Genomic DNA, 72,089 nt, shown 5'->3' with positions numbered 1-72,089 from the left:
ACGGTCCCGCACACTGTTAGGCCGTCTTCCGCTCACGCCCCGACATCGTGCAGCCCGCCTCCAGTGGTGTCGCGACAGGCGTGAATGGAGGGACGAATGGAGACGTGTCGTCTTCAGCGATGAGAGTCGCTTCTGCCTTGGTGCCAATGATGGTCGTATGCGTGTTTGGCGCCGTGCAGGTGAGCGCCACAATCAGGACTGCATACGACCGAGGCACACAGGGCCAACACCCGGCATCATGGTGTGGGGAGCGATCTCCTACACTGGCCGTACACCACTGGTGATCGTCGAGGGGACACTGAATAGTGCACGGTACATCCAAACCGTCATCGAACCCATAGTTCTACCATTCATAGACCGGCAAGGGAACTTGCTGTTCCAACAGGACAATGCACGTCCGCATGTATCACGTGCCACCCAACGTGCTCTAGAAGGTGTAAGTCAACTACCCTGGCCAGCAAGATCTCCGGATCTGTCCCCCACTGAGCATGTTTGGGACTGGATGAAGCGTCGTCTCACGCGGTCTGCACGTCCAGCACGAACGCTGGTCCAACTGAGGCGCCAGGTGGAAATGGCTTGGCAAGCCGTTCCACAGGACTACATCCAGCATCTCTACGATCGTCTCCATGGGAGAATAGCAGCCTGCATTGCTGCAAAAGGTGGATATACACTGTACTAGTGCCGACATTGTGCATGCTCTGTTGCCTGTGTCTATGTGCCTGTGGTTCTGTCAGTGTGATCATGTGATGTATCTGACCCCAGGAATGTGTCAATAAAGTTTCCCCTTCCTGGGACAATGAATTCACGGTGTTCTTATTTCAGTTTCCAGGAGTGTATTACCGGCATCTGCATTGTATTATCCTGGAGCGACGTACAGTTTTGCTTTGACAGATCTTACCTTTAGATTGGAAACTAATCGCCAAATAAATTTGACGTATGTAAAATGTTACTTAAATTTACTTTTTGCCTGCCCTGACAATTTCCTCTTATGCAATGTTAGAGATACATTCGTAGCCGCGAGCCTTCTCTGGTAAGTGGCACTGTTTCACTATTTAGTTCAACGATGCCCAAGCGCTACCGTTCACGAAACTTTATGCATGGCGAGGACGGTCATTCTCAAGGTTTCCAGTGAACGCTTGTATGCAGTCTAGTCCCACTAAAACACTGTGAATGAGTTACAGATATTGAGAAAATGTGTGTTTCGTAGTGTTCGTCGAATTTTAGGGCCACTGTGAGCCATTTATAGGTTTATTCGCAGATGGTATCCATAATTACACACTAATCAGTCCCAAATTAGTACCTTCATTCCTAGGCATTGTCGCCGTCTCTCTCTTTGCTTTATTACTGCTCGCGTAACAACAAATATATGAGATAAAATATGTTGCTACGAAAAGAGCCGTGAAATACTTTTTAGTGATGCTGTCCTGTGAATTTCTTTGGATCATTAATTTTCAACAAAACAAAATATATTATGTTCTTATTATTCTGGATCTGTCTTTCTATTAAAGGAACATTGTTTCGTTACTGTAACTCGCTATACAGTTCAACATGTCTTCCTCACTTTACATTTATAGAAAAGGCTACTGAAAATTATTTCGTTATCAGCACTGATGTTACAGTACGCAATGTTTGTTCAATATCAAAATTTTGCAGTGGATTTTTGCTAACAGTAAAACACCAATATGTACCACGACTAACACGAGAACATGCGACTATTATCAGAGAAAAATATGTTTTTACTATAATGTTTGCCAGGCCAAAACTACGCACAGCAAGATTTGTTTTATGTTATGAAGGTAAATTATCCTTTTGCACTGTTAATAATATATCATCCGCAGCCCGCGTCCACATGTAAAACACATCATAAAATATGCTGCACTGCTCTGCAATTCCGAAAGCTGAAAGAAATTATTTTACTTCAATATTACCTGTCCTCTTCTTTGCGGTCTGATTGGTTTCATTTAATGCAGTCTGAATTTTCGTTCGTAGTGCAGCTCTGCACCACGAATAATATTTAAATAACTGAAAATGTCTTGAAAGGATGGGGTAAAATACCATGCAAGTTTATTACAAATCATAATGCAAGTTTTCACTAAGTAACTCTATTCAAAACATTCAGATAGATTAAATTATTACACACCTTTACAAATCAGTACCTACAGGCGTGCTTCTCTCAATCTTGACAAAAGAATGCTACACAAGCGTACAATATAACGTCACAGGCTCTTCCTACTCACGTAACTCCAAGAAGACGATAGAGAAATTAATGCTCGGTCACTACTATTTATACTCGTTGTGACATATTCTCATCTTTGTTTGATATTTAATAAGTATCGTTTGTGGCGGTTTCAGTATTCGCCGACACATATATTATCTTTAAAAAAATTGGTACATAATTATATACAAGTATAAAACATGGCACATAATGGTTTCTCTTTATTACATAAAGTTCACACAATCGTTGTCCACACAATTACAATAATCCACTTCAATTACTCTTTTCTCCTTTTTTACCACATATAATATGTGTTTTGTTAGGAGACGTTACAACATTAACATACTTAGGCAGACAATATTATTACTTGATAGGTCATAAAGGCTCCCGTTCATGGTTGCAGTGCGACATATTAATTTGGAAAAGCGATGCAGCAATGACAAACTCAGCGTAAGAGTGGAACTAAATTTGAGTACGGTTGGGTCTAATCATCATTGGAGCGTTTGTTCCTTACGAATCCAATAAATGAAGTAAATGGTATGAACTGTTATCATTGCAAAGCAGCCTTTTCGCTTAAACCATGGGTGCCAACTAGCTTCCCCCACCACTGCGCTATTCCGAGCACTTGTGAGTGAGACGGCTGTATGCTGACTGCTACGCACACTGGAAACTTTGTAAGACTTTTTAGCAACACGTGTGGCTACTTCTACGAGACGAATACTGCATGATGCTTTTGTAAGCAGGCATTTATTACAGGTCTGTACTTTTAAACTTTTATTTTTCTGCCAAAGCAGTTAATTTTATTAATCTATTAAATAAATGCATTATATAGTGCTAATATGGTGAGTATGACTATTAACAGCAATACATACAGGCATTTAATATCACGCTGAGTTACGTAGATTATAATCTGCTAAACCGCATGCTGGCGAGACTTCATAAGTAAAAAGAAAAGTTCACACAAATTGTTGAACCGAACACTGAAATAACTTCAGCGTTTATCTCTCCAGTGAAGGATATTGCTTTTGGGGTAATATTTTATAAGAGTCTTGCAAATTCTTGGATTGGACAAACAGGTCGTTGAGCTCTTGTTCCACTGCGCGTCATTCACCTCAAGTTGGAAGTAATGAGGAACATTAGTAACGAAAAGCGAAAGTGGTCTGACATACAAATTGAAATCCGTTTTTACTTGCGCAATGTCTTTCAATTTCTTTAAGAACTCACTATCAAATGTTGCAGTTAATGATATGTATTCAGTCATGTTGTAAGATGTCAGGCAAATCCAACACCTCCCATGAAAACCCTAACATGATAAGCAAATCCAGTAGTATGTCACATAGCTCAGAATATTTCGTGACATTAAATTAACCAAAGTAATACGAGTAACGAGTGTGCAAATAGAATACCACAGACTAACACAAGAATGCCTAAATGCATGTCATACCTTCCCACCATTAGACAGACGCGGTTCCGAGGGGAGAAACGAGAACAGAAGCCGAGAGCAGAACCGTGTTAAGCGAGAAGGCCCTACGATAAGGGACGGACACCCAAGTGGCCAGCTAACCGCTAGGACCACCCCAGACGCAAGTTTTAGCGTGAGACTTTTTCGCGTCTCTGGTACGTAAGGACCACCCCCCAGCCAATGTTAAAAGCTAGATCCCTACAGAAGAACAGTATAGATCTCACGATAACACAAAAAGGGCCACACCACCCGCAAGTTTTAGCATGAGTCTTTTTCGCATCTCTGTTACATCAGGACCACCCACAGCCCATGTTAAAAGATAGAGCCCTCCAGAAGAACAGTATAGATCTTACGATAACGCTATAAGGACCACCCCAGCTACAAGTTTTAGCGTGAGACTTTTTTGCGTCTCTGTTACATTGCAAACTTTAAAAAACATTGCCCCACCATGAAAAGTATAACGTTTTTCATTGGATAGACAGAATTTTTGACCCTGATTGGTCAGATTAAAACATAGACAGATAGTTTTTTTAAACCAACTTCAGTAAATTGTGGTAAGGAGAAGTTAGAAAAGAGTTGCTTCAGAGACGGCGAGGTGAGCGGGGCTGTGCAGGCCGCCGCCCCCTGACGAACACCGACAAGGTAATGAATGCACGCGATGCCGCATAACAGCGCATAAAGCTTCACTCAGAACTGCAGAAGTCTCATCTGTGACACCCCCTTTTTGCGTAATACTAGTGTCGATCGTCAATTAAAGCTCATGGTGTTCACATTTGCCACTTGAAGTAAAAATCTGAAACGCGATGACTTTTCTGTTATATAGTTATTGAGAAGCCACATCAGCCACTGAAATTTATGACAAGTTAGATAAGTAATTAAAGACAATTGAGGGTCACTGTAGACCATTTTCATAGTTTCCTCTTTTGTGAAACTTAATTTAAATCTAGATTATAGATGTGATATGGCATTGGTCATCCTTCAATCCATTGTAGAACTAGGAAACCCATTCAGGGAATATTCGTTCACATTTTTGTTGAACGCGGTTGGTTTTTACCATCCTGTATTAAAACATTTCCTTTTATCAATAGTGCAATTTACAAACAGTGTTTTGTGAGTAGAATAAAATTGACAATGGTAAACTTAACTGGTGTTTCGACGTTATTTTATCAGATAACTATAAATTGGAAAGCCTTGAACCCCTTCCACTAAATTTAGTTTGTATTAAGATTCTTTTACAGGGAGTGCAGTGGAGCTGACACTGAAATCATTGAGTATTTGGTTATATCATCGCTAGTCTCACTGAACTCTTCAGAATTCTACATGTCATGTGTGGTCAGGCGTCTCCTTACCAGCAACAGGTCCCAGTTTCAAACTAGTCAATTCCCTAAAAAAACACGCTCAGAGCGTCGTTGCGCGAAAGTGGTAGGGAGACACGATATAGAACAAACAGACACCACGCAGAATGTTTAGAATGTCTGGTTAACAAACGACTGCCTTGAGTTGTGAGAAACGTCTCATGTCATGAACTCGAAGCTCATTTTTCCACTGAATTAGCTGTTACTTGACAGCATCAGCCTTGTGTTACCAAATGATTCTTCCTTTGATTTAGAACACTTACAAAATGTGAATAATTTGTGACGTCGTAAATAAAAAATTTTGTGACCACTCTAGTTAGATTTATGTCAGTTTTATTCCTCAATGTCTTTCGCTAGTTCACCTAGCATTCGTATCGCCTTTGTAGCTGGTACTTTAAAGACGTCCGAATAAATGTTTTTCTTTCTTTTTTTTTGTAGGTGATAATAACGCGGTGACATATTAATCCATTTGTTTGCCATATAAACGATACGAGAAGTAAGACAAATCCTGTTTGGCACTCTTCTTTGGAAAAGAGCTTATATGTCACAATATTGTTAATGCAGAACATAAATCTAACTTAACCCAAATAGCATTGTCGGCGAAATGCTTGGCCTCTGACAAGGCGGATGCCTACTTCTAGCGGCGTTCAGCTGCAGCCTTCGTTGTCCTCTTCCTCCTCGTTCTTCAGAGCCACTCACCACTGCGCTCAAAGTGCCAGGTAAGAGCGATGTTTTCCCAGACCTGCCTTAAATCAACGAATATGTAACGTTAATATTCGTTAAGAAAAGATATATGTTTTCGTTTATTGTAACGCCATCAGGGTTAATACAAAGCATGTTCTTCTGTTAACCATCCCCTGCTCTTGTGCGATCTCCACAAAGAATACTTCTTCGATTAAGTATCAGCAAGTGCAGGGTGATTCAGCCGTTCCTGTCACTGTCGTTCTATGCAAACCGCAGTGTTACATTTCAGAACGGACGAGAGTCCTAAAAAAAATCGACTAAACCTTTTATGTTGGAAATTTGATCTAGTTAAATTTTGTGCTTGGATACGTTTTCGGTGGACGCCATGGTTTCTGAGTAAATCAATAAAAACCTACAAAATCGACCTTCAAACGCACTTACACACCCACACTCATCCCCTACAGTCAGTATTTCTTGTATGTTGTTCTCGGCGCTCCCTCCCACCACTGTACAAAACTTCGCGTCTGCTGATACACTACTGACCATTAAAATTGCTACACCACGAAGATGACGTGGTACAGACGCCAAATTTAACCGACAGGAAGAAGGTGCTGTGATATGCAAATGATTAGCTTTTCAGAGCATTCATACAAGGTTGGCGCCTGTGGCGGCACCTACACCGTGCTGACATGAGGAAAGTTTCCAACCGATTTCTCATACACAAACAGCAATCGACCGGCGTTGCCCAGTGAAACGTTGTTGTGATGCCTCGTGTAAGGAGGAGGAATGTGTACCATCACGTTTCCGACTTTGATAAAGGTCGGATTGTAGCCTATCGCGATTGCGGTTTATCGTATCGCGACATTGTTGCTCGCGTTGGTTGAGGTCCAATGACTGTTAGCAGAATATGGAATCGGTGGGTTCAGGAGGGTAATACGGTACGACGTGCTGGATACCAACGGCCTCCTATCACTAGCAGTCGTGATGGCAGGCATCTTATCCGCATGGCTGAACGGAACGTGCAGCCACGTCTCAATCCCTGAATCAACAGATGGGGACGTTTGCAAGACAACCACCATCTGCACGAACAGTTCGACGACGTTTGCAGCAGCATGGACTATCAGCTCGGAGACCATGGCTGCGGTTACCCTTGACGCTGCATCACAGACAGGAGCGCCTGCGATGGTGTACTCAACGACGAACCTGGGTGCACGAATAGCGAAACGTAATTTTTTCGGATGAATCCAGGTTCTGTTTACAGCATAATGATGGTCGCATCCGTGTTTGGCGACGCCCTTTGGAAGCGTGTATTCTTGATCGCCATACTGCCGTATCACCCGGCGTGATGGTATGGGGCGTCATTGGCTACACGTCTCGGTCAACTCTTGTTCGCATTGACGGCACTTTGAGCAGTGGACGCTACATTTCAGAGGTGTTACGATCCGTGGCTCTATCCTTCATTCGATCCCTGCGAAACCATACATATCAGCCGGATAATGCACGACCTCATGTTGCAGGTCATGTACGGGCATCTCTGGATACAGAAAATTTTCGACTGCTGCCCTAGCCAGCACATTCTCCTGATCTCTCGCCAATTGAAAACGTACTTGTCAGTTCTAGTATAATATAGTTGTCGAATGAATACCCGTTTATCATCTGCATTTCTTCTTGGTATAGCAATTCTAATGGCCAGTAGTGTAATTGTTTTCAACATTCGATTTTTTTGGTTTTCATCGACTGGTCTTATTAGTCCACCAGCTTAGTCGAGAACATACAAATTGTAAAACTGATGTTTGTGTAAATTTTACCAAAGAGTTATTTGAATTTTAACAGTATAAAATAATTAATTAGCTACTTGTATTCGTCATGCGTTCTGACTACGAAACTCCTGTTCCTGTAAGCTTTGAGTTTGGATGGAATGGTCAGCGTAATTAGTTTTAGAGTAACGTTCACAAAAGTAGCTATGCTGGTGGTGTAAGTGCCCAATCAATAGACATCGAAATAAGATCGAATATCCGGAAAAATTTGTGTGATCGGAAATTCTAGCACAGTGGTAGAAGGGTGTGCCACGAGCAACTTACCAGAAATCATGACTGGTTAGGAATGAGTGTGGCAGTGCAGGTCCGTTTGAAGGTCACTTTTTAGGTTTATCTTGAGTAACATTAAAACTGTGGCTTCCAGAGAAAACGTATCCCAGCACAAAATTTAACTACATTAAAATGCCCACAGGAAACTAATTATTTTCCTGGAAGACTACTAGTTCATGCGTAGTGAGTGAGAGACTATGAAAACCATGGGCAGATCAGATACAACGTTGAGGTTTGCATAAAACGGCAGCGGTATGGGCAGATGAATCACCCTGGATAGAGGGAAGCAAGTTGCGGTAGTCATAGGTTAAGAAATGAATTCCAGTTACGAAAATTTGACTTGTTTGCGAAGAAGCTGTCGGTTTTCTTGTTTTTAACTTTTTTGTGCGTGTACTGAACGCTCCACTATTGATAAGGCAATTAGTTGACAGTGATTTCACGAGAACTGTAATTATTTTTTGAGGTAAACTGTTTACTTGGTGTTTTCCTCATCGTTTGTGAGCATACTCGATAGAATATTAACAGCCCCTATAAGAGAGCCCAATGATAGCTTAGGAGCTCTGTAGATGATGAAGGTCTGTCACCAGCCAGTTATGTGATGCACGCTCGCTGACAAGCCAAGCAGCGAATATTTGCCTGTCTGTTGTATGGAATATGAAAGAGAAGTCAAATGGTTCGTGAGATGGGTCGACGATGATGATGTTGTTTGACTTGTGGGGCGCTCAACTACGCGGTCATCAGCGCCCATGCAAGGTTCCGATATTCACACAGTTCAATATAGCCATTATCACTAGCGATGATAATGACGATAACATGATGACGTCAACAGAAACACTTAGTCCCTGGGCACAGAAAGTCCCCAACCCAGGCGGGAATCTAACCCGGCATCACGTGAGCCAGAGGCAGCAACGCTAGCCACTAGACCACGAGCTGCTTACAAGAAGAGTCTACATCATAACGTCACAGACATTGTGTTTAGATGTGCCCGTGACCACACCGTAAATGAAGGCGCCGTAGTTGGTTTATCGAAGCAGATGTGTCTACAAGGAATGCTGTACCATTCGCAACCATAAAACTGTGCCACAGTACCAACGCCGCAAGGCCAAGTCACAAGGCCAGGTCTGACAATCTACCAGACCGTTGTCCCAGAAAATGCTAAAAAGTTTACTGTCCTTCCATTACCTTTTGTTAGCCCATGATCTGCAAAGGTACCTCTCTGACATAGTCGTAGCAACCCTTCGCCTGTGTCTGGTTAAGCCACACATACCCTCTGAGAGCGAGAAGATTAATGATGTACAGCATGCTACCATCTGGTGAGCAAGATGTATGGGACAGGCGAAATACCCACAGACTTCAAGAAGAATATAATAATTCCAATCCCAAAGAAAGCAGGTGTTGACAGATGTGAAAATTACCGATCAGTTTAATAAGTCACAGCTGCAAAATACTAACGCGAATTCTTTACAGACGAATGGAAAAACTGGTAGAAGCAGACGTCGGGGACGATCAGTTTGGATTCCGTAGAAATGTTGGAACACGTGAGGCAATACTAACCTTACGACTTATCTTAGAAGAAAGATTAAGAAAAGGCAAACCTACGTTTCTAGCATTTGTAGACTTAGAGAAAGCTTTTGACAACATTAACTGGAATACTCTCTTTCAAATTCTGAAGGTGGCAGGGGTAAAATACAGGGAGCGAAAGGCTATTTACAATTTGTACAGAAACCAGGTGGCAGTTATAAGAGTCGAGGGGCATGAAAGGGAAGCAGTGGTTGGGAAAGGAGTGAGACAGGGTTGTAGCCTCTCCCCGATGTTATTCAATCTGTATATTGAGCAAGCAGTAAAGGAAACAAAAGAAAAATTCGGAGTAGGTATTAAAATTCATGGAGAAGAAGTAAAAACTTTGAGGTTTGCCGATGACATTGTAATTCTGTCAGAGACAGCAAAGGACTTGGAAGAGCAGTTGAACGGAATGGACAGTGTCTTGAAACGAGGATATAAGATGAACATCAACAAAAGCAAAACGAGGATAATGGAATGTAGTCAAGTTAAATCGGGTGATGCTGAGGGGATTAGATTAGGAAATGAGACACTTAAAGTAGTAAAGGAGTTTTGCTATTTAGGGAGTAAAATAACTGATGATGGTCGAAGTAGAGAGGATATAAAATGTAGACTGGCAATGGCAAGGAAATCGTTTCTGAAGAAGAGAAATTTGTTAATATCGAGTATAGATTTAGGTGTCAGGAAGTCGTTTCTGATAGTATTTGTATGGAGTGTAGCCATGTATGGAAGTGAAACATGGACGATAACCAGTTTGGACAAGAAGAGAATAGAAGCTTTCGAAATGTGGTGCTACAGAAGAATGCTGAAGATAAGGTGGGTAGAGCACGTAACTAATGAGGAGGTATTGAATAGGATTGGGGAGAAGAGAAGTTTGTGGCACAACTTGACTGAAGAAGGGATCGGTTGGTAGGACATGTTTTGAGGCATCAAGGGATCACAAATTTAGTATTGGAGGGCAGCGTGGAGGGTAAAAATCGTAGAGGGAGACCAAGAGATCAATATAGTAAGCAGATTCAGAATGATGTAGGTAGCAGTAGGTACTGGGAGATGAAGAAGCTTGCACAGGATAGAGTAGCATGGAGAGCTGCATCAAACCAGTATCAGGACTGAAGACCACAACAACAACAACAACAACAACAGCATGCTTGGTTCAGAAACTGCGACTTCTGTGGTTGAGAAGTCCCACTGAAAAGTGACAGTGTCTATTGCAGTGTGGGCACGTGGAACATGGCGGGCTTCGAACATAAGCCGCTTTCCCTTTCCGTCTTGTACTTTTTCTGATTTGTTCTCGTGTGCGTTCTTCCTCCGCAAGCTTGTACGTCTTTTGCACAGTCGGACGCCACTTGATACAGCCATCGGGATCACTTTCCCAGCGACTTCGGTTAATACTGGGTTTGGTCCGATCTCTCTTGCAGACATCATTAAAGCGAAGATACGTTATTCCCACTGGTTAATACTGGGTTTGGTCAGATCTCTCTTGCAGACATCATTAAAACGAAGATACATTGTTCCCACTGACTTCACACCCTCCTGGAGTTCTCCATACAGCTCAGGATCCACGCGCCTAACATATCCCAGCCTTCTTATACGTCCGTAGCTCATGAGTGCATGAATGCTGTTTGTGCCTGCGAGCTGTAAGACTTCGATGTTGAGTACTCTGTCTCTCCAAGAGATTTGAAAGTTGTACAGTGGATATTCGTGCTTAGCAAGATTTGTCAATGTCTGATAGCTATTGAAAAGGGTGCTGATAACACAAGCGCTGTATACTTGTAATTTAGTTTTTATTGCGACCAGTCCATATATTCCTTACTGTGTTTTTCAATCTAGCCACGATAGGTGATGCTTTTGTGGTTCTATTAGTAATCTCAGTGTCCACATACAAGTTGCTGCATGCTTTAGATTCCAAGTAGGTTGTTGTTGTAGTGGTCTTCAGTCCTGAGACTGGTTTGATCCAGCTCTTCATGCTGCTCTATCCTGTGCAAGCTTCTTCATCTCCCAGGACCTACTGCAGCCTACATTCTTCTGAATCTGTTTAGTGCATTCATCTCTTGGTCTCGCTCTACGATTTTTACCCTCCACGCTGCCCTCCAGTACTAAATTGGTGGTCCATTGATGCCTCAGAACATGTCCTACCAATCGATTCCTTATTCTAGTGAAGTTGTGCCACGAACTCCTCTTCTCCCCAATTCTATTCAATACCTCCTCATTAGTTATATGATCTACCCATCTAATCTTCAGCATTCTTCTGTAGCACCACATTTCGGAAGCTTCTATTCTCTTCTTGTCGAAACTATCCAAGTAGGTAAAGTCATCAAATACCCGCAGAGAATGTTCGTCAGTGATGACGAACGAATATGGGTGGCGCCTGGTATGTGATCTTAGTCTTTTTTCCCTTGTATTTGATGTTTCGTTAATTAGATACTGCCGCTCATTTCCTGTTTTTGCTACCAGAGCTACATCGTCTGTGTATAACAACGCAAGAATAACAACTGTATTTACTTTGGTGTTGGCCTTGATGCGGGCAATGCTGAAAAGATTTCCATCATGCCTACTTCTGTAAGTGAATAGAAATATGCGTTAGAAACACCTTCTAACACTGGGGGTGTACGGTAGTTCGTGCGGCGGTAACTTCGCCTGCACTATCGAAAGTCGATCATGGGTACAAGTGAACTGCTGGCCGACGCAAAGTAGTGCAAATATTTGAAGCTAACTCGTCGGGGCAGCTAACATCGCCCCCACTCAGGCGCTGTGACGTTCCTGTCGTGTGCGACTGCGCCATTGTTCAGCATTTTTAACGCATATAGTGCCGCCAGTTAAGTTTGTATCACGGCACAAATATAGATTTCGTGTGTAAAAAACATGAATTCTATTCGTAACTTAGCGAATTGTAATAGATAGGCATTCGTCCCTTATCTCACTCCGCTCGACTGTCTCGTGTGACTGCCTTATTTAAAATTATTTTACTTCAGTGTGCTGTAAATTTCAATAGCGTTCTTAATTTTCTTCTTTAGCGTTTCCTTCTTCTGTAATGTAAAGCTTAAGCTTATTGGATTCTCCTAATTTCTTAAACACAAATTACAGTAGGATGCACGACATAGTTTCAAATTATTTACTATACGAGGGTTGAAACTTAAATAGTGGCAACTAATTATTCACAACCGATACAAAAGAGTTACATGTTTGCACCTGTTACTGTCCTACAAAGTAGTCACCAGAGTTGTGCATAACCCGTTGCCAGTGATGTGGAAGGCGTAGTATACCGTTAGCAGAGCCTGTTCTGGGGCTGTCTGCTGCCTGTCGAATCTCTGGCGCAGTTAATCTTGGGAATAAAATAAGAGTCACAAGGACTTAAGCCCTGGGCGTATGGTGGTTGGTACAGTACTTGCTAGTCCCATCGACCGAACAGAGCAGCAACAGCTTGCGCTGTATGCGCGCGCACATTGTCGTGCAAAGTGATGGGCGCCGCATCTTACGCAAAGCTGGTTACAGGTGATGCTCCAAAAACGAACAGTAACACTGGGCATTGAAAGTCTGCGGTGGAGGAACGTAATGCGTTAGGACAACACCATTACAGTCGTACACGAGAATAACCATAACGTTAAACCGCTCCATTCGCACCATCAACATAACAGGTTCTGCTAACAGTATCCTATGCCTTCCATAGCGCTGGCAACGGGCTTTACACAACGCTGGTGACTACTTTGCAGGACGGCACCAGGTGCGAACATGTACTCTTTTGTATCGGTTGCGAATAAGTAGTAGCCACTATTTAAGTTCCAAACCTCGTATATCGTCACATATATGATGTGTGCATAATAATTTGCTTTATCGAAACGATGTGTGTGCAAGTGACTGATGACTTCTTGATGGATAATCCATACACATTATAGAAATGGATGTACGCATGTGAGCTCGCGCGTGAGCGTATGTGTGTGTGTTTGTGTGTGTGTGTGTGTGTGTGTGTGTGTGTGTGTTGTGTATGTGCTTTATCTCCTCCTAAATCTCTGGGCCAATTTCAACCAAACTTTGTATACATACAATCTACTATCAGGCGACAGTATCTCTGGGGGTAAGAACCCACTAACTATCAAAAGGGTGAGGTGGACGGGTGAAAAATAAAGGTACCGCAAGATTCGTCAATTCCCAGACTTTATTCGTCCAGCATTTAAAATGAGAACACTTAGAGACTTGAAACTAACTTTACACAGAATTTCATACCTTTATGAAATTTCTTCCCGTTGTCAACATCTACAAAATGATGAAAGGAAAAATGTTTATCGCTTACTACTTTTCCACCATTGAAGCAGTATTATCAGGGCGTGAAGCTTGACGCTATGATGTATTACGTATTTACTATTAACTGTATTCGCGACACGTTTTACGGACAGTACGCACATATATCTCTGAATTTAAGTGCTAAGTTATATCATTGTACGAGACATAGTTCATGATATGTTACGTCGTCAGTAACGAGATGCGTGGAAAACTCAGCATTAAGCATGATGTTACATTTATTATTAGTTTCCTACTAACCCTATTCGCAATCAATTTCGCAGGTAGTATCCACATATGCCGCTGATTGTACCTTCAAAATTATATCACAAAGTGACAAATAATTTTTTTTAGTCGTCAGTCATCTAACTGGTTTGAAGCGGCCGGCTACGAATTCCTATACTGGGTCAGTCTGTTCATGTCGGAGTAGCACTTGCAATCTACGTCAGCAATCATTTCCTGTATGCATTCCTATCTCTCTGTTCTCCTACATTTTTAACCTCTACATCTCCCTCTAGTACCATGGAAGTTATTCCCTGATGTCTTAACAGAACTCCTCTCATCCTGTCTCTCCTTCTTGTCATTGTTTTCCATACATTATTTTCCTCGCCGTTTCTCAGGAGAACCTCCTCATTCCTTACCTTACATTTGTCTGCAGTGGCACATTTCAAATTATTTCTCTTCTTTTTCCGGTTTTCCAACAGTCCACGTTTCACTACCATGCACCGCTGTGCTCGAAACGTACATTCTCATAAATATCTCTCTCGAATTAAGATCTGTATTTAATACTAGCAGCTTTGAATTCCCTTATTTCCCGGGTTTGTCTACTTTTTATGTCCTCCTTACTCCCTTCGTGATGGATTATTTTGCTGTCTAAGTAGCAGAATTCCTTAACTTCATTTACTTCGTGATCACGAATTCTGATTTTAAGATCCTCGCTGTTCTCCTTTATGCTAATTCTCATTACTTTCGTCTTTCTTCTGTTTACTCTCGAACCACATTCTGTGTTCATTAACCGTTTCTCTATTCATCAGATCACGTAATACTTCTTCAATTTCAATGAGGATAGCAATGTCGTCATCGAATCTTAACGTTGATGTCCTCCCACCTTCAATTTTAATCCCACTCTTGAACCTTTCCTTTATCCCCGTCATTGTTTCATCGGTGTATAGACTGAACATTGGGGGCGAAAGACTACATCCTTGTCCTACACCCTTTTTAATACAAGCCCTTCGTTCTTGGTCTTCCAGTCTTATTGTTCTCTCTTAGTTCTTGTACATACTGTAATTAGCCACCCTTCCTATAGCTTACACCTACTTTTCTCATAATTTTGAAAACCTTGCATCATTTCGACATTGTCGAACGGTTTCTCCAGGTCGACAAATCCTATGAACCGTTCTTGATTTTTCTTTAGTCTTGCTTCCATTATGAACCGTAACGTCAGATCTGCCTCTCTGGTTCCTTTACTTTTCCTAAAGCTAAACTCATCGTCATCTAACACATCCTGAACTTTATTTTCCATTCTTCTGTAGATTATTCTTGTCAGAAACTTGGATGCATGCACTGTTAAGCTAACTGTGCGATAATTCGCGTAGTTGTCCGCTCTTGCAGCCTTTGGAATTGGGTGGATGATGTTTTTTCGAAAGGCATATGGCATATCGCCAGACACATATGTACCTACGATTTTCGTTCCAAATTCTGTGACTGCCCTTTTTAGATATGTCCATTCCTATTCAACTATTTGCCCAGTGAGCTATTTCTTATCGCAGTATCTATAGCCTCAGAAAACTTCAAGGCGTACCTCTTCATTCCTTAGTACTTTCGTATTCACTTCTTTGTATACTGATTCCTCCTAACTGATCCCTTAAACTTCAGCCTACTCTTCATCATTACTAAATTGGTACCTGAGAATATCTGCTCCTGGGTATGCCTTAAGGTCTCGTACTTGATTTCGGACTCTCTGCCTGACTGTGATGTAATAAAACTGAAATCTTCCGGTATCTCCCAACCTTTCCCAAGTATAGCTCCTGCTCTTGTGGTTCTTGAACACAGTATTCGCTATTACGAAATGAAATTTTTTGCAGTAGAAGCGCTAAGCCCATGTCTTCCTGTAACCCTTTCTGCTTCTCCTTCCCCTACAATCGGATTCCAGTCTCCCATGGTTATTAGATTTTCATCTCCTTTTATGCACTGAATTAACTGTTCAGTTTCCTCAAATAATTCTTCTGTCTCTTCACGTTCGGTTTGCTTCGTCGTCATGTACACGTGAATTATCCTTGCCGGTATTGGTTGGCTGTCTACTCTGATGGGAACAACCCTGTCACTGAACTATTCACAGTAGCTCATTCTCTGCCCTACCTTCCTATTCATAAGGAATCCTACTCCCATTATACTGTTTGCTGCTGCTGTTTATGTTACAAGTTACTCATCTGACCAGAAATCCTTGTCTTCTTTCTATTTCAATTCACTGACCCCATTACAATTGGATTGAGAACTAGCATTTCCTTTTCAGATATTCTAGCTTCCTTACCATGTTAAAACTTCTGACGTTCCACGCCGTGACTCTTAGAACGTTATTACGGCATAAATATCAAGCACAAGGCCAGACGCTGCATGGTACTGGTGTGGAAGCACAGATTCAAGTATGTACTTAAGCATCGACAGGTTTCTCCGCTATTACATTTCATTTATGAACATGGTTTTCATTCACAATAGTAGTGACTGTAGCGCTGCATCTATTAGTCAGGTGTCTTTTTCTTGCCTTTGTGCGCAACGCAAAAACAGGTTAGCAGTCAGTTGTTGCCAAAAAGTAGTTCACTCCATTCGATGGCTGGTGCGCGTAACGAGCAGATCTTCTGCCCACTAAAGGCGAGTAGTAAACCTTCATAACACATTCCGTTAATGAATTTGAGCGAAGATACAAAGACAGTGCTCAGTTTTGCTCTTATAGTAAATCAGCCAGATTTAGATCCCGTTAATCACATTATAAACAAAAAAACTCATTAGACGTTCCATTAAAAATAACGCACGGTTGTGTCAAGGTGTCAGCGTATTATTCTTACGCAGAGCTACGAGAATGTAGCTAGTTCATGTGAGCAAATGGATCCAACAAGACACTCGGCAGTTCTAGTTTCGTTTACAGTTCAGTTCCGTGAGAAAAAGGCAAGTGTAAAATTAAAAAAAAAAAAGAAACTTATAAGAAAGTAAGAACAAAAAGTCTAGGACTTTACTTTTGTCTTTCTGTTCAAAGGGAAAGCTGCACAAGGAACTAGAAGAGAGTTTAACTGTGTTACAACCAGAAATATTAAAACTTTGTGCTGGATCAGAATTTGATGCCTAATCTTTGCCGAAAGGTGAGAAATTGCTTGTGATTGGAATGCATCGTATCCCGATACAGGACATAGTTTTAATCATTCAGTCAGTAAACGTAACAGTAGCATACAGTTTGCTATAGCGTGAAAGCTTTGTGTTAGGGTTGGAACGCACAGTTTACATTAGCTTTCTAACATTCACTGGATTCTTATAGATTACGGTAATGTAATTCATGAAAATACCCTTACCTCTACAACATTTCTTTGTAGTTTACTGAGACGGCCGGTGTGGCCGAACGGTTGTAGGCGCTTCAGTCTCGAACCGCGTGACCGTTAAGGTCGCAGGTTCGAATCCTGCCTCGGGCATGGATGTGTGTGGTGTCCTTACGTTTGGTACGTTTAAGTAGTTCTAAGTCTAGGGGACTGAAGACCTCAAATGTTAAGTCCCATAGTGCTCAGAGCCCTTTGAACCATTTTGGTAGTTTACTGCTCTACGCCTCTTAATGTTAACAGGCATAATACTGCAGCGGACTAGAGAAATCCGTAACAGTTGCTAATAACAATGGGAAATATTGTGCTCTAGTGGTGTTGGCTATACAGGAGGAACACAGGATGTTGCCTAAGTCACGTACACTTAGAATTGTTCTCACGCTGATGAAAAAATATTATTCTTGAACGTGTTAAAATTCATAAGTCATAAAGGATATTTCTGCGACTTCACGTAGTATGACACACAGTATTCTCTTTTAGGCAGTTTTGTCAAAAAAATTTTTCATTAAAATTCGATCTACATTAAGCCGGTATATGTAGCAACTGCTGACTGTCATCATCCAGGTTCCTAAGTTTCATTTAATTATTTTCAGAATGGACACTAAACTTCGCAATAATAATGTCGCTAAGTGCAGTTTGGGACAACAGCAACATTACATGTAGAAGAGCGGAAGTGTTAAAAATTCTGCTCTTTTTATTCTTGGTAGCCTGCGTAATTTTGCGTTTTGTTCTGTTGGAGTACTAAAGCTATAATACAGTAAAGACCTGCTGGTTACACAGAATCATTGTTATGGGAGACAGATGTTACTGACACGAAGTCGAAGTATAACTGCAATCCTACTCGGGCTTGACTGAATAATGGTAGGGAGTATAAGCACGTTAAATGAAAATGAGGTCACCTAAAATTTTGTGGCAAGCAGACTTCGAGTAGGATGAGCACATGGACACTTTGTCTGTAAAATATTGTCAAACCAGCATTGAAATCATAGCACAAAGTAATACACTACTGTACCGAAAGGACATTTTTATCAGTTGGCACTCTCCTCTGCTTGTATTCTATTCCAAAAATTTATGCATCACAGCGCCCACTCATCTCGTGTAGACCAGTCTGGACGGGTGTAGTTTGCATGTCTGTTTCGTTCTGTGAAAATGGTAAAGGGGCGTAGCGGCTTTTGTGAAAATATTATTGTCGCTGCTAGACGACAAATTGGCCTCAATCACGATATTTTCCTGAAGAGTGCAAATGAATTCGGACCTGTTTTTATGGATTAATATTTTCTCTTTGCCAACAAATGCCGATACTTCAGTCTGATTTGCCCGCTACGGTCGATACTTACTGAATACCGATTGTTTGTAGAGCAGAAACGGGCAAAAAGCAATCACATATGTTCACCAAGAAACTTGGTGGGCTATGCACTCATTTATTGGTTACAAATTAAACTGTTCTCACTTTAATTCATTAAAACATGCTGCGGCAGAGCAACTTTCCTCATTATTTTGTAGCTCATGCGGTAGTGCCTCTACAACCAGGAGTATAATCTCAAACTTTAAGCACTCAACGTCACGGTCTGTACACCACTATAATGCAGCTTTGTCACTAGCTATAAGTTCTCAATTCTTTTAAGTTGATATTTCAGCACATTGTTCAGTGTTTCGTTGATTCAACATCGAAGACAATCACTAGCAAACCGTTCTGTTTTCTCTTCCTCCTGGCGAGGACTTGCATTCTGTTTTTGAAAAGAAGCTTCTTTCCCTATAATCCACCCCTTCTAGGTATAATTTGCCATCGCTCTCATCTAACGTGCTATCAATGTCTGCGCTTCTAGTAATAATAACAACAAAAAGCACAGACATATTAGATTATAACATCAATGAACTGTCTACATCAGTGCTTAATTCATCGCTTCAGTATATCCTGCAAGAAACTGAATTTCAAGGAATACGTATTTTAAAGGCATTTGTCCGAAAATTTGACATGATCATGAATGACGCTAATCTAATACCAAAAAATCTCGGACAACTTTGACAACGCCGTAACTTAAAAGATATAAAAACGAAGTGTGCACTCGTTATTTCCTTTAGAATTACGATTGTCAACACATGTCTGGATTAGGGCTGGTGATCGACACATCGATATTTCCCGCAGGAAATATCGACATATCCAGGAGATTATTCTTTTCCCCGATATAACGATATGTCACCATCAAAATGGCAAACTCAAGTGCCAATACTTTTATTTTATTTTATACTTTATTCACATCTTCGCAAAATATTTTTAATTGTAGTATAAGATAATTTTACTTTCACTGTGTCAAGGAGTCGTACTGCTTTTTGAGCTGTAATCACGTCCAGTCTCTCTCTGACTGTGCGAAGCAAGTGTGGGTTGCACAAAAGAAGAAGTCAGATTGCACAGTATAACGTCAGTCCCCGTAGATTAACGGGAGAAAAAAACCTGAAAAACTTCCGAAAAGGCGTTCCTCGCGTAGTCGTTGTATCTCAATTACAATTCCGCAGCGTTTCCACTTATGCGAACTCGTATAATTGATGCTTTTTATTATTAATATTGTATTGTTACGTGTCCGGATTTGCAGCAGTTATTAATTCTTCTCTCGTTCGCATAGCACACACCACTGATTGCGAGGAAATATTTTAGTTAACAGTTTTTCTTACGCTGTTGTCTCGTTGCTATGGAATTGTTGTGCTGGTATGCAGCTAGATCAAGAGATACTCTTTGATTCAGTCTTTGTAAGATTGCGTCGTAATACGAAAATATTTTAAAGTTCACTTCTCAACAAATGACGTGAATATTTGCACTTCAATGAAATAGTAGCTCGGTACGGGATTTTCTTGACGTTTCGAGAACATACCTTCACCGAGGGGTCAAGCAGTATATTGTTCCCTCCTACGTATATCTCGCGAAGAGACCATGAGGATAAAATCAGAGAGATTAGAGCCCACACAGAGGCATACCGACAATCTATCTTTCCACGAACAATAGGAGACTGGAATAGAAGGGAGAACGAATAGAGGTAATCAAAGTACCCTCCGCCACACACCGTCAAGGTGGCTAGCGGAGAATGGATGTAGATGTAGATGTAGAAAAGAAAATTTCTAAAGCAACTAGTGAGCTGTTCCTTTACACCGGCATTCTTCAGAAACAGGTGCTGAAAATGACGAACAAAAATATACGTGACAAGATTGGTCTTTAGCGGCGGTTGGATACGTGTGAGGGGAACGCTGACGTAATCGGCGCTCGGCGCTACCAACAGAAACTCCAATGTTTAGCTTCACCGTGCAGCTTTCTTACATCACCATGAGAAAAGGTTATTTCAGATATGTAGCCAATGACAAATTAAAAAAGTAATATATGAGATTTTGCCCCCCTATGAACCATGGACCTTGCCGTTGGTGGAGAGGCTTGCGTGCCTCAGCGATATAGATAGCCGTACCGTAGGTGCAACCACAACGGAGGGGTATCTGTTGGGAGGCCAGACAAACGTGTGGTTCCTGAAGAGGGGCAGCAGCCTTTTCAGTTGTTGCAAGGGCAACAGTCTGGATGATTGACTGATCTGGCCTTGTAACAATAACCAAAACGGCCTTGCTGTGCTGGTACTGCAAACGGGGAAACTACGGCCGTAATTTTTCCCGAGGGCATGCAGCGTTACTGTATGGTTAAATGATGATGGCGTCCTCTTGGGTAAAATATTCCGGAGGTAAAATAGTCCGCCATTCGGATCTCCGGGCGGGGACTACTCAAGAGGATGTCGTTATCAGGAGAAAGGAAACTGGCATTCTACGGATCGGAGCGTGGAATGTCAGATCCCTTAATCGGGCAGGTAGGTTAGGAAATTTAAAAAGGAAAATGGATAGGTTAAAGTTAGATATAGTGGGAATTAGTGAAGTTCGGTGGCAGGAGGAGCAAGACTTCTGGTCAGGTAACTACAGGGTTATAAACACAGAATCAAACAGGAGTAATGCAGGAGTAGGTTTAATAACGAATAGGAAAATAGGAATGCGGGTAAGCTACTACAAACAGCATAGTGAACGCATTATTGTGGTCAAAATAGATACGAAGCCCACGCCTACTACAGTAGTACAAGTTTATATGTCACTAGCTCTGCAGATGACGAAGAAATCGAAGAAATGTATGATGAAATAAAAGAAATTATTCACATAGCAAAGGCTGACGAAAATTTAATAGTCATGGGTGACTGTATTCCAGTAGTAGGAAAAGGGAGAGAAGGAAACGTAGTAGGTGAATATGGATTGGGGCTAAGAAATGAAAGAGGAAGCCGCCAGGTAGAATTTTGCACAGAGCACAACTTAATCATGGCTATCACTTGGTTCAAGACTCAGAAAAGAAGGCTGTATCCATGGAAGAAGCCTGGAGATACTGACAGGTTTCAGATAGATTATCTAATGGTAAGAAAGAGATTTAGGAACCAGGTTTTAAATTGTAAGACATTTCCAGGGGCAGATGTGGGCTCTGACCACAATCTATTGGTTATGACCTGTAGATTAAAACTGAAGAAACTGCAAGAAGCTGGGAATTTAAGGAGATGGGACCTGGATAAACTGAAGGAACGAGAGGCTGTACAGACTTTCAGGGAGAGCATAAGGCAACAATTTACAGGACTGGGGGAAAGAAATACAGTTGAAGAAGAATGGGTAGTTCTGAGGGATGAAGTAGTGAAGGCAGCAGAGGATCAAGTAGGTAAAAAGACGATGGCTAGTAGAAATCCTTGGGTAACAGAAGATATATTGAATTTAATTGATGAAAGGAGAAAATATAAAAATGCAGTAAATGAAGCAGGCAAAAAGGAATACAAACGTCTCAAAAATGAGATCGACAGGAAGTGCAAAATGGCTAAGCAGGGATGGCTAGAGGACAAATGTAAGGATGTAGAGGCTTATCTCACTAGGGGTAAGATAGATACTGCCTACAGGAAGATTAAAGAGACCTTTGGAGATAAGAGAACCACTTGCATGAACATCAAGAGCTCAGATGGAAACCTAGTTCTAAGCAAAGAATGGAAAGCAGAAAGGTGGAAGGAGTATATAGAAGGTCTATAAAAGAGCGATGTACTTGAGGACAATATTATGGAAGTGGAAAACGATGTAGATGATGCTGAAATGGGAGATACGATACTTCGTGAAGAGTTTGACAGAGCACTGAAAGACCTGAGTCGAAACAAGGCCCCCGGAGTAGACAACATTCCATTGGAACTACTGACGGCCTTGGGACAGCCAGTACTGACAAAACTCTACCATCTGGTGAGCAAGATGTATGAAACAGGCGAAATACCCTCAGACTTCAAGAAGAATATAATAATTCCAATCTCAAAGAAAGCAGGTGTTGACAGATGTGAAAATTACCGAACTACCAGTTTAATAAGTCACAGCTGCAAAATACTAACGCGAATTCTTTACAGAAGAATGGAAAAACTAGTAGAAGCCGATCTCGGGGACGATCAGTTTGGATTCCGTAGAAATGTTGGAACACGTGAGGCTATACTCACCCTACGACTCATCCTAGAAGCTAGATTAAGGTAGGGCAAACCTACGTTTCTAGCATTTTTAGACTTAGAGAAAGTTTTTGACAATATTGACTGGAATACTCTCTTTCAAATTCTGAAGGTGGCCGGGGTAAAATACAGGGAGCCAAAGGCTATTACAATTTGTACAGAAACCAGATGGCAGGGTCATGAAAGGGAAGCAGTGGTTGGGAAGGGAGTGAGACAGGGCTATAGCCTATCCCCGATGTTATTCAATCTGTATATTGAGCAAGCAGAGAAGGAAACAAAAGAAAAATTCGGAGTAGGTATTAAAACCCATAGAGAAGAAATAAAAACTTTGAGGTTCGCCGATGACATTGTAATTCTGTCAGAGACGGCAAAGGACTAGGACGAGCAGTTGAACGGAGTGGACAGTGCCTTGAAAGGAGGATATAAGATCAACAAACGCAAAACGAGGTTAATGGAATGTAGTCGAATTAAGTCGGGTGATGCTGAAGGGATTAGGTTAGGAAATGAGACACTTTAAGTAGTAAAGGAATTTTGCTTTTTGAGGAGCAAAATAACTGATGAAGGTCGAAATAGAGAGGATATAAAACGTAGACTGGCAATGGCAAGGGAAGCGTTTCTGAAAAAGAGAAATTTGTTAACATCGAGTACAGATTTAAGTGTCAGGAAGACATTTCTGAACGTATGTGTATGGATTGTAGCCATGTATGGAAGTGAAACATGGACGATAAATAGTTTGGACAAGAAGAGGACAGAAGCTTTTGAAATGTGCTGCTACAGAAGAATGCTGAAGATTAGATGGGTAGATGACATAACTAATGAGGAAGTACTGAATAGGATTGGGGAGAAAAGAAGTTTGTGGCACAACTTGACTAGAAGAAGGGATCGGTTGGTAGGACATGTTCTGAGGCATCAATGGATCACCAATTTAGTATTGGAGGGCAGCGTGGAGGGTAAAAAGTCGTAGAGGGAGACCAAGAGATCAATACACTAAGCAGATTCAGAAGGATGTAGGTTGCGGTAGGTACTGGGAGATGAAGAGGCTTGTACAGGATAGAGTAGCATGGAGAGCTGCATCAAACCAGTCTCAGGACTGAGGACCACAACAACAACATGAGATGTTGACTCATAGTCTGACGGTAGCGGCTGTGTTATGCCGCTCTCGGCCCTAAGAGTCCTTGCGACTGTCATTGTATTCTGTGAAGTATTTATCTAATTGACAATCTTGTTAAACTTTTAAATTTTGGTTTTTATTCCTATGATATCTCCGTTTGACGAGTGTACTTTTGCTCAGACGTTTTTGACCACGGTGTGATCACTCGTATCCCACGTAATTTTTTATTCTGATGAAGATTATTCTAGTACAATTAAAACCATGGTCAACTGACAAAATTTTTATGCATTCGGTGTGGCTGTATATTCATTATCTAATTAAAGAGGGAGACCCGTGGTCTAAGGTCAGTCTGCTTTCCGCAGCGCTGCGGTGAGGACGTCTTGTTTACGTCCCGTCCGCGCGGTCGCGAGTGCCCGTAGTTGTATACTAGTTCGTCGCCGCTAGTTTAGAGTCCATCACTACCGACGCAACATGGCACATTCATACAGACAAACCACCATCAAGATCAGTTTTCAAACCGATCATGCACGACCGCGAGCTTTTGAAGTGGAACGTTTTCTACGTGACGACGTTAAAATTGACCCGCGAGACATAATTGGTATCCATCTCTCTATCACGCGTAGTGTTGTCCACGTCAAGCTAGTAAGTGACGAGGTGTGCAACAGAATCGTGAGCGCACATGCGAACGATCTTAAATTCAAACATTCTGATGGCCATATTGGGGCGGTCTCTATCGATCACGCGGGGCTTCGCCTCCGTACGATACGCGTCTTCGAACTCCCTTTCGAAGTACCACCGGACGTAGTCACCGCGGCTTTCCAGCCCTACGGCAAAGTGATCAGCCATATGGCCGAAAAATGGACCACCTTTACAACGTACCCCGTTCTTAACGGGGTACGACAGATTAAAATTGAACTGACCAAACATGTTCCGTCATATCTTGTCATCGGCGGATGTAGGGCGATCATTATGTATGACAGTCATCCACGCACTTGCTCTGGTTGTGGCCAAGTAGGGCACGTCCGGTCGGATTGTCTCCGACGACGGCTTACTCAAATCCCGACAAGTGAATCTATGACTCCTTCTACGGTGACGACCCTTCCTCTCAATTACGCCGAAGTTACACGGGCAGCAACTCTTTCCGATGCTGACGACAGTAGTCCGATAGCCGCCCTCGATGGAGAGACCAAAATGGCTTCTGCAGTACAGGATCCGGCCTCTACAACGGCGCCCCCACCTGAAGATAATCACCGACCGAACTTGCAAGAAGGCGTGGATGCCAGGTTGGACATTGACCCACGGGTTGTGCCGACAGCGACTTTTCTTCCAGACACCGGAGCAGCTGACGAAATCCACCCACATTCAGATACTGAAACACACTACCGTAAACAGCGTTCCCCGCGAAAACACAAGAGACGGCGGCGTGCTCCATCGGACGAGTGTTTGCAGCGATCGTCTGACATGGATTGTGGAAATTCCGACGACGGTACCGGCGGTACAGAGGCCGCTGTAACTTCAAACTCAACAGATCGCCGTGATGACGGCTTCAGCCCCTCAGACCCCACAGCACAGCAGGATCACAAGCAGACAACCGCTGCCGATTCCCAGCCAGCAAAGCCGATGGAGTCAGCGCCGAGTGCCGCAGCAGCCACTAACAGCCACCAACAGCCGATGGTGTTTCATGGCGACTGGGCGGACGACTGTGAGGAACACTCCTTGCCCATCGTGTCGGACGACACGGGGGGAAATTTACCCCACCAGTGTTGATCCTGTCCCGCCGTCAGTTACAGTGACGAGACAGCCTTACCAGGGTATTGATGGCCAACACGGATGCTGTGGATAGACCTCAAACTTATCGCGTTGCAACTATAAACATCAACACTATACGGACGCGCGCTAAGTTATCCTAGCTTCAGGATATGTTGAACTCTGCTTCCATCGACATAGCCCTTCTCCAGGAAGTGTACGTCGACGACTTCCCAGGCATGTACGGTTACGATGCTTGCGTCTCTCCAGCTTCCCCAACAGGCAGCGGTGTCGCTGTACTTCTTCGGGAAGGGATAGTGGCGGGCAATATCCTGTTTCTGCCTGGGGCAAGAGGAATGGCACTCACGGTACTGGGGGTCCACCTTATCAATATCTACGCACCTTCCTGGACGGACAAACGTCGCGAACGTTCACGATTCTTTGCGGAAGACGTCGCCCCGCTCTTCCAAGGCCGCCACGACCACCTGGTGTTTGGAGGTGACTACAATTGCGTACTGGCGCCCAGAGATCAACTCCCACGACATAATCCGTGCCCAGAACTCGGGACGCTAATTCGAGACCTGCAGATGGTGGACACTTGGGAACATCTTCACGGCCACCGACCGGGATTCACGCACTTCACAAGTCACTCTTCCAGTCGTATCGATCGGATTTATGTCTCACCCTCTCTCGCCGCTGGAACACAGGATGCGGAACTGTGGCCTACAGCATTCTCGGACCACTCAGCTTACATTTGTGCTGTCACCCTGCGGCGGCAACAAGTGTGGAGAAGCCGCAGCCCGTGGAAATTAAACATCGCTCACCTGTCGTACCCGGATTGCCGTCAAGCCGTTGAGGATAAGTGGCATTCGTGTGAAAATCGCCTCCGTGCATATCCCACAACGATCCGCTGGTGGTTGGACTGCGCCAAACCGGCACTGAGGCGAACGTTGATAACCTACGGTCGTGACCACGCTACTTGGCGAAGACATACACTCGACTTTTACTTCCGGGTCCAGCGCGACTGCGATGCTATGGCGCCGTCTCCGGAACGTCAAACGGCGGTCCACCGTGCTAAGGCTCAGATCCTCGCTCATATGCGACGCCACCTAGAGGGGGTAGTCATCCGCTCGAGGACGCAGGATCGGATACCGAGCGAACGCCCGTCAATGTTCCACGTCCTTCGTGAACGTAAACGACGCCAACGAGCGCTGATACGCTTCATCGACACGGAGGACGGTCATCGCCTCACCACGCAACAAGACATAAACACAGCGTTCTACAATCATTATTCCCAACTCTATTCCGCTCAGACCCCTGATCCGATAGCACTGGAGGACGTCTCTCAGACGATTTACGGCACCGTCACCCCGGCAATGGAAGCGGCCTTGATGGAAGAAATTACAGAAGAAGAAGTGATCGACGCCATTAGAAAAGGTGCTGTCAACAAGTCTCCGGGTCCTGATGGCCTCCCCTTGGAATTTTACCGGACTTTTCAATATCTATTAGCGTCCCGATGGACGGACATCTGTCGCGAACTCCTATCCCCGGACGTGCCGTTCCCTGCGGCCCTTGTGGAAGGGATGATTATTCTTATTCACAAACCGTCCGGTGGCTCACGACTGCAGGACTACCGCCCGTTGACGCTATTGAACTGCGACTTTAAGATCTTTTCTCGACTGTTGGCGGCGCGGATACGCCAGACCCTACGAAATGTTATCTCACCCGATCAAACGTCATTAGGAGGCGACAATAATATTCAAACAGCACTCCGTGAATATCGTGACTTAATCTCACTGGCGAGGGCATGTCGTCTGAAGGGCGCACTGGCGGCAATCGATTTTAGTCAAGCTTTCGACCGAGTGGACCACCACTATTTGGAAGCGGTCCTCCAACATATGCGGTATCCACAGCCATTCGTCACTGTCGTTATGCGACTACTCCGTGGCGCGACGTCCAAGGTGATCGTCAACGGCCGAACTTCGCAGCCCCTCACCATTTCTCGATCGATACGCCAAGGCTGCCCTCTGTCCACTTTACTTTACGCTGTGGCCATGGAACCTCTCCTGTGCGGCCTGCGCCAACGACTAACGGGTATGGCGTTACGAGGCCACACTTTCCGGTGCAAAGCATACGCTGACGACCTGGTGATTGTCATCCGCCACGGTGACGACACCGCTAGCGCACTAAATTGTATAACTAAATATGGCATGGCCACTGGTAGTCGTATCAACGTCGCAAAATCGGTGGCGATGAACATCGGGGTCGGATTGTCTGAGAACAGTGTCACCCCCTTACAGCTCAGAGATAGTTTGAAATGTCTCGGCATTGACTTTACAGACGATATACGACGGACCGCTGCTCACAACTTTCGACGGCTTTTACGGAATGTTCGGACTGGAATTGCCAACAACCGCCTACGAGCCCTGGACATCGTCCAACGGACCCAGTATGTTAACACACATTTAGCGTCACGCATTCGGCACATCGCCCAGATATTACCTATACCGGTGATGTTAGCTCGCCGTATACTTGCGGCTTTTGGGTCCTTCGTGAGTTCAGGAATGCTTTTAAAGATCAAATATGAGACTCTCACCCTTCCCCCGGATCGGGGAGGGCTTGGCCTTTATCACGTTTATGACAGAGCGGTCGCCCTATTTGTGAGCACATTAGTCAAACTATGGCACCATTGTCCGGACAGTCTGACCAGTTTGTTAATAGAAGAACTAGCACCGCCCTCCCTGTTGCCGCCTGTGCCGATACACCACGTCCCCTCCTCGCTCTTCTACATCGGTGTCTTTTACCTCGAACTCAGTTACGTTCGACTTGTCTTACCAGCGACTCAACTGGCGACGGCAAAGACGCTTTATAGGGTCCTGCAACGTGGACAACCCGATAACGTCGTGGAGAGGAAGCACCCGAACGTCAACTGGCGAGTAGTGTGGAGGACAATTCACCACGTAACACTGGACACTTACGTCACGGCGATGTGGTATATCACTGTCAACGGTAAGCAGGTGACCAGATCAAGGCTACATGCGATCCACATGGTAGACTCACCCACGTGCACGAGCTGTGGCGTTCAAGACGACGATGAACACCGTCTTAGCTGTGGCGAGTCTACGGCAGTGTGGCACTTAGTGAGGCAAATGTCAGCATACTTCCTTCGGGTAACGCCGAATCATATCGACCCCAAGACTATCTTATTCCCGGATGAAACGTATTACCCACGCACTAAAACTAATGCAATGACGTGGCTTCGTGGACATGCAGTGCATTATTTGTTTCAAGACGGCACTAAGGACACTTTAGACTTTTGGAACTATTTGCAGGAACGACATTGCAAGATCCTCCGTAACCCTAAGTATCGACAATATTTTTCCAATTTTTTGTGGAGTGCGTTCCACGACCCTCCACGTAGCTGGAACATCACGGGTAATAGAAGCTAAAATTACAATACGATGATAGAACACTACACGGTACAACATGGGATCTACTTTCATCATTACGAGAAGTCATACCTGGATGATACAGCAGATGGAGAGTTTCGTTGTGAACCCTCACACTCTGTAGCAGTATTTGCCCCATTTCCTCTTTTTGTCCCCGGTGCGAAAAGGTCTTCGCAGTTTTAGTTTTCCCATCCGGTGCAAGATGTAGCACTGGTTAATGGTGGTATGGATTCAACCCTTCAGTTTTGTTTCATGTTTTCCTTCGCCCCGCACTTTGCTCTCTTTCTTTATGCCTTTTTCTACTACTATTAGCATGGTTTTAGTTATGTGCGTCCCCAACTCGACGCAAAGAGTGCACTTACTAAATTTCAGTTCTTTACTGTTAAAAAAATTAAAAAAAGAATTTAAAAAAATAAGAAATTTCAAACTGTTTTTACTGTTAAAAAAATTAAAAAAAGAATTTAAAAAAATAAGAAATTTCAAAATAAATAAATGAATAAATAAAATTAAAAAAATCAGAAAGAAAAAAAAAGTGTTTGGCTGCTAAGCGGAAGGTTCTGGTTTCTAACCTTGTTCAGTGCTTAATATTTTCTTTATTTAAAAACAATATCGAAGTGGCTTACTCCACGAATTTAAAAAAAATAAAAAAAAATAAAAAAAGGGGTAGCGTCTTTGATTCATAATCAATACGTCATTGGTCCCAGGTTCCATCCCCGCCACTGCCTAAATTTTGTTAAATAATCGGCATCGGCGGTCGAAGACTTCCGGCATAAGAAGTCAGCCTCATTCTGCCAACGGCCTTGTCAAAGAGGGTGGAGGAGCGGACAGAGGTTTAGGGCACTCTCTTGTCCTAGGGGTGGGAAATTGCCCCTAAAGGCGGAAGAATCAGCAATGATCAACGACATGAGGATGCAGAAGGCAATAGAAACCACTTCATTAAAGACAGGTAACGTGTATCCACAGGACATGTGGCCTGTAATTGAAGAAGTATCATGATGATCTCTCCATTGGCAAAAGATTCCGGAATAATCCCCCATTCGGATCTCCGGGAGGGGACTGCCAAGGGGGAGGTTACCATGAGAAAAAGATTGAATAATCAACGAAAGGATAACGTTCTACGTGTCGTGGCGTGGAATGTCAGAAGCTTGAACGTGGTAGGGAAACTAGAAAATCTGAAAAGGGAAATGCAAAGGCTCAATCTAGATATAGTAGGGGTCATTGAAGTGGAAGGAAGACAAGGATTTCTGGTCAGATGAGTATCGGGTAATATCAACAGCAGCAGAAAATGGTATAACAGGTGTAGGATTCGTTATAAAAAGGAAGGTAGGGCAGAGGGTGTGTTACTGTGAACAGTTCAGTGACTGGGTTGTTCTAATCAGAATCGACAGCAGGCCAACACCGATAACGATGGTTCAGGTGTACATGCCGACGTCGCAAGCTGAAGATGAACAGATAGAGAAAGTGTATGAGGATATTGAAAGGGTAATGCAGTATGTAAACAGGGACGAAAATCTAATAGCCATGGGCGACTGGAATGCAGTTGTAGGGGAAGGAGTAGAAGAAAAGGTTACAGGAGAATATGGGCTTGGGACTAGGAATGAAAGAGGAGAAAGACTAATTGAGTTCTGTAACAAGTTTCAGCTAGTAATAGCGAATACCCTGGGATACGGAAGTACTAAGGAATGACCAGATACGTTTGAAGATCTCTAACGCTATAGATACAGCAATAAAGAATAGCGCAGTAGCAGTACAGTTGAAGAGAAATGGACATCTCTAAAAAGGGCCATCACAGAAGTTGGGAAGGAAAACATAGGTACAAAGAATTTAGCTGCGAAGAAACCATGGGTAACAGAGGAAATACTTCAGTTGATTGATGAAAGGAGGAAGTACAAACATGTTCCGGGAAAATCAGGAATACAGAAATAAAAGTCGCTGAGGAATGAAATAAATAGGAAGTGCAGGGAAGCTAAGACGAAATGGCTGCAGGAAAAATGTGAAGACATCGAAAAAGATATGATTGTCGGAAGGACAGGCTCAACATACAGGAAAGTCAAAACAACCTTTGGTGACATTAAAAGCAACGGTGGTAACATTAAGAGTGCAACGGGAATTCTACTGTCAAATGCAGAGGAGAGAGCAAGTTTCATATCAGCGCACACTCCGCTGCAGAGTGAAAATCTCATTCTGGAAACATCCCCCAGGCTGTGGCTAAGCCATGTCTCCGCAGTATCCTTTCTTTCAGGAGTACTAGTTCTGTAAGTTTCGCAGGAGAGCTTCTGTAAAGTTTGGAAGGTAGGGGAGGAGATACTGGCAGAAGCAAAGCTGTGCGGATCGGCCATGAGTCGTGCTTCGGTAGCTCAGATGGTAGAGCACTTGCCCACAAAAGGCAAACGTCCCGAGTTCGAGTCTCGGTCGGGCACACGGTTTTAATCTGCCAGGAAGTTTCATATCAGCGCACGCTCCGCCGCAGAGTGAAAATCTCATTCTGGAATTCTGCTTATGACAATTTTATGATTATTTGCTTTGTGTTATCGTTATTATGAGCATGGTGTGTAGGAGGCTGCTGTTAACTGTAGCTATGGACTGTGCGTAATTATTGGGTCGCCGTCTATCCCACTGCCAGTTCTCGAGGTGTCTGTTTGAAACGAACATGACTCAGCAATGGATCAGAACGCGAACAGTCCATTCGACGTAAGCGAGTAGATATATGCTGTCCTTCCCATACTATGGTCATGGCAGTAAATGCGGTTGAACAGGATAGCTTGGATACACTGATCAGTAGGTGGCAAGATACTAGGTCTTTGCCTTATGATTTCACTAACAACCACTTATTTAATCTCACACTGGTACTTTAACAATGTAACTCCAGAAAACAGCAAGTTAATTAGCCAGAAATATTTAAGGCCAAATTTATAATTGCGGTCAAGAGGTCCATGTCGGAGGATAGCTGGTCACGGGAAGCGATCGGCGGCGCGTGACCCAGGGAGGCGCCCGGCGGCTGCAGCGAAGCGTCCACTGCGGGCGGCGCCGGCGGGAGGACCGGCGGCGGCGGCGGCGCGTCGCCATGGGGCAAAATGGAAGGCAGCGTCCGTAACACCTGGGGGATGAGGCGAGCCAGTAAATGGGTCCCTAGGGCGCTGACCGGACGGCACCGTCGCTGAAAGCAGACGGGGATCGGCAGATCCTGTGCGACGACAGAGGCGCAGCTGAGTTGAGATGCCGACGCACCTCACCAGAGGCCCCCAAAACCAGATACATAGCGCGGCCGAGGCAGCGAAGAATGCGCCCTGCGAGCCAACGCCGTGAACCGCGATAGTTGCGATAGTATACAACGTCGCCGGGAGCAAAAGCAGGTGGCTGCCGCTGCACGGGAACCTGAGATGGCAGATGTAACAAAGACATCAAGGTTCGATGAGGGCGACCGTGAAGCAACTTAGCCGGCGAGCGACCATCTCGGGGCTGAGAGCGGTACGAAGACAAAAAGAGCAATAACGCATCCTCCCGAGAATGCGACTCATTCACCTTCAACATCTGGGACTTGAAAGTCCGGTCCAATTGTTCAGCGGCACCGTTTGACTGAGGCGAAAACGGCACGGATGTTAGATGTTGAATACCATTGGCCTTGCAGAATGACGGACATGCATTGTGGGCCATTGTCGGAAACAATAGTCTGTGGAAGACCTTCAATGCAAAAGATAGCAGATAACGCTTGGATGGTGGCAGATGACGTCGTGGAAGACATCCAGACAATAAAAGGAAAATTTCTGAAGGAATCTAACACAACCAACCATCTAGCATTCCAGAATGGACCAGCAAAATCTATGTGTAAGCGTTGCCAAGGGGAAGTGGCTTTCGGCCATGCAAAGAATTTCCGCGGTGGTGCGGATTGTTGTTTGGCACATGCCATGCAAGAACAGCACATATTCGTAATCGCAGCATCGATTCCAAACCAATTCAGTGCTGACGAGCAAGTTGTTTCGTTCGCACTACACCCCAATGTCCTTGGTGGAGAAGCCGTAAAACAGAGGACTGTAACGAATGTTGGACCACGACCCGGGACTGATCATTATCAGAACGCAACAGCAAAACACCACGTCGTACAAATAGTCTCTCCTTGTGAGCAAAAAATCGGCGAACCAACGGATCCTCGATCCGTGATTTCGACAAGGGCCATTGCGTAGCAACAAAACGCAAAACGGTAGCAAGGACAGGGTCAGCAGCTGTGGCTGTAGCCACAAGACGAAAATCAATCGGAAACGATTCGACCAAGTCATCGGTTTCCGCATCAATGAACATGCAAGCAAGTTTGAAAGAATCGAATGCTCTATCCTCAGCAACAGGCAAACGGGACAACGCATCACCATTGCCGTGCTTAGCAGTGGACCGATACAAGATATCGTAGCGGTACTGCGAGACGAAAATTGACCAGCGAAAGAATTTATGCGCTGTACGCGGAGGTACAGGCTTGTTCGGATGAAAAAGCGATGTCAAGGGTGTGTGGTCTGTGATGATGGTAAAGTGACGACCATACAATAAATCATGAAACTTCGTAACATTAAAGACGAGAGCCAAAGCTTCTTTCTCGATCTCTGAATAATTTCTTTGTGCAGACAAAAGCAATTTTAACGCAAAGGCAATAGGGCGATCGTGCGAACCATCTTTGTGCGCAAGCACAGCACCGATCCCGAAATCCAATGCATCTACCATCAACAAAAGGGGTTTCTGGGGATCGAATAGCGTATGGCAAGTATTTGAAAGCAACGCCGATTTCAACTGGCGAAGGCGCGTTCGCATTCCGTCGTCCAGATGAACAGAACACCTTTACGGCATAAGCGATGAAGTGGAGCTGAAATGGAAGAAGCGCGCGGCACAAATTTTTTATAATAATTAATTTTTCCCAGCACACTCTGTAGCTGCTTCAAATTCTGCCGCGAAGGCAAGTCTTGTAAGGCACGGAGGTGCTCTGGACTAGGATGCATGCCTTGGGCATTGATTACATGTCCCAAATAGGGTAAGTCCCGAGCAAAAAACACACATTTGTCCTTCCGCAAGCGAAGACCAGTTTGTCGCAAGACCTGAAATAATGTTCTGAGATTGGCTAAATGTTCTTCTTCCGTCTTCGTCCAGATAGTTTGCTGCAGTAGAGACCGATGCACAAACAGTTTGTAAATATTGCTGAAACAATGCAAGGCGGATGCACACCTGAATGGCAGTCTTTTCAATCGGTACAAACCAAGATGCGTGTTAACCACCAAGACGCGCTGAGATTCGTCGTCCACTGGTATTTGCAAGTACGCATCTGCCAGGTCCAACTTCGAAATATATTTACCTGGGCACAGATTGTCAAAAAGATCTTCAAGGCGGGGTAAAGGAAAAGTTGCAATCACTAGTTGTGGATTCACTGTAGTTTTGAAGTCCACACAAAGTCTCAATTTTCCGGAAGGTTTTGACAAAATTACTAAGGGTGATGCCCAGAGAGAAGCCTGCACACATTCAATCACACCTTGCGATTCCAAATCGTGTATAGTCCTTGCGACCTCATCACGCAATGCGTGGGGAACATTGCGCGCTCTGAAAAATTTCGGTTGCGCGTTTACTTTCAGTTCCAAATGTGCTTTATAGTTCTTAGCGCAACCAAGGCCCGGTGCAAAAATGTCTGCAAATTCTTCACATAGACGAGAAACACTGGCTGAAGGCACAGTCTGGTTCACTGATAGGACCTGATTGACTATAGACAAGTTAAACAACTGAAATAAATCTAAACAAAACTAGTTCACAGCAGAAGAAGAACGAAGGACGTAAAAAGACACAAGTTCTGTTTGTCCCTTGTATGTTGCAAGAAGGCTGCACTGTCCTAACACTGGGATATGCTGTCCTGAATAACTAGTTAGCTTAACATGTGCGGCACGCAAGGGAGGTGTGCCCAGTTGTTTGTATGTGTCTTTATTGATCAATGAAACTGCAGCTCCGGTATCGAGCTGGAATGGTATCACGTGGCCAAGAATGTCCAAGTCTACAAAAGTTTATAGTCCTGCTGACGACAAGAGCGACTGTCTAGTGCAATTTGAACAGACACTGGTACAGAATCACTTGCTAATTGACGTGATTTCCGGCGACGTCGACGCACACTTTTTGTGGGACGAACACAGTCACTGTTAGAGAGAGTAGCACTGGGCAGAGTGGCATGAACTACATGAATTTCCATGGGCGAATGTTCACTAGCCTGATTATCCTTGGTTCGATTCCGGCGCGAAGCAAAGGGCCTGGAATGGTTGTTAGTGTCCGATCTGAGCTTTTTCTGGAATACACTCTGAACATGTCCTTTTTTATTACAGAAAAAGCAAATAGCTTGGCGTGACGGGCAATTCTCACATGAATGTCTAGTAGCACACCGCGGGCATGATTTCACTGCATTTGCTTGCTGCTGCGGGACACGTGGTTGAGATCGTGGTGGCAGCTGCGCGGACGAGCGCGAGGGCTGTTTACTGTTCCGTGCAGCTCGCCCGACGGGCCGGTTAATGTGACACACGGCTGGCGAAGGTTCAAACGATTCCTGAGCAAAGTCAAGTGTGTCTTGCCTGTCCAATATGTCTATCACTTGTTGAAGGGAGGGATTGACTAGTTTCAAAATTTGCTCCCGTATACGAACATCAGAAACGTTCTGTGCAATTGCATCATGCACCATAGCATCTGAATAAGGGAGTCCACATTCACACTCAAAAGCACAATCCCTAGTAAGGCCTTGCAAAGTTGCAAACCACTCCTGATTAGTTTGACCGGCTGTACGTTTTGTACAAAAGAACGTATACCGTTTTGCAACTACATTGACTGATTCCTTGAAATATGCATCTAATGCAGACAAAATTTCTTCGTAGGACAGAGTTGCTACGTCGCGTCGGGGAAACAATTTCACTATCACATGGTACGTCTGGACAATAAGTGAGGCTGCTGCTCATTACCTTGAATTCTGTAGGCGGCGAGATGGAATCCAAATTGGCGTGACCACTCCGTCCAGCTTTCCATCGCCACATCGAAATGACGAAAGGGTGGTGCAACTGCATGTTGTGGCTGCGGTAGAGGTGAAGCGGCGGCGGCCGCATCGTTTTGCATTGCACGTTGACCCTGGACGAGCTGTCCAAGGGCATCCAATAAGGCCTGCGTCTGCTGATTCTGCAAGCGATAAAATTCGGACAGTACATCTGGAGATTGTGGCGAAGCCATGACACGAAAATTAGGGCAATACGACCGTTTGTAGCCGAGTCGCCAAAAATGTTGTGTCTAGACAAGACAGCCTAGACACAATGAGAGGAAGCCGAAAGGCACGCGCTTAAACTCACGCAGGCTAGCGTGAGGTCTGAAACAGGATACGTAATGAATGCTATAAAGAAAAGTATGTAGTTGATTGAATACTTAACTTTAATCCATAATTGTAGAACATCGCTCTTGATGGTACATAATTTGAATCTCAATATAAACGGGTAATGGCGCCTTGCTAGGTCGTAGCAAATGACGTAGCTGAAGGCTATGCTAACTATCGTCTCGGCAATTGAGAGCGTATTTGTCAGTGTAGCTTCGCTAGCAATGTCGGCTGTACACCTGGGGCGAGTGCTCGGACGTCTCACTAGACCTGCCGTGTGGCGGCGCTCGGTCTGCAATCACTGACAGTGGCGACACGCGGGTCCGTCGTATACTAACGGACCGCGGCCGATTTAAAAGCTACCACCTAGCAAGTGTGGTGTCTGGCGGTGACACCACACGATATCTGACCAGACCAAGATATAAAATTTATAGACACGGCGTCATCGTAACAATCTGTAGGGAAAACGAAGTGGCAGCTGTTGCTCGTGAAGGCGGCGTACCAGACCGAAGTCAACATTCGTAACCAGCACTCAAGTAATGGCTCTGAGCACTATGGGGACTTAACTTCTGAGGTCATCAGTCCCCTAGAACTTAGTACTACTTAAACCTAACTAACCTAAGGACATCACACACATCCATGCCCTAGGCAGGATTCGAGCCTGCGACCGTAGCGGTAGCGCGGTTCCAGACTGTAGCGCCTAGAACCGCTCGGCCACACCGACACAAGTAATACATGGCTTTGAGCCACATGCTGGATCAGGACGCCCAACGATGCACGATATACTATTCAACATCTATAACAAAGAAAGAACTCAGTGTGTTTGCATATCATGATAAAACAATCATATACACCGAAATCTTCTACTATGCCCCACAAGAAATGGCACATAACAAAAATGATTTAGTTTTAGCAGATGCAAAAAGTTAAAAAATCGTGTACACCAGTTTCTACCTCTGACCTGCATCATAAGAACTGACACATAGCCAGCCTCTGTGGCCGAGCGGTTCTAGGCTCTTCAGTCTGGAACCGCGCTGCTGCTACAGACGCAGGTTCGAATCTTGCCTTGGGCACGGAGGTGTGCCATGTCCGGAGGTTAGTGATACTCCCGCTGAACCCGCTGGTCAGAACAGGTAATAGGATTGCGGAAAGGGCCAAGGGTTGAGGTCAGCTTCTGCTTCTAATTGCCATTTATTGTAATTCACTAACCTTTACAACCAAAGCGAAACATAGCCGAATCTATACGGAATGCAACTCTTTAACGCCTGCAGGCCTCCAACAAGAAGTCTTAACAAGATAAAAATCCAATTAAGATAGCAAAAAATAATTCAGAAACCAAAATACGCAAAGTGCAATACAAGTGGCTAAGGGGCACAATTAAATTCCAAACTTTTAGAATACATTACCATAGACCTTTATTGGCAGAAGGCCAACCTTTAAGAAATCAAAAATTCAATTAAGATAGCAATAAAGTAATTTCAAACCCAAAAAGCAAGGTGCAATACCAATGGCTGAAGGCCACAATTAAGTTTCGAAATTTTAAAATATATTACCATAATCTTTTAAAAGCAGGAGGCCGCAATGTTTAACCTTTGAAAGATAAAATAAAAAATTAATTTTGCAAAACATTTAAGAAAGAAATAACCATTAGCCTTAAATTTTAAGCAGCTGAAAACAGATGGTTAAACACCGGTGGCACTCAGAAGCCTCCAGGGAGGTCGGTCTGCCCTCGTTCACTTAGGCGAGACAGGTGGTGAGCCCAACTACACTTGGTCCGTCGGAACCCAGCCAGAGGACAGCCCTGGAACGACCGACAAACGACTGGCTTACCACCAGTCGGTACATGAGAGTTTAAACAGAAAATATCGTGAATAGCGAACCACCGACACGAAACACACAACATGAATGGACGTTTCTCGGGTACTTGAAACCACTACTCAACTGTGACGTCTGGTTCGGTGAACGACGAATCTCGTAGCTATCGGACAGCTCCACACACGCTCCGACACTGCGTAGGGACCGGCAGCGGACCCAGCCGTAGCTATAGAACTATAGCTGTAGCGTCTCTCCAAAGGGCAAGTTTAGTGCTCATCTGTTGCGTGCAGACAACTAAAATAATTCTCTCGCCAAAAGTATTTAGCCTAGCCACATCAGAATTTTATTACAGACACTTCCCTGTGTGCTGATCGCACAATTAAATCGAGAGCTTCATTCGCCTTCAGCGAATGAAAAAATTAATTGTTTAGTAACTTGAACTGGTGTTTTACTAGCCCGAGCGGCTAGTCAGTAAGGCAAATGTTGTCGGCTGCACCTTATGCGGTCCGCACCGTGGCTGTATAAATAAGAGCGTGCGAGCTAGAGTAAGGCCCCAGTTCTCTTCTACATTCGTATCAGCGCGTACTCCATGTCGGAAGCTGCGTCGCTTTTGTGCAGTTGCAAGGAACAGCCTTGGATGCCGTATTACGTAACTCGGTATGCACTTAACAATGAGTTCACTTTGGGGTAAAATGTTAATTGTGGAACGACTTCAGTGATTTATTCTCAGTTTGCGTGTCTCGTATTTCCACGTGTCGGCACAGGACAGACCTTCTACCATTACTAGCGTGGCGTTTGATGAGTATTAACATCAAATTTTGGCGAGCATTCACTTTGAACATTTACATCGATATCTATTGTTGAACAGTTTCGATATCTAGGGATAATATGATCTGTACAATAGACTCTGAACAGCTCTGATAGTACAAAAGGTGATTTGGGTTATCATTTGTCTGGACTTTTATACTTTATCGTTTTCGGAATATAGTGAAAATTGTTGTAGTAAACTGCATTTTCTGTGAATCCCAGACATAATCCTAAATCCTCAGAGTAATGTAATTCAATAATCAACAACTTTTATTCGTCATCAGATTGGGCAACGTGAACTAATTACAGGCATCACGTTTTTGCTAATCAATTTCTGGTTGCCAACATTATAGTTAGAGAGCCTGTGTAGAGAACGGCAAACATACGATAGAAAATACATTAACTTTATTTTCCACCTACCGCCCCACAGTCGCACAAGATACTCTGAAAATACGGTTTTAGGTTGTACAGCAAGCCATGTATGCATCGCATCCTGCAACAGTTAAGCGGAGATGAATCGATGACCTTTTAAAGCATATTTAATTGGACCATGTCCTGTGACATTCGATTCATAAAGGTTCGTAGTTCCTGTTATGTCTGGGACGTCTATTGTAGGAGGATCAAACTGCTGTCTCGCCCCACCTGGAGAAACAGGCTGCCCTTTGCAATCTGAGATGCCTTGCAGAAGAGTTGGGATCACGTGACTCGATGTCAAAAAGGTGCGAAAAGCTGATTAGAACAGTTGTCAAACTGGGGCCTGCGAGCCATAGGCACCCTGAATCAAATATTCGTGCAGCTTGCGGTCCTCAGCCATATCTTGTAATATCGTACATCTAGGATCTAACAGCCAAACACAGGACCGTCAACTAACATTATCTATACAGGGTGATTCAAAAAGAATACCACAACTTTAGGAATTTAAAACTGTGCAACGACAAAAGGCAGAGCTAAGCACTATCTGTCGGCGAATTAAGGGAGCTATAAAGTTTCATTTAGTCGTACATTTGTTCACTTGAGGCGCTGTTGACTAGGCGTCAGCGTCCGTTGATACTAAGATGGCGACCGCTCAACAGAAAGCTTTTTGTGTTATTGAGTACGGCAGAAGTGAATCGACGACAGTTGTTCAGCGTGCATTTCGAACGAAGTATGGTGTTAAACCTCCTGATAGGTGGTGTATTAAGCGTTGGTATAAACAGTTTACAGAGAATGAGTGTTTGTGCAAAGGGAAAAGTTCTGGACGGCCGAGAACGAGTGATGAAAATGTAGCACGCATCCAGCAAGCATTTGTTCGCAGCCCAGGAAAATCGAATTGCAGAGCTAGCAGAGAGCTGCAAATTCCACGATCAACTGTATGGAGAGTCCTACGAAAAAGGTTAGTTAGGAAACCTTATCGTCTGAAATTGGTTCAAGCACTGTCTGCAGCTGATAAGATTAAAAGAATTGATTTCTGTGATTTTATCCTTGCTCAAATGGAAACAGATGAATCTTTCGGCCACCTCTCCAGCCACCATTGATGATTTGAAACGAGAAATAACAGCAGCTATCCGAACTGTTACGCCTGGTATGCTACAGAGAGTGTGGAACGAGTTGGAGTATCGGGTTGATATTGCTCGAGTGTCTGGAGGGGGCCATATTGAACATCTCTGAACTTGTTTTTGAGTGAAAAAAAACCTTTTTAAATACTCTTTGTAATGATGCATAACAGAAGGTTATATTATGTTTCTTTCATTTCATTTCATTAAATACACATTTTTAAAGTTGTGGTATTCTTTTTGAATCACTCTGTATTTTTAAAGAGTGTCTCTTTCTAGTTCAGTGACAAACAGAAGTACTTATAGAGACATATTTTATGATATTCTTAATTTTAATTGACGTTGGTTAATTCGGCAGTGAGTTAAGGTAAGTTGGCCGATTGTCTGAGAGACAGAGATAAGTAGCGCGGTCACTGCCATGGTAGAAGTTGAGAAGAGAGATCATCTCCTATAATACAAATTTTGACCCAGAAGTAACATGTATTCGTGTATACGCATTACAGAGACAATCATCTTCAAATGCTGTAACTACCTGCAGCAAGGAATACTGAATTAATTAAAGCTGTTGTAATACAATGCAGTGAGCAAAAAAAAAGGCATTTAACATGTTTATTAAGCATTCTTTACCGTGTCTTGTGCTGCATAGAGTCAATTGGGGTACCTTTTTAGCAGTCAGGATATTTTTTCACTACTTATTACGTTTGTCTCATATCTGTAGTAATCCACCTACTTCCTTTATTTTGCACTAAAAGTAGCGGTTTTATTACCTCTATAGTGTTTACTCCATATTTCAACTGCCTTACCACCATCCTATAAGATCTTAAGTACATTTCTGTGAAGGAGCATCCGACGGATGTGACTGAAACTGAACAATGCCAGGTCGACACACATTTATTGTGATTTCAAGTAAATCTTCAATATAGAATTAACAGTTTGATTTCACTTCTTATTAACACCTAGTTCCCTTTTCGATGGTCTAAAGTTAACAAGGGCGGTCGATATAGGAAAAAACACTATGATTATGAAGCATGGTGTAAAGTTAACCCGGATGACAGTGTAATAGCTTTATACCAGTATTAAAAGTAAAATTTTACATCCCCCTCGGTAACTACAGATTTAAAATGGTGCAATGTCTGTTGCGTAAATTATTTTGTGTCCAGTATTTTCGAAAAATATAAAGAAGTGGTACAAAGCCAACCAGTTGCCTGTAATCAATTTAAATATAACCACAATTAGTGTTACTAACTAGGTATACATCCGCACACACCGCTAATCAATCAAATCTGACAATTTTAGTGTCACAGCTCTGGACTCTCTGATGATGGCAATGCGTTGGAACAGAGAGCAGTCGACACGAAGAGTTCCAAATGGTGCTGACTTTTAACAAATAGTAATGGGGAGTGGGCGTCGGTATACTTATCACTTCCTTATTATAGCCAGTCTGTCGGGGGGGGGGGGGGGGGGGGGCTCATAACATACTAATTTATGTAGGTTGTTAACTAATAATAAGATGGGTACCATGTGGCCCGAAGCGTAGCCCTACAATGTCAGTATTTGCTACTGTACAAGAAGGCTTGATGACCACTGGAACAGAAGGAGCGACAGTATGACAGAACATGTGCAGATACGTCATGGAACAGCTCCTATAGTCCTAGACGAAGACGCAGAGGTAAATGACATTGAAGATACATTTGAGGGCTACTGTAAGATGAAGGGGTTGGCCTAGAATAGGACGTCGTGGAGAGTCACGTCAGACCAGTCAGAATAAGACTAAAAATTAAAATAAAGTGTTAGATTCAAATGAAAAACAACCTCAAGCACGAAAGTATCTTTTGAAAAGTAAGTGCTGTGGACTATATCGTAAAATGGACTAAGAGTGGAGAAACATAGGTTTGAGATTGGCTCTCGTAGATAATGTTAGAAATTGTGAGGGGTAGGAGAAAGGATGAAACAAGGCTGGGGAATAGAGGAAAACATGGGAAAGTAAGCTGTGATGACCTGTACTTTCACGCTGGTCCACAAATGCCTCGATAAATGGTAATAAATTGCCAGCTTATTAAACGTCCACATCACTACAGGTGAGTTTACGAAAGTTAAGGTAATCATTATTTGGTACACGTTTTAGATATAAGTACTGCGGAAGGCCATTTGCGTGACGATCTGGAATATTTCCAGTTGGCGTCTGGTGCGTGTGTGGCATGAACAGCACAGCACCGGGCCATTTCGCACCGTGGACCTAAAGCGCAAGAGTTCACAACAACTCCGGGCGACAGAGGTAGAAAGACGGATAAGTAAACAAAGACAAAATACACGTGTGTGTGTGTGTGTGTGTGTCTGAGAGAGAGAGAGAGAGAGAGAGAGAGAGAGAGAGGAAACTTTGCGAGGAAGGCAAAGAAAAACAGACAGAAAAAAAGCAGGCTACGAGGAAAGGTGACGGCTGTGAGCGAGTGTTTTCTTTCGCCTCGCAAAGTTTATTTGGTGTGATTCTATGCGTACACGAGTGAAAACATTTTCTACTATAGAAACACAATGGAAGTATGTTTTTAGAATATATCTGCTGAAATGAGAGCTTATGCATAATGTAGAGACAAAATCATATACCCGTTTGAATTTGCATCACTGCTAAGTAATGGTCATTATCACGGAGGTAGTAACTTTTAGTTCAGCTATTGGAATCTGCATTGCCTCGTGCAATGCTGATTCTCTGTATTTCTACAATGAGGGTAAGGAATTTCGAGAACACAAATGACTCATGCTAGTAATAATGACGTTTAAGCAGTGTGCACAACAACTACAAACGCAATATTGTACGAGCAATGACTGGATAAGAACCCACCTTCACAAGAATTAAAGTAAATTGATTCCAATGAAAACAGTAAACCATCTTTAATCTGCACAATGTCCCATCGACAATGAATCATATGTATTTACTTGTTGCTTACACTCTAAAAGAGAGAGGAAAATCAATAAATAAAAGAGAGAGGGAGAGAGAAAAAGATAGAAACTACGCACCACTCAACCTAATGGAAAGGAAATTGGTACATGGGTCTTACATGTACAGAAAGATAAAGTATTACTGTTTCAGAAAAAATGAATCATTTATTCAAGAGAACAATCTTCACAAATTCAGCAGATCAATAACGCGTTGGTCCATCTCTGGCCCTTATGCAATCAGTTATTCGCTTTGATGTAGATTGGTAGAAATGTTGCAAGTCCTACTAAGGGATATCGTTTGAAATTCTGTCCAACTGCGCTTTAGATCTTCAGCTTTACGAGCTAGTTGGATGACCTGCATATTATGCTCTAAACGTGTAAGGTGGCAGAATAAATGAAGGTCAGTTTCGCACCTTACTTAAGAGTTTTATACATAGTAACGGGAAGGAGAATACGACACCTTACATACTTCGGCAGTAATGAGCCGATTTGCCTATAAGTATGTAATGCAAAAAGGACGATACTCAATCGATGGTATTAAAACACCGCTCTTATATAATGTATGTCAGTGAGCAGAAGGTGAATTAAGCTGCGAGAGGAAACGTTTCGTGAACAAGCCAGTGTGGGCAGACACACAGGCTGCACCAAGGGAGGCACCAAGAAAAACTCTTAGGCCCGTTGCACACTAACGCGGATGGCCCGCGCTCCGCGTTCCGCGCGCCGTTGGTAGTCACGTATTCCAATGGGGCACCACACAGTTACGCGGACGGTCCGCAAGCGGCGGAGCCGTCCGCGCAGCCCTTGCGCTCCGCGGACCGTCCGCGTCAGTTCAATACACAGAAACAAGTTGGTACGTGCACAGTCCCGCCGATACCGCGCGCGCAGTAGAAGCAGAGTACTCAGCTACTTCAACTGCTTATGTCGATTAAGCAAACAAATCAGGCTAATTTAAACGTACACCCCCCAGCTGCCATCAGCTCTTTCCACTATCCACCGACCTCTTTTACCTACGCCCCACCTTCAATATCCCAGCAGCAGCCGGCCGCGGTGGTCTAGCGGTTCTAGGCGTTCAGTCCGGAGCCGCGCGACTGCTACGGTCGCAGGTTCGAATCCTGCCTCGGGTATGGATGTGTGTGATGTCCTTAGGTTAGTTAGGTTTAAGTAGTCCTAAGTTCTAGGGGACTGATGACCATAGATGTTAAGTCCCATAGTGCTCAGAGCCGTTTGAACCATTTGAACCATCCCAGCAGCATCCTAACCAATCAATGTGGTACCGCGAGGATCCGTCCGTACAGACACAAGTTGCGACTCCCCATCCCTCTCCAGCCCAATCAACGTCATCATCATCTTGGGAGATGTTATAAAAATTATTGGAATTCAGTAGTAATACAATACGAATGCAAAATTGTCTATTGCCAAACGAATGTAATACATAACATAGTTGTAGCAAAGCTTTGATTGATTAAATATATTATTATAATTAATCGTCATCCGTATACATATTCATATTCTTACCTTAAGGTTACTGCTGCTCGTTCTGTCGGAGTAATAGGTATCCTTCTGAAACTTTCAAGTGTCAGGTTGTCTTGCATTTTACCGACAAGCTCGTCAAAGCAACGACTAGACATACGAAAATATATATTAAATTTGTCTTCGTCTTTGCGCAATTCGGAATACAATGTGACGAACGCTCCTTTCGTACGTCTTTGTTCCACCATAGGATGCACCCAAAACCGTCTCTCGCGCGAGGAATTTCTCTTTTTGTGTATCACATGGGCTGAAATGACTTTTACTTGCAGCGAGCTCATCTGTATACAGCAGATCAAACAGAACGATGTGGTACACCACAGATGAGATCCAGCACACTTCCCATGTCAGATCGCGAGTATCCTCTGAAATCTGTAGTTATTGTATTACGTGTGCCAACTGATCTTGTACTGCCCGTATTTCCTTTTCATGTTACATATTAGGCCGGCCGGGGTGGCCGAGCGGTTCTAGACGCTACAGTCTGGAACCGCGCGACCGCTACGGTCGCAGGTTCGAATCCTGCCTCGGGCGTGGATGTGTGTGATGTCCTTAGGTTAGTTAGGTCTAAGTAGTTCTAAGTTCTAGGGGACTGATGACCTTAGAAGTTAAGTCCCATAGTGCTCAGAGCCATTTGAACCATTTTGTTACATATTAATTTGTTTCTGATTTTGCTTAAACTTCCTAATTTCTTTGTATTCCTCTGTATCAGTAAAGGCTACCGGTCTTTTATCATTCAGATGATCATCTACCTTCGTAGATAAATTAGTTTGCTGACAAGAAAGTTCGACTACTTTTTCTGATAATGTGCAACTTTTCTCCATGTGTTTTTCTGAATCAAGTTTTAGATTACGTACTGTGTCCTTTAAGTTTTCCTGATTTTATACAGGTTGCGCGACCGTATTGGTAGATGCAATATAGTCAGTTTTAGCTTGCAAGGTGTCGTGATTTTCGTGCACAATGATCTGCAGTTCTTTGTGGCTGCTTTATGATTCTGTAATGCATTTTCATGTTGCGAAAAAATAGGCTAAAAATGCTCACAAATCTATGTTTTTACATCCTTACAAACCTTTTGACATTTAGATTCGATTTTTACTGACTCAGAAGTTAAATGTTCACTTGTTTGTTCAAGTGTTACCTTAATTTCGTCAACTGTGTCTAACTTTTGAAGCTGTCGCTGTGTTCGTTCCATTTGTTGCATTAATTTTGATAACAATGTATTAGAGTCTGCAACATGTTCCACCGTGCTTTACAGCAGTGAATTTGCACCGGTAATATTCTTATTTTTAAAAGCAGAGTGAATCTTGACTTAATTGAGAAGAGGGTAATGACGCAAAACCTGAATCTTCAGTATTTGCTAGGTTTTGATCTATCATGTCGCATTCCTGAGGTGAAATGTGACCTGTCGACCGCTCGACAATACTTCCCTGTTCTCTAATTGTTTCACTGCCTACACCATTATTTACTGCCTGGTCCATTTCCCTATGTTCAATTGCCAAATTAATATGTTGAACATTTGTTAATTCATTATTATGTAGTGTTAACACGCTTCACTCATCGTCATTATCATTCCTCAATCTGCTTTGCAGCCGAATGTTAAGTTTTTCACACATCATGATTATCACAGAATTTCACACGATAATACACATAAACAATTTGAAAAGGAACAAAAAAATAGGAAGACACACTAAAATAACACTGAGTATCATCAGTATCTAACTAAGTGCAAAGGTGACTGTGAGATACTTGGTGCAAATCCACATGCATACCACAACTGCTGTGCTCACTACAGTAGTGTACAACAAAATCCACATGCCTACCACAACTACTTTGCTCACTACAGTAGTGTACAACAATGAAAAACTACAACAACAAAGGAAATTCTGTATACAATTCGCGCTAATTTCTAATCATGCACTAATTATTCTAACTACAAGAATAATCAGAAGGTTCCAGCGATGTATCTTCGGCTAAGGGTCGAATGGTGAAACTTCTTTATTTGAATTTTAATTTTTTTTTGCACTGAAATAACTGAGAAGATGAAACTTCTCAATTTAATTCTGAAACTGCTGAGTGAAACTGAACGTATTCTCTCTTTGCTATTCTTTGTCTTTTAAAGACTGACCTACAGAATTTACTATGACAAACAGAACTCAGACTTTTCCTATTGATTAATTACAATATTGAAGGATAACGCAATCCTACTGCTTTAAAATTGATAGCCTGTCGTTAGATAATTAATACAAAAGAATGACCCTCAATTAGAAGAAATCCTGACAGTAACCTATACATTTCATAAGTCACTTACCTCACAAAAATCTTCATTACACGAACTACAGCAATACAGCAAGCGCCAATACAGCCAGCTAAATAAAAGATTCTAACTACAGAAGGCTTTAACTACTATTAGGCATGTGGTTAACAAAGGAAATATTTTGTTGCAGAGCAAACATTGTATTTACGAAATTTTACATTAATCAAGTGACAACTAGTTCAAAAATTATGTAATCATCAGTAATAAATCTCAATGAAGGATATACATTCAGACTGTCCACTCACGCTAATACTGCAAACCTCCAACACTGCAAACTATTAACCTCTAACCTCCATCACTTCTGACTACTCACTCCAGACTTCCGTCACTAAGGGCTGTTCCCCTCCAACTGCAAGTCTGACCAGCCACAGAGTCTCTTACTGAGTGCGCACAGCATTGTCAGAGTTACAAATGCAGAGGACTACATGGCGCTGCCAACATACAAACACATAAAGAGCCTACATACACATTGTCACATTGTAAACTGTGTGGATGCGTGTATATCTGAGATAAGATTGCAACATTAAACTTAAGTTATTTACAGCTTACACGTAGTTCTTACCATAAAACCTCACAGAATGGCGACCTTGCCAGGATAGCAATTAATTTGAAATTTTTTCTTTGTTTTATTGTTTTTGTGATGAGGTTACCCAATTTATGTGTATATATAGTGGTCAGAATACAGTAAATGTGTGATCCAAAGAGTAGAAAAGTTGTGTTAACAAATAAGACAATGTTTATGTTAAAGTAGCTTGTGCATGACCTTCCTGGCGCGAAGTTATTCACGGCATTGTTGAGTTGGTTTGAAATCCTACGAACAGTGAACGGCGTTGCTAATGATGTGTCCATAGTCTTAGAAACGTGTAAAAATGTAAGATCATGTAACTTGATGTTGACAAGAGCTCATGCTCTACATCTGCATCTACATCTACATTTATACTCCGCAAGCCACCCAACGGCGTGTGGCGGAGGGCACTTTACGTGCCACTGTCATTACCTCCATTTCCTGTTCCAGTCGCGTATGGTTCGCGGGAAGAACGACTGTCTGAAAGCCTCCGTGCGCGCTCTAATCTCTCTAATTTTACATTCGTGATCTCCTCGGGAGGTATAAGTAGGAGGAAGCAATATATTCGATACCTCATCCAGAAACGCACCCTCTCGAAACCTGGCGAGCAAGCTACACCGCAATGCAGAGCGCCTCTCTTGCGGAGTCTGCCACTTGAGTTTATTAAACATCTCCGTAACGCTATCACGGTTACCAAATAACCCTGTGACGAAACGCGCCGCTCTTCTTTGGATCTTCTCTATCTCCTCCGTCAAACCGATCTGGTACGGATCCCACACTGATGAGCAATACGCAAGTATAGGTCGAACGAGTGTTTTGTAAGCCATCTCCTTTGTTGATGGACTACATTTTCTAAGGACTCTCCCAATGAATCTCAACCTGGTACTCGCCTTACCAACAATTAATTTTATATGATCATTCCACTTTAAACCGTTCCGCACGCATACTCCCAGATATTTTACAGAAGTAACTGCTACCAGTGTTTGTTCCGCTATCATATAATCATACAATAAAGGATCCTTCTTTCTATGTATTCGCAATACATTACATTTGTCTATGTTAAGGGTCAGTTGCCACTCCCTGCACCAAGTGCCTATCCGCTGCAGATCTTCCTGCATTTCGCTACAATTTTCTAATGCTGCAACGTCTCTGTATACTACAGCATCATCCGCGAAAAGCCGCATGGAACTTCCGACACTATCTACTAGGTCATTTATATATATTGTGAAAAGCAATGGTCCCATAACGCTCCCCTGTGGCACGCCAGAGGTTACTTTAACGTCTCTCCATTGATAACAACATGCTGTGTTCTATTTGCTAGAAACTCTTCAATCCAGCCACACAGCTGGTCTGATATTCCGTAGGCTCTTACTTTGTTTATCAGGCGACAGTGCGGAACTGTATCGAACGCCTTCCGGAAGTCAAGAAAAATAGCATCTACCTGGGAGCCTGTATCTAATATTTTCTGGATCTCATGAACAAATAAAGCGAGTTGGGTCTCACACGATCGCTGTTTCCGGAATCCACGTTGATTCCTACATAGTAGATTCTGGGTTTCCAAAAACGACATGATACTCGAGCAAAAAACATGTTCTAAAATTCTACAACAGATCGACGTCAGAGATATAGGTTTATAGTTTCGCGCATCTGCTCGACGACCCTTCTTGAAGACTGGGACTATCTGTGTTCTTTTCCAATCATTTGGAACCCTCCGTTCCTCTAGAGACTTGCGGTACACGGCTGTTAGAAGGGGGGCAAGTTCTTTCGCGTACTCTGTGTAGAATCGAATTGGTATCCCGTCAGGTCCAGTGGACTTTCTTCTATTGAGTGATTCCAGTTGCTTTTCTATTCCTTGGACACTTATTTCGATGTCAGCCATTTTTTCGTTTGTGCGAGGATTTAGAGAAGGAACTGCAGTGCGGTCTTCCTCTGTGAAACAGCTTTGGAAAAAGGTGTTTAGTATTTCAGCTTTACGCGTGTCATCCTCTGTTTCAATGCCATCATCATCCCATAGTGTCTGGATATGCTGTTTCGAGCCACTTACTGATTTAACGTAAGACCAGAACTTCCTAGGATTTTCTGTCAAGTCGGTACATAGAATTTTACTTTCGAATTCACTGAACGCTTCACGCATAGCCCTCCTTACGCTAACTTTGACATCGTTTAGCTTCTGTTTGTCTGAGAGGTTTTGGCTGCGTTTAAACTTGGAGTGGAGCTCTCTTTGCTTTCGCAGTAGTTTCCTAACTTTGTTGTTGTACCACGGTGGGTTTTTCCCGTCCCTCACAGTTTTGCTCGGCACGTACCTGTCTAAAACGCATTTTACGATTGCCTTGAACTTTTTCCATAAACACTCAACATTGTCAGTGTCGGAACAGAAATTTTCGTTTTGATCTGTTAGGTAGTCTGAAATCTGCCTTCTATTACTCTTGCTAAACAGATAAACCTGCCTCCCTTTTTTTATATTCCTATTAACTTCCATATTCAGGGATGCTGCAACGGCCTTATGATCACTGATTCCCTGTTCTGTACATACAGAGTCGAAAAGTTCGGGTCTGTTTGTTATCAGTAGGTCCAAGATGTTATCTCTACGAGTCGGTTCTCTGTTTAATTGCTCGAGGTAATTTTCGGATAGTGCACTCAGTATAATGTCACTCGATGCTCTATCCCTACCACCCGTCCTAAACATCTGAGTGTCCCAGTCTATATCTGGTAAATTGAAATCTCCACCTAAGACTATAACATGCTGAGAAAATTTATGTGAAATGTATTCCAAATTTTCTCTCAGTTGTTCTGCCACTAATGCTGCTGAGTCAGGAGGTCGGTAAAAGGAGCCAATTATTAACCTACTACGGTTGTTGAGTGTAACCTCCACCCATAATAATTGACACGAAATATCCACTTTTACTTCACTACAGGATAAACTACTACTAACAGCGACGAACAGTCCACCACCGGTTGCATGCAATCTATCCTTTCTAAACACCGTCTGTACCTTTGTAAAAATTTCGGCAGAATTTATCTCTGGCTTAAGCCAGCTTTCTGTACCTATAACGATTTCAGCTTCGGTGCTTTCTATCAGCGCTTGAAGTTCTGGTACTCTACCAACGCAGCTTCGACAGTTGACAATTACAATACCGATTGCTGCTTGGTCTCCGCATGTCCTGACTTTGCCCCGCACCCGTTGAGGCTGTTGCCCTTTCTGTGCTGGCCCAAGGCCATCTAACCTAAAAAACCGCCCAGCCCACGCCACACAGCCCCTGCTACCCGTGTAGCCGCTTGTTGCGTGTAGTGGACTCCTGACCTATCCAGCGGAACCAGAAACCCCACCACCCCATGGCGCAAGTCGAGGAATCTGCAGCCCACACGGTCGCAGAACCGTCTCAGCCTCTGATTCAGACCCTTCACTCGGCTCTGTATCAAAGGTCCGCAGTCAGTCCTGTCGACGATGCTGCAGATGGTGAGCTCTGCTTTCATCCCGCTAGCGAGACTGGCAATCTTCACCAAATCAGAGAGCCGCCGGAAGCCAGAGAGGATTCCCTCCGATCCATAGCGACACACATCATTGGTGCCGACATGAGCGACCACCTGCAGATGGGTGCACCCTGTATCCTTCATGGCATCCGGAAGGACCCTTTCCACATCTGGAATGACTCCCCCCGGTATGCACACGGAGTGCACATTGGTTTTCTTCCCCTCTCTTGCTGCCATTTCCCTAAGGGGCCCCATTACGCGCCTGACGTTGGAGCTCCCAACTACCAGTAAGCCCATCCTCTGCGACTGCCCGGATCTTGCAGACTGAGGGGCAACCTCTGGAACAGGACAAGCAGCCATGTCTGGCCGAAGATCAGTATCAGCCTGAGACAGAGCCTGAAACCGGGTCGTCAGACAAACTGGAGAGGCCTTCCGTTCAGCCCTCCGGAATGTCTTTCGCCCCCTGCCACACCTTGAGACGACCTCCCACTCTACCACAGGTGAGGGATCAGCCTCAATGCGGGCAGTATCCCGGGCAACCACAGTCGTAGTCCGATCAGGGGATGCGTGGGACGAGCTGGCCGTCCCCGACAAACCCCCATCCGGACCCCCACAGTGATGCCCATTGGCAACAGCCTCAAGCTGTGTGACCGAAGACAACACTGCCTGAAGCTGGGAGCGAAGGGATGCCATTTCAGCCTGCATCCGAACACAGCAGTTGCAGTCCCTATCCATGCTAAAAACTGTTTTGCAAAGAACGTCTGAACTAATCTACAGAGAGCGCAAACAAATCGACAAAATTTTAACGGTTATTAAAATACAAGATTGCCTAGTAAATGCAGTAATGCTACTACTTGCGCACTGCTGACACTGCTCGGCGGCGGAAGGAGACTACGCGAATTTACACTATTCAGGTACTAAAACGCGATGCTACACTCTCAAATACTATAATACGCCCGAAATTTATGAATTAAACAATGCAAGTACCAAAAACACGCAAAGAAATTAAAAATTCAACTATGTAACAAATGAGTGAGCTAGGAGTATACGACTTGCTGCTGCAGCTGCTTATCCAACGGCGGCAGAGAGCACACTGACTGTGACCAACCGACACTGGCCGTTCAAAACAAAAACAGAAGACAAACGACTACGCGAATTTACACTATTCAGGTACTAAAACGCGTTGCTACAACTCTCGAATACTATAATACGCCCGAAATTTATGAATTAAACAATGCAAGTACCAAAAACACGCAAAGAAATTAAGAATTAAACTATGTAACAAATGAGTGAGCTAGGAGTATACGACTTGCTGCTGCAGCTGCTTATCCAACGGCGGCAGGGAGCAATTCGAGAAAGACAGAGGTTAGTTAAACGATCTAATATGGCGGAAGGATGGAGATTATCACAGATATTGATAACTGAAGATCTTGAGAGGATACAGAAAGTATCGAGTGCGAGTCATGGAAAGGAACGTAGTGATAGTGTAGAGGGAATTGTGGTTGTTTTTCTATTGGTATCACAGTATGACAATTTACAAAAACAAAGAAATGACGGATGTAGTGGGTCAGAAGTAAAATTAGAGAACGAGCAACTTCAGTACGTTGAACCAAATATAGTGATTCTATATCATACGGGACAGTCTCCAACAGAAAACTTACGGAAGTCGGTGAGACACCACGTGAAACACGTGAGCGGCAAAATTTGTATCCAATAGTGACAGGTGACGATGGCGAAGAATCAGATAGCGTGTTCGCAATATCGAAGCAACTCACTATTCGTTTCAAGCAAACAAATGCAGGGTTAGCAGATTTAACAGAAACAAATGCAGGGTTAGAAGATTTAAAAACTGAGACGGCAAATTTAAAAACACAGACAAATGCTGGCTTAAAAAGCCTCAAATTAGAAACCTATGCTGGATTCGAAAAAGTCTGCGAACGGAAGTTAGTGAACAGTTTACTGAAATCCGGAGAGAGTCGAGCGACTCGCGACAGCTAATACAATCGTTAATGGCTGACCAGAAAAAGATGCGTTCTGACGTTGACCAGGTGCAGGTAGCAGTCTCTAACGTTAACCATAGAATTAATAAGCTAGCACGTAAGACGTCTGGTAAGGCGCAACAAATCGTGGAAGAGCTCAATGTCAGAATACGTGTCACGTGGGCCGCATTAAAAAGATTCGATACACGCATTGAAAACAACGCCTCGAAAAATCAGAGACAGTATGAACAGCTTCGTAGAGAAGTGAAACAGTGTATCGAGAACCGTATAGAAAGCAGTAGTGAGGCAATGGAATCGGTAGTATCATCTAACATAGTGATGGACAGAAGTCCGGAAAATAAACAAGTCAGTGGTGCAGCCTTCCGTAGCAGTAGCGGAAACACAAAAAAGTCATGAGATTCCAATCGTATATCCACAAGAGGTTGCGTCAATAATTACCGAAAGGAAACAGAAAAAAATGGGAAGAGAACAGTTAACACAGGTGAGCGAAACAGGTAATGTGCGGTCACAGCAGACAGGGGAGCCAGAAACGGTAAACACGCGCACTCCAACAGAGCGGCAGCCGACACTCCGAAACTACGCGAGTGACGCTAGAACAGAGTAAGTTGCGAAGTACATGTACCAATTTCTCAATTTCCAAGGGATAGTACAACAGGTTATGAATCAAATAGGAGGATCAAACACTTGTCCAGTAACGGGAAATATACCCGAATCTTTCAGTCCGATACGCGAGGACTGGCACAATGTAGGTAACTGCACACCACTGCGTAGATACGATGCTAGATGGGACGTAAATCAGTCATCTCAGGTTCCAAACGCTGTAGAACGAACACGAGAAAATATAATACAGTTGAAGGGAACGGATAATGTTGAGAAAACACAAACGCTGTACGGTGGAATAGAAAAATTTGACAGTAAGAATATGCCAACATTACAAAGAAAGCGGGAACGGCTTACACCGATGCACATTTATAAATCAATTCTAGATCGGTTTACCAGAGCATTGGCCACTTAGAAATAAACTTGACATCATTTGTGGGCATATGTAAGGCGCAATAGCGGAAACCATGCAAAGAGTAGCTGCAAACTGTCAATCGTATGAGCAATTTAAGTCCGCATTCTTGAAGCGATACTGGTCCACCGAAACCCAAAATAGAATAAAGTAAGAATTGTTACAGAAAGAGTTGTTCGAAAATTCAGGAGACAAGAAACCAGTTAGATTTTTCGAAGAAACGACAAAACAGAATCAGTGTGTAGATAATCCTTACAGTGATGGGAAACAGTACGTATGTGCTAAATGAAGTTACCGTTACGTTTCAACAGTCATTGGTTGCAGAGCTGGAGATAATATGCAAGCATTTAAAGCCATGTTAAGAGAACCTGAATTCATCTTCAGTGAAGATGACGCGAATAAACAACGCACAGTGAGAAAACAATGGTAAAGGGAATAATATCAACGGAATAGGCTTTAATAATAGTTACAATGGCAATAATAACATAAGAAGAGGTAATCGTTTTGTAAAGAATGGTAATCGCCCATGGGATAACAATATTAACTATGATTTTGGAAACACAGCGGTCAAATAGTAATTATGGTTTTTTGTGCCGCGGAACTACGCTAGAGGATTTGGTGGTAACTACGATCCGATACATAATCTCGGAGCAAACGAGGCAGGAAGGTTTAGAGGTTTCCAACAACAAAATCTTAGTTACTCAGGTGGAAATGAAATGACCAGAAAGCAGCAACACAGGAAAAGTCAAGCTTCAGCAGGACAAAGCACGCGAAATGACCCAGTACAGGAAATAGAGTTGAGGCAACCAAACCCAGATAACTTACTGAACTGACGAGATGAACGGTGCAATGAGCAGTCACAAGGGATTCAATCGAAAAATGTAGTTAATTATATTATTAAACATGTCAATAGACTTCGTTTTTATCAGCAAGTTTCTGAAGTAGGTCGGATACAAACACCAGCATGCTGGGATTCAGTTGACTGGGAATCGACCGATGATGAGGAACAGGAGTTATTAGTGGTGAATATAGACAGTAGTACAAAAACTGATGATGACCAAATTGTAAAAGATGTAGCTCTTTTATACGAAACGGAGAGAGAAATAGCATGCCAAGAGTATAGAGCACCACTGAGAGCACCAATAGTGACACACATGTTAGAAGTGAAGTGCCACCAGTATCTGAAGTACAACATCAGCATATAATAAAATCAGCACTGAGCAATTTGAAGAATGCGGCGTTAAAGAGAAAAACTGAGCGGATAGAACGGCAAACTCACGAGTATTTTCAGTAGGACAAAAGGTACTAGTAAAAACCCAACATCTCTCTAGCAGGAAAAAAACACCAAAGCCAAAAGTTATTACTATACACAAAAGTTCCATGGAAGTGAGTAAAGTAGTACATGATAAGGCAGTCGAATTGATTAATCCAAAAACAGGAAAATCATGTGAGTCATTTGACACTGTATAAAGGGTAAACAAAAGGAAAAAAGAGTAACTCAACACCACACTGTAGTTTTATTAAATAGCCAGAAATTAAAGAAAGATTACAAAACATACACAGATAAAACCTTTAACTTGTACTTATCTCAGTTAGATAAATAAAATTTCGTAGGAAGGTAAAAGATAGTTATGAAGAAAACACAGAAAAGTAACAACTAAAGTAACACTTCTACAAACGAAATACGTTCCGGGGAAATAGTAGAAAACAAGGAAGAAGATAGAGATCAGCGTGTGGATAGTTTGAAGAAACAGTAGTAGATTCTCTCTTAAGACGTAGTGTAAAGGAGAAGAAAGTAAAGAAGTAGGAAGGAAATAAATAAATATGTAGGAAGGAGATAATCATTTCTAATTAGTTTCGTCGAGGACGGTGAACAAATAATTGAAAAGATATATCGGGGGAATATGTAAAGCGTATATGATTTGTGGAGGGAACCATAAACTGATATTCAAATAAAAATACGAGGGAAATAAATATAAAAAGTCTTTAGGGGGTAATAATTAGGAAAGAGGATTGAATTATTAAGCTAAGCAGGAAACATGTTATTTCGTGGAAGGAGGTAAACAGTCGGAAGCAAGATTAACACAGAAAAAATTTCAAGAAGGAAGCGTGTGATGGGGGAAGGAAGGAAGATAAAAGTATACTATCGAGAAATAGGAGAAAGACATAAGCAGAACTGAGAAAAAAATTTTAATCTTTAAAATAATGCAATAGAACAATAGAAAACATTTTTGAAAAGGAAAGGAAAAGAGGAGAGATTTATTGTTTTTTGAACTTCTGTTACAGCTAATGCCAAAAAGAAGAGATTGCAGAGGAAAAGACTTGAGAGTCGGAGTCAAGCTGCTAAGTTTTGAAAATAACAATACATACTTGTAGTTAGAAAACAAAAACGAGCTAATGGAAGGAATTCACTAACTTATTAACTGTCCTCACCATCAATTTTACTCTTACTATCCATCGTGATGAAGATGAGGAAACCATGACCTGTAATTAAGAAAATCTAGTAAATGGGGATAAAAGATGAATAAATGAAGACAGTCATAAGAAAAACATTTTTATAAAGGAAATGATAACTTGTGTAAAGTTTAGTAAGAATATTTTAATGTTTGTGAAGTAGGAACGCAATTTAAGGCAGTAAGGGTTAGAATAAAATAGATAATGATATCATGTGAAATAGAGAATAGGTGAGGCTGTAAGAGGAGTAAGATGAGCAAACCAAGGACAAACATTGCATTAGCTACGAAGTCAGCAGACGAGATGCACCATCATTGCAGCCAGATCGACGGCAGGACTGAGGAGCGAGGTTAGGCGTGAGAGGATGCGACACTGATTGAGAGTGCCTGGTACGTCACCTTACGAGATGACGAAAGAAGAGGCCTTGGTGGAAGCAATGGTCCAATAGGATATCCCTCCGAGAGAAAAGTTTGGAGAGCTACAACGCATTCTGGATACAATCAACATGTACCCTGACGTGAGTTTTATTCATACGAAATCCACATGCAAGCGATATAACAATGGTTTTGCGAAAGTGTTAGATACTTGGCACTTCTATCGCGAACTGTTGAAAGCAGCCTATGGAGAGATGATGGATTTCCAACGAACCGTAGCGAAGGCGGACATATTACAGCGAGGAAGAGCGGGTGTTTAATTTCAACACAGGATGAAGAAGAGACGCGTTTCTGTAACTCAATGTGCAGAATCGCTGAAACTGTTATCAGACCGTACAGGATGCAACTACTGCGAAACAACCCCTGAATACTCATGGGACGAAGCAAGAAAACTATGAAAGGCTGTCCAATCTATGGGATCTCCAATCTACCTAGATGAACAACCGAGTACAATAAAAGAATACACAATCTCGAAGAAGACGCCATAAGAATGGATTAAACGATAATGAGGTTCAACAGGTCTTCAATCCCAACTCCTGGTCCAGAGAAAAACCAAGCCGCAAGTGAGAAGACAGCAAAAAATGGTTCAAATGGCTCTAAGCACTATGGGATTTAACATCCTAGGTCATCAGTCCCCTAGACTTTGAATTACTTAAACCTAACTAACCTAAGGATATCACACACAAACATGCCCGAGGCAGGATTCGAACCTGCGACCGTAGCAGCAGCGCAGATCCAGACTCGAGCGCCTAGAACCGCTGGGCCACAACGGCATGCAAAGATCGCAAGATGCACCAAGAAAAGAAGATGGAATGCAGAAGATTTCGAAGAAAGAAGAGCCTGGACAAGAAGAGATCAAGAAACGTTTCCAAATCATTTCCCATACGAGACCATTATTGCATTTAACTGTTCTGGCAGAGCAGATATCCACTGTTCGTTGTGGCAAATTGCTACTCCTTCACATACCATACCGGGAGAAGGAAGATGACTACTCATATGAAATCCTGGGGACGAATAGACTAGTGATGGACCGACATAAATATTCGTCAAATGAAGAAAAATTTATGCAGCCAAGAATAGATCTCCAATACAACGTCGCCATAGACACATGCGAAATGGAACAAAAGCAACCGCGCACTCATGACACGCTCATACCTTCAGAAACCTTTCTCTCTCCCAACCGTATTTACATGCTCAGTGAAGACGCGGTGAGGTGCATACTGACCATCATTCCATGTTCAGAGGAAATGCAGCGAGGCTCACGGCCGATCGCCATTCCATGTTCGACAGAAGCACGTCGAAACACATGAAAATCAAACTGACGATTTCAATGAACCATGTTAAAGATGTAAGAGAAAGTACTGTCTGTGACAGACTAGTATCCGAACAAACGGAAATAAGAGAAACTTTTGCGATTGTGTTTAAAAATATTTGCATTTGAAGACTTTTATGTATGAACCATGGACCTTGCCGATGGTGGGGAGCCTTGCGTGCCTCAGCGATACAGATAGCCGTACCGTAGGTGCAACCACAACGAGGGGTATCTGTTGAGAGGCCAGACAAACGTGTGGATCCTGAAGAGGTGCAGCAGCTTTTTCAGTGGTTGCAAGGGCAACAGTCTGGATGATTGACTGATCTGGCCTTGTAACCATAACCAAAACTGCCTTGCTGTGCTAGTACTGCTGTGAGCAAGATGTATGAAACAGACGAAATAGCCTCAGACTTCAAGAAGAATATATTCCAATCCCAAAGAAAGCAGGTGTTGACAGATGTGAAAATGACCAAACTATTAGTTTAATAAGTCACAGCTGCAAAATACTAACGCGAGTTTGTAACACCATAGCGCTTATGCTGTATGGATTTTTTTTTGCTTTATTTAAGGTTACACCATTGAACTTCTGTAAGTGTGTTTGATAGAATAGAGAACACAAAATTGTATACTCCTTTCTTTGTTAAAACTTTGATGTCATGGTTTGGTTCTATGCAGTCGTTTAAATGCTTCGTCCCATTTGGAGGGAACAAAACTTACTGTTTATAATTGTAATTTTGTGTGAATAATTTTTTGTAGAAATGTCTATAAGTGCAAATGTTCTGTTTGTTTAAAATGATTGTTTACTGTTATGTAAACTGCTGATCCTCACTTAGGGTTCCTAGTTAGTTTGTATGTAAAAGTTGTTGTGGTTCCCCTCGGGAACGGAACTGTGTTGCGCGCGCAAATTGTGGTTGGCCTAGGTGGAAAAGGTGTAACTGATAGTCAGTCGGGGACGAGCCACGGGTCGGAGATGAGGTACCAAACTGTGCACTGCTGTGCAAAGTGTGCATATTGTACTGATTCCGAGAGAGGCTTTTCCTGCTTCTTTCCAAGGCCTCGGGTGGATGGATAAATAGCTGGAACTATTCTGGAGTTTGTATCTATCATCGCCACCAAGAAATGACAGAGTCCAGCAATTCAGTCTGCGAGTCCACTTACCAACATGCAGTTGCCACCACGTTGCGCAATCACTGTAATGTAATACTATAATGATGTACAGTGAAGGATCAGCTTAATGGAGGTGTTATTGTGCGCAAATATAAGGTAATTTATATCTGAATTTATGTACCAACCTTGATTTTTCTCCTCATCATAACACCTCTCAGGTTCCTTTCCGTTTGAACTAAAGTAATCACCGAGTGTTCCTATTGAAAGAACTTTTATGACCAATGTTATGCTAATTAATGCCTCTTGAACTTAGTAAAAAGAAAGTTAAAGTAAATGTGGCAAGAGAGTGAGTTAAAGTAAATGTTGTTTGATGAAAATAATTTTCCTATTAAAACTGCTTATTAAAGTGCTGTCGCCAACTGCAAAATTAAAAGTTCTTAAGACTGAGGCTTCTAAAGTTTTGCTTAGCTAATGATCACATCACCTTGATATCTGTAGTAAATTCTAAAAGGTGAGTCAGTTTCTTGCAAATTTGTTAACATTGTGTTTCACGGTAGTAAAAGTGGAAAACTGCATAGTAGGAAATTATATGTTCATGATTACTAAGTGTTTGTCTCTCTTGTGTGCATATTAACAGTGTAAAGACCACTCAGTTTGTGTAAGCCTTGAAAGTGATAGTGTTTTTCTGTACGTGTTATAATTTTGCAAATAGTTTTTGTGCTGCTCCAGTTGTTAGCTTCAATCTTAAAACATATGTGTGTCAGAGTTCATTGCACTCGCGTGTGACCTAGTCTAGGTTGTCTTTGTCCGTTATAGTTACTTTTACCTACTTTCATAAACGAGAACGTTAATCTTTCTCTTGCCTAATTAGGCTGGCGACCGTTTCCTTTATTCTGTGAACAATATAGCTAGGCAAAATTTTGTTTGTTACTACTCCAATATTTACGTAATTTTGACTTTCATTTCCGATAAGCCACCTCCGTTAGGAACAACACGGTCAACATAACAAAATTCCTCACAGAAGGTAACACTGCTCTGTTGCTTTATACCATAATTGCTATAACAAGATAATTCTGTTTTGCAAACTGCCTCCAGTTTTGAGGTTAAGGTAGATCAGTAGCGGACGAAGAGTGTTATACGTGGCTTTTCCGTGACAGGACTGATTTGTTCTGTTGGGGCATAGTACGTAACAAATCAAATTTGTTATCTGATTACGTAAGCTACGTAAATGCAGCTGGAGTGTTATACGTGGCGCCGCGTGACAGGACGTTGTTCAGTTTGTATCTACAGACGAAAAAAATTATAAGTAGTTAGCATTTTACAAACAAAGTGTGAACATAAAACGTCCAGCGGCACGAACCTGTACATTACTTGACAGAACTGGTAGTGAAAGTTCAGTTTAAATTAAAAATGAAAGGTGTCAGTACTTAATAATAGCTAAAATGGACAGGAAACTAGAAATAAATCTAGACACGCGAGAGCAGAATGCAAACGAGAGCAGTTCAAGCAGCACACCAACAGATGGCATGACGCGCGAGTTAAATTACGTACGTTATCACGCAGACGTCAATAAACAGATCGAAGCTATGTGTGTCGCTCGTACTAAGCAAGGCAATATGAGCGATGTTGTAGAAGACAGTGGCTATGTTAATGAATTGCGGGATATGTTCGAATCACCAGAAACTGAGAGGAAGTAGGACTCGAACCTGAAAATGCGGTAGAAACCAAAAGTGAAAAGACACCAGATCTGACTGATTTACTTAGAATACTGTCTGCGCAATTTGCAGCGCAAAATGACAATATCAATGACAGTATTAAGGCACAAATTACAGCACACAGTGACAATATTAAGGCACAAATCGCAGCACAGGGGCATCAAATTGCAGCACAAAGGCAGCTAATTTCAACACAGGGTAGCGATATCAGTAAACAAATGCAAGAGCAAGGCAAAAATCTTAGTAAACAGATTGAGAAGGTTGATGTAAAACTAGACATTGTGAGTAATGAAATTAAAAACCTTAAAAGCGAAATTACTGTCATCAATGGCAATATTGCCAACATACAGGGACAAGTTGATGACATTAACGAAAGATTTGACACGGAAGTAATTAAAATTCAAGATCAAATAGAACCCTTAGTCTGTACTAAAGTGGATGAAAAGGTATTCGGTATTAAATCCGAAATACAAACAGAATGTAATGTGGAATTTGCACGGATTAAACAATCTGTAATAGAAACAAGTAGAGAATTAACCAAACAGATTGTTACTTGCGAAAAGAAGTGTGAACATAACACTTCACAAATCCAAGGCAAAATGTATGACTTGGAAAGAAAATTACAATCATGACCTATACATTTTACTGAAAAAATGCCTTTCAGTAAGATATTAGAGGGCGAGGAAAAATTCGACCCAGCAAAAAGACATAACGGTTGGCACCCCCTAGACTTTGTAAAGAATTGCGAAAGAAATTTTCCTGAATATTTGTCTGACCAGGAAAAAATTAATGTTGTAATTAGTGCACTAACGGGAGAAGCAAAAAGGTGGGGGTTGAATCTTGATACTAACCAGATGTCTTTTGAAACCTTTAACAAAAATTTATTGACGAGTACTGGTCAGATCGAAAACAAGACCAGTTGTGGCGTGAATTTCTAATGGCCAGACTGTATGATGTCAGAGGTAGGCAAACCATGAAAGAATTCTGCGAATCATGGTGCAGAAAACTGATACATTTGAGGGCTAGAAGGACTGAAGCTGAGATCGTTTGGGTTCTTTGGTAGAAACTGCCTGAGGATTCTAAACGGTATGTTGGGAGTACCCACATTAGTTTTTCTGCGTTCTTGGAAAGGGTCGAGGATGAAGATCACTGGCGAAGAAATCGCGAATCTCGTCATCATAATAACAACAATTATTCGCGAGAAAGTAATGACCAAGCTGAACGACAGGAAAATGATAGATTTCGTGTAAACACGATTCAAAGAGGTTGCGCGAGAGGTAGAGGAAATTATACGACGCGCGGCAGAGGATACATGGCGCGGAATTTCCAAACTAGCGACAAAAGGGAAAACTGAAAACCGCGTGTGTTACGGGCCAGATTCACGCGGAAACTGGTTTTGGGCCCAAAGAAAAGATGTCAAATGTTAGGTTCGAGAAGGAAAGATGTAAACTACGGGGCAGGAAGGTTAAGGGCGCGCCTATAGCAGACGGGCGCGGAGTGATACATAGTGGCGTTCCCAGTGCGAAGTCACGTGACCGTTCGTGCTCGGGCCAGCGGTTGCAGGAGCAGCGTACATTGCACTTGGCAGCTCACACAAATGGCAGACGTCAGAACAAGATGGCTGCCGTAGAGAGAAACAGAAGAGGCGGGATCGGACACTTCCGATGGCCGGTTTCAGTAGTAGATGAATGTAGAAATGAAAATAAAGTTAATATGTCAAATGATAAAGATAACTCAGTTTCGGAATCGTGCGAAAAGACTTTATTAAAGAATGAAAGGGAGACAGAAAAGGCGAGTGAAAAGGGAAATATTGGCACTGTTAATGATGTGTATGAGGTAAAAGACGTAGATGTGGGGGAAGTTATGATGAATAAAGAGGAAAGGGAGGTAGAATATGCCACGCAAAAGACGTGTGCACAATTAAAAATAAGTGAAAATGATGTAGAGGAGGACGTTAGTAATCATGACATTATAAGCAGTGCAGACGAAATTGTCATTGATGGAAAGGTGTTTTATGGTTCTGATGTAGAAAGGTCTAGTAAGAATTTCGCACGATTACCTGAAAATGACAGCATGGAAGAAAATGAAATGAAAGTTATCGAAGTACATGACGATTATACTAAATATAAAGTTAAGGCCGAAATCGTTCAAAGTGATATAGCAGAAGTGTCTGACTGTCCAAACGATGTGTACTGCGTAGAAAATGAGTCAAAAAACGAAGTGGCTGAAACATCTAGTGTTAATCTGCTCCACTGTCTAAAAGTTACTTTCCTGCTCGAATCTGATGACGAAAATGAAATCAGTGATAATTCAGATGATGAAGGGTATACGAATACACATAAGAATGAATATACTAACTTCCCTTATTGTTCAAAAGTAGAGTACTTAAGTGGATCTGATGGTGAGGAAGGGAGTAGTGACGACTCCAGTGAAGATGAATTTTCAGGTGTAAACGAAAGTGAATATACATTTACTGAGAGAGGCTATGAGAAAATTAGTGACATTTTTCCAAAGCAAGATACAGAAAGTGAAAATAGGCCAAAACGGAAGGAATTATTCAGTAATATAACACAGGGGCATAATCTGCAGGAACCTCCAGATGATACTATACTGGGGCAAGCCTTAATAAATGTTTTAACTGAGTGTAAATTACAGGAACATAAAGAACCACCTGATGAAATGATAGCAGAGCAGGAGATGTTGTACCCTGCTAAAGACTTTGAAATTCCAAAACCTAAAAAGCCACCTGATGAAACAAAACGTTGGCAAGATCTGAATAGCATAGTGAAAGACGTAGAAGATAGGAGGCCTAAAAAGCCACCAGATTTAAATGACTGTTTTATGAACCATAACAGACTGCCTTGTTAATTAAGAGACTGATGGCAGGATGTATGTATATATACTGTTAATATAATGCATGTCTATTATTATTTTATCTGAGTGTTACCTGAAAGTGAATTATTGATTTGTTGACCTGAAGGCCTGTGGCAGGTTGTTGCTTATTTACTGTAGTGTACTGTTTGACTTTGCTTAGGAACTGTTTATTTTGAAATGAATACATATTATTGCCAGCCTAATTATGAAGATAGGGGCATGTAGTGTGGCAAACCTTATAACTTTATGATTAATGATGCTTATGGTAACTTAATGAAAGTGCAAAGAACTCCACAAGATAATAATTTAATTATAATATACTTAAAAATCCGAAAAGGCTTATGTGTGCATAATGTGGTTTACTTAAAGATACATGTCCTCAAATGAGGGTTGTTAAACCCTCAGGGGACATGCACTCTTTGCATTGTCAGGTGCCTGACGAGCACCAGGGACCCGAGTCACTGCCAGCACTACTTCCGTTTCTTTTCGTGTTGGCAACCTTCCCCTTCTTCATTCGGAACTTTGACTATCTTCTTTCTTTCTTCCCTGTTTTATATTGAATCATGTTATACAAGATGTAAATTTTGCTTTAAAATAACTTTCAATTAGTGTGAATTCCAAGCTTGAAGTAATTTGTTAGAATCGTGGCGCAAACTCCAGAACTAAGTTATTTTAAAGTGTGGTTCCCAAACTATATATATATTTATTTAATTTTTTTTAGTGAATTTGAACGATGATAAAAATTTTAATAATGCTAAATTTTCCTTGTGCAATATGACTAAAGGTAAATGTTTTTGAGAAAAGTAAATGGATAAATAATATGGGTACGCTAGAAAATGATTAAGAATAATGAAAGTATAGTGGATATTGTAAAGAGAAAATGTAATGGAATAGTAATTGGAAAGAGAATTATGGATGAGAAAAGGTAAGAATACTGAAAACAAGGTAAATGAATACTATAATATGACTGAATGTAAATGTTTTTTTTGAAAATAGGGATAATTATGATGGTGAAAAACTTTGTGTGTTTTACAATTGAGGAGATAAACCTGATTAATGTCTGGAAAGTAGATGTGAGATATATGTGTTTAGTGCCACCAAAAGTGGGCAGAAATCAGTTGCAATAGGATTTAAAGTTATTGTTCTGATCTTGACATATTTGATGACCTAAATGTGTGAAAAATAATTAAACTGAATATTGACTTCTAAAGAAATATTACTAAGTAAGAAAGTAGGGAGAAAAACCACAAATCAGGGACTGAAATAAAGCCTGAACATTCTCATTTTGCCAAAAATGTCACTTAAAAATTTCTTGTTTAATGTATATGTTTCCTGATGTTGTGATTTGAAAAGAAATGGTTTTGTTGCCAGTGTCTAATTACTGTTTCAAAGTTGCAGGTTTTATGTTATTAAAGCAAAAATTACCAAAGATGTGACATAATGATGAAAAACTTTAAGATGAAGACAATAAAGTGCTCAAAAATATGCTGTTGGGCAGAAAAACAAGACAAAACAACCAAAAATGCTGTGGTCCTGAAGTTGAGGGCTACCAAATATGCTGTGTTGAGCAGTAGCCAAAGGACTTGCCATTGTGGGGGAAGGAGCTGATAAATGGGCGTGAACTGCCAAACCCAGAGGATGGGGCAGTGTGTCAATTTAAAAATGTGTTTCTTTAGTGTTTTTAATCTAAATTGTGCTTTTGTGCCTAAATGTTTATAAAGACTGCCAAACCAATAGCGGGCAGAATGTGTAACATGGACTGCTAGTACTGAAGCAAGCAGTGAACTTAGTTAGGTTTATTGGTCAATGTATTATGAACGGACTATTTTTCTGAAGTCCATGAAAATATATTAAAAAATATACATGCATTCTCATTCAAATGGATGTAGATGTTTTGATGTTAGGTTTTTTGGAATAACTTAAAGTTTTGGACTGTCTGTTTTAAAACACAGCAGTAATGATTAAAGATAAGGTCTGAATAGGTTAATATGTTTATGTGCAACAAACATTTTGGACTGCTATTAATGAAGAGCAGCCTTAAATTTAAAAATTTTGAAATAATAACCTTGAAGAGTAACTTTTGTATTTAAAGAGTCAGTTGGAAAAAGTTCTCATAGCTGTTTTGTGCAAAATATTGGTACATATGTGGATGCAGACTGAAATTTTCAATATTTCATTAATTACTGAATCTTGTAAATTGCACTGTGATTATGAGTATGTTTGGGTGTCCATGAATACTTACTGTCTTTGAAAATATTGAAAGACTAATTCCTGCTTTGTCAAGTTAAAGTGTTCTGTGCTATTGTATGTGTGTTTATTTTCTTTTATTTTATTTGAAGGATATACCTATTCTACTAATATGAAGCTTATTTGTGTACTGCTTTGTCTTTTATTTGATCATGCTTAAAGGTATCTTGTGTAACGATGCAAAATTAGTTTCCTTAAACCAGTGTGAATATGAAAATTAGTGTAAATGTCTCAATTTTGAAAACCTTTTGGAAAAAAGTATAAAATTTCTTAATGTATATGCTGTATGTCTGTAATATGTGTTTTTTTTATGTCCCAACTAAAGTTGGATGAAATAAATTATTTTTTTTTGCAGCCAACATCACTTAGGTGTTATAGATGTTTCCTTGAAGTATCCCTTACAGGAAACTTCAACGAAACATGGGGCATGTGTAACACCATAGCGCTTATGCTGTATGGATTTATTTATTTATTTTTTATTTTTTTGCTTTATTTAAGGTTACACCATTGAACTTCTGTAAGTGTGTTTGATAGAATAGAGAACACAAAATTGTATACTCCTTTCTTTGTTAAAACTTTGATGTCATGGTTTGGTTCTATGCAGTCGTTTAAATGCTTTGTCCCATTTGGAGGGAACAAAACTTACTGTATATAGTTGTAATTTTGTGTGAATAATTTTTTGTAGAAATGTCTATATGTGCAAATGTTCTGTTTGTTTAAAATGATTGTTTACTGTTATGTAAACTGCTGATCCTCACTTAGGGTTCCTAGTTAGTTTGTATGTAAAAGTTGTTGTGGTTCCCCTCGGGAACGGAACTGTGTTGCGCGCGCAAATTGTGGTTGGCCTAGGTGGAAAAGGTGTAACTGATAGTCAGTCGGGGACGAGCCACGGGTCAGAGATGAGGTACCAAACTGTGCACTGCTGTGCAAAGTGTGCATATTGTACTGATTCCGAGAGAGGCTTTTCCTGCTTCTTTCCAAGGCCTCGGGTGGATGGATAAATAGCTGGAACTATTCTGGAGTTTGTATCTATCATCGCCACCAAGAAATGACAGAGTCCAGCAATTCAGTCTGCGAGTCCACTTACCAACATGCAGTTGCCACCACGTTGCGCAATCACTGTAATGTAATACTATAATGATGTACAGTGAAGGATCAGCTTAATGGAGGTGTTATTGTGCGCAAATATAAGGTAATTTATATCTGAATTTATGTACCAACCTTGATTTTTCTCCTCATCATAACACCTCTCAGGTTCCTTTCCGTTTGAACTAAAGTAATCACCGAGTGTCCCTATTGAAAGAACTTTTATGACCAATGTTATGCTAATTAATGCCTCTTGAACTTAGTAAAAAGAAAGTTAAAGTAAATGTGGCAAGAGAGTGAGTTAAAGTAAATGTTGTTTGATGAAAATAATTTTCCTATTAAAACTGCTTATTAAAGTGCTGTCGCCAACTGCAAAATTAAAAGTTCTTAAGACTGAGGCTTCTAAAGTTTTGCTTAGCTAATGATCACATCACCTTGATATCTGTAGTAAATTCTAAAAGGTGAGTCAGTTTCTTGCAAATTTGTTAACATTGTGTCTCACGGTAGTAAAAGTGGAAAACTGCATAGTAGGAAATTATATGTTCATGATTACTAAGTGTTTGTCTCTCTTGTGTGCATATTAACAGTGTAAAGACCACTCAGTTTGTGTAAGCCTTGAAAGTGATAGTGTTTTTCTGTACGTGTAATAATTTTGCAAATAGTTTTTGTGCTGCTCCAGTTGTTAGCTTCAATCTTAAAACATATGTGTGTCAGAGTTCATTGCACTCGCGTGTGACCTAGTCTAGGTTGTCTTTGTCCGTTATAGTTACTTATACCTACTTTCATAAACGAGAAAAACAAAAGTAATTTACAGCTTACGCAGTTGTTTTGACCATAGAATCTTACAAACGTTCCCAAAAGGGATAGATCCGGCGACCTTGTTGCCCAAAGTAGGATTTGGGAAGCATGAGACAGACAGTAGGACGGGACTTACCTTTCAGAAGCGTGAGCCCAGTGTGAGGTTTTAGACTAAACATTTTCGAAGAGTTACAGATCTTCAAATATTTTTCCCTGAAGGATGGCCTCATATTAAATGATCAACTGCAGTCGCGTAATAAAAATTTTTCCAATGGCTTAAAGCCGATACTAAAAGATGTTTGACAGCTAAAGTTGCTTATCCGTTTACCTGTTAGCCCTAAAGTACTGTTTTCCTCTCCCTTGCATGTATAATTCACATCTTATTAATCTGTTAGTCACTATTGTATTAGTTCCGTGTAGATGTTGTTCAGCTTTTAAAAATTCTGCTACCAGATGGCGCGATCTGTATCATGTTCACGTAGTTATTTAACACAACCTGCTCGCACAGTTCCTGTTACTTACCCGTAGCCTACACCACTGTAGTGCTCTTTGTTTACGCGTTGTTTTACAATTTTGACTATATCTCTTATGAATCCATGTGAAAAATGTTTAATTTGTGGTTTTAACGTTTTGACTAGAGCGATGTCGCTCAATTTTTCATTTTAACCACATGTGAGTATTTTTATGCAATGTAGCTTGTAAAAATTAACTAATTGTTCTATGCCTACCTGCTGTTAATGTACCTTCCTGTGATATTGTTAGGTAAGGTAACAGTTTCTTCTGAAGAAGGCGCCCCTAGTTGCCGTTGAAAACTAGTTAAAGAATTTTAAATTCTGTTTGCAATCGGTTGGCTGGAAGTTTTAACGTTGTAATTAATTACGGTTGCTGAGCACAGCCATGTTCAAAACATTATCTTTGAAATTATAATCAGTTATTTCTGTGTAAACAGGCATCTACCGTTTTTCAGATAATTTCTTCGTGGTGTGTCTTTTTTTTTTCTTGGACTGATGTAGCGTGATTACGGAACTAATGGGCGTATCGAATTAATGTTTCCACGATGCAGATATCTGAAATTAACAGAAAAGAGATCGGTGCAGGAAATACGAATTAACACTCTTTATGCTGTTTTATCATGCTATCATTTCCTTTTATGTTCGAAACTGCTAAACAAGTTCTTCATTATAATACTGCTATTGGATGTGACTGTGAAGGAGGGTAGTTAAAACCTTTGCACAATGAGTACTTCAAATCTACGTTTCTTGCGGTTATGGATTCAATTTAATATTAAAGAAGGAGTACTAGTATTTACAATTGCCTTCACTCTTTTTACGTTCAAATGTTTATTTGCGTCTTTTGATCCGACGTGAACGCATAAATAATTCATAGATTGTTTTGAAATGTGCCATTTCCTACTAACTTCAGTTGCAACGTGGATTTAATGGTGGCTCGTGGTTAAAGGAGTTGTCTGTGGAATCTTGATTGAAATATATTACCGCACCAGTACATACATCCCGCGTTTCAGCGGTTACCGTTGGTAATTACTTACACGTGGAAGGAGAGAACACCAGTGCTCATCCGGCACGCTTATTGGATGGTCACGTCCGAGTTGTGGAGAAGGCATAGCCTGAAGAGGCTATCGATCGAGCTGGGTACAACCAGCTGCTAATAGTGTCACATGTCGGCACTAATGAGACCTGTCACTTAGGTTCTGAGGCCATCTTCTATTCCTTTCGGTTGATGGCTGATTTGGTGAAGGCAAGTAGCATCGCACGCCAGATACAGGTGATGTTTTCTACTTGTCGAACTTAGGCATTTCCCTGCAGGGGAGCAGCTGTCGTTATAAATTAAAGCAGCAGAGTAGCCACAATCTCACGTATCTTATTCTTTGTTTTTAAGTGTTTTACTCTATCAACAATTATATTGTTTTAGTTTACTATTCAGTAGGTAGTTTCACCCAAAGTGCGTATACACTCCTGGAAATTGAAATAAGAACACCGTGAATTCATTGTCCCAGGAAGGGGAAACTTTATTGACACTTTCCTGGGGTCAGATACATCACATGATCACACTGACAGAACCACAGGCACATAGACACAGGCAACAGAGCATGCACAATGTCGGCACAAGTACAGTGTATATCCACCTTTTGCAGCAATGCAGGCTGCTATTCTCCCATGGAGACGATCGTAGAGATGCTGGATGTAGTCCTGTGGAACGGCTTGCCATGCCATTTCCACCTGGCGCCTCAGTTGGACCAGCGTTCGTGCTGGACGTGCAGACCGCGTGACACGACGCTTCATCCAGTCCCAAACATGCTCAATGGGGGACAGATCCGGAGATCTTGCTGGCCAGGGTAGTTGACTTACACCTTCTAGAGCACGTTGGGTGGCCCGGGATACATGCGGACGTGCATTGTCCTTTTGGAACAGCAAGTTCTCTTGCCGGTCTAGGAATGGTAGAACGATGGGTTCGGTGACGGTTTGGATGTACCGTGCACTATTCAGTGTCCCCTCGACGATCACCAGTGGTGTACGGCCAGTGTAGGAGATCGCTCCCCACACCATGATGCCGGGTGTTGGCCCTGTGTGCCTCGGTCGTATGCAGTCCCGATTGTGGCGCTCACCTGCACGGCGCCAAACACGCATACGACCATCATTGGCACCAAGGCAGAAGCGACTCTCATCGCTGAAGACGACACGTCTCCATTCGTCCCTCCATTCACGCCTGTCGCGACACCACTGGAGGCGGGCTGCACGATGTTGGGGCGTGAGCGGAAGACGGCCTAACGGTGTGCGGGACCGTAGCCCAGCTTCATGGAGACGGTTGCGTATGGTCCTCGCCGATACCCCAGGAGCAACAGTGTCCCTAATTTGCTGGGAAGTGGCGGTGCGGTCCCCTACGGCACTGCGTAGGATCCTAGGGTCTTGGCGTGCATCCGTGCGTCGCTGCGGTCCGGTCCCAGGTCGACGGGCACGTGCACCTTCCGCCGACCACTGGTGACAACATCGATGTACTGTGGAGACCTCACACCTCACGTGTTGAGCAATTCGGCGGTACGTCCACCCGGCCTCCCGCATGCCCACTATATGCCCTCGATCAAAGTCCGTCAACTGCACATACGGTTCACGTCCACGCTGTCGCGGCATGCTACCAGTGTTAAAGACTGCGATGGAGCTCCGTATGCCACGGCAAACTGGCTGACACTGACGGCGGCGGTGCACAAATGCTGCGCAGCTAGCGCCATTCGACGGTCAACACCGCGGTTCCTGGTGTGTCCGCTGTGCCGTGCGTGTGATCATTGCTTGTACAGCCCTCTCGCAGTGTCCGGAGCAAGTATGGTGGGTCTGACACACCGGTGTCAATGTGTTCTTTTTTCCATTTCCAGGAGTGTAGATAGGTCTTTGACACCCACAAAAGAGCATTCACACAAGATTGGCGACGATGGCGACACCTAAAACGTGCTGACCTGAGGAACGTTTCCAACAGATTTCTCATACACATACAGCAGTTGACCGGCGTTGCCTAGTGAAACGTTGTGATGCCTCGTGTAACGAGGAGAATACGTATCATCACATTTCCGACTCTGATAAAGGTCGGACTGTAGCCTATCGCGATTGCGGTACATCGTATCGTGACATTGCTGCTCGCGTTGTCGAGATCCAATGACTGTTAGCAGAATAT

This window comes from Schistocerca serialis, chromosome 4, assembly GCF_023864345.2.
Source record: "Schistocerca serialis cubense isolate TAMUIC-IGC-003099 chromosome 4, iqSchSeri2.2, whole genome shotgun sequence".
In the NCBI taxonomy this organism is placed as follows: domain Eukaryota; kingdom Metazoa; phylum Arthropoda; class Insecta; order Orthoptera; family Acrididae; genus Schistocerca; species Schistocerca serialis.
This window is presented reverse-complemented; position numbering follows the sequence as displayed.